Source organism: Panicum hallii, chromosome 5 (genome assembly GCF_002211085.1).
Source record: "Panicum hallii strain FIL2 chromosome 5, PHallii_v3.1, whole genome shotgun sequence".
Classification (NCBI taxonomy): Eukaryota; Viridiplantae; Streptophyta; class Magnoliopsida; order Poales; family Poaceae; genus Panicum; species Panicum hallii.
Window position 1 is genome coordinate 54705056 of NC_038046.1, and position 67834 is coordinate 54772889.

A 67834-nucleotide genomic window follows, 5' to 3' on the forward strand; every position below is an offset into this window, starting at 1 on the left:
GGGAAAACAGGCGGGGAGGCGCGAGGAGGTGCGCGGGAACCGAGAATGCGCGGGCATGGGTGACAAATTTCGGGATTGGGAGCGCCTAGCGCTGGCGAAAACCAGGATCAGGATGACTCTAGTTTTGGGCGTGAGGAAAAATTAGGCAGGTGATTGGGCTACTGTTGGAAATCTAGTTTTCAGTTTTTTAGCCAAAACAGATTTTTGGGAATGGTTTTTAGGCACTCATGGAGATGCTCTTAACACTCCTTTTTCGTTGCCGTGCAGACCAAGCGGTTCCTCTGCTCCCCATCGTACTAAACCAATGTTTCATCACCATGATCATGATAGATGATACGCATCAGGTTTGTCATGGCGCGTAATAATCGCAATAGGTTAGTGCCTCACGAGAGTCGTCGCTTTGCCCCCCTCCACCGGGCACCTTGGAAATTGTGCGCGAATGACCAGCATGTCCCGAGTGTCTCCTCAAAATGTTTTGGCCGCTATAGTCTACACACAGACACACAGGACGCGAGGACTCCCCTTCACCATTTACTCAGCGTCTCAGCCACTTGCGCTGTCCTGTCCTCCCACCACTGATTCACCCCCTTTGCTCGTCTCGTCGCTCCCATGGCTCCATCCTTCTTTCTGCTCTTCCTCGTCTCGTCGGCGCCGCTGATGCTTGCGGCTGCAGCAGACGGGCAAGGAGCAGAGCCCTGCCCGACCGTGCCAGTGCCATGCGGCAAGGTGAACATCAGCTTCCCGTTCTCGATCGTCCCGGAGGAAGCGACGACGAGGAGCTGCGGCGCGATCGGGTTACAGGTTGTTTGCCTGAACAACATCCCGTTCCTCGGATACAATCGGCACTACCACCAGTTCCAGATCCTCGACATCTACTACGGCAACGCCTCCTTGCTCGTCGTCGATACGTACAAGCTCGAGCAGTTCGATAGCTCTGGCCCCAAACCCTGCCTCGCCCCGGAGAACAACAGCTCCAACAAGCTCGGCCTTCCCTTCTCGATCAGCAGTAAAAACCAGAACCTGATCTTCTACAACTGCACCAAGCCGCTGACGGAGAAGGTGCAGCGGAGCGGGGGGCTTGTGGAGACCAGGTGCGGGAACAAGACGTTTGCTCGCGTCGCCGAGCGTCTCGACGAGTCTGGCAGCTACGGCGGCTCTTTTCTGGTGGGCTGCACAGCTACCTTGGTGCCGGTGCTCGTGGGGTCTGGCAAGGCGAACGCAAGCAGATACGAGGAGCTCGTCAAACATGGCTTCCTGTTGTCATGGCAGGTGCCACCGTTGTCAGGTAAATTTCACTATTCAAACTGAACTGATACTAATTTGAGGCCATCTTTTAGGGAGAACTCACAGCAATGCATAAATGCATCTAACTTGTGGAAGTAGGCAAGTATTAACTGTAGTAGCGTCCGGTAAGTGTTGGTTTGTCGAAGTTAAAGGTGGTGTAGCTGGTGTTGCTTCGTCTCCCATCTACTAGTTGCAAAACCTTTTTTCCATTACACTCTTGGCAGCATATTAGCGCTGCTTTATTAGACTTGCCCTACTTATCCTTAGCAAGTCCCACGCAACTTGTTTTCTTGCAATGTAGCTAAAGAATTCTGGTTCTGCTCGGGAGGCAAATATTCCTAGAAATACGATGACGAGAATAGTCAGATTAGACTGATGAACAGTGCTGGAGGAGAGGGGACTGATCGAAGACTTGGATGGTTGGACCTAGCCAACCGTGCCGTGTTCTCCCAGCTCCCGCGCAGCCACGGAAATTGCTTCAAGTTTCTATCAGTTGAGAAGACTAACCAGTCAAATTTCGCCTGCATTAGTTGAATCAGTTGAACCATCATCATTCACTGACTTGCCCACTTTCCTAACTTCCTTTCAGAAAAACAAAGAATGAATATCCTCGCGGCACCGCACAGCCACGGAAATTGCTTCAAGTTTCTAATCGTACACTTGCAGTACCCCACCCCTCCCGCAGTTCTACCTCCTGTCGTGGTCTCGCATGCAGAGATGCCTGCTTGTCCTGTTCCAGCAGCAGCGGCTGCCCTGCTCTGCCCATTCATGCTGCTTCTCGCTCTGCTACTGCTAGCCAGTTCCACCCCCGCCGCCGCTGTCGCCGCCCTGAACACGAACACGTCGACGCCGTGCGCGGCGGCGTCGTGCGGCGGGAACCGCACCGTCGCCCGGAACACGTCGAACCCCTGCGCGCCGGCGCTCTGCGGGAGCCTCTCCATCGCCTACCCGTTCTGGCTCGCCGGCACGCATCCGCCGGAGTGCGGCTACAAAGCCTTCCAGGTTATATGCGACAGCCAGGGCAACGTTTCCCTGGCGAACTCGTACTGGAGGTACCAGATCCTGGACATCTTCTACCCCAGTAACTCGTTCAGAGCCATCCTGATGTCCAACGACACTTGCGACCTCGATACACTCTTCAACGCCTCCTCCGACCTCGGCCTCTCGCCGTTCAACATCAGCTCCAAGAACCAGGAGCTGTTCGTCCTCTACTCCTGCGATCTGGGCAGAAGACGCGTACCGCCTTCTTGGACGCGCGTCGTCTGCTCGACGCCGGATGACTCGCCGCCGGTGTTTGCCTTGCTTGGGAAGGAGTACGCGCCAGGTGGCACTGGGATGCCACCGCCGATGAACTGCAGCGTGTCGATGATTCCGGTGCTGGGATACGACGGAGCGACGGGGGCAGACTACCAGCGGCTGTTGAGGGGTGGGTCTCTGCTCGAGTACACGGATGCTGGGGCCTGCAAGGCTTGCACGGACACCGGCGGCCAGTGCCGGGTTGATGTATCCGAAGATGCGTTCAAGTGCTACGGCTGCACCGACGGCAGCAGCTGGTTCGTTTGCAGTGAAGCAGGTGAGTTTGTCATCCACCATCCTATCAACATGATATATTCCATTAATAACTGCGAATTATAATCCTAGGGGCTGTTTCGGAAAAGGAAACATGGTAAAATCCAATCGAGCAAAGGTGTTAACACTCTAAAACTAATGTGCGAGAGAGAGAGAGAGAGAATCGACGATTACACAAATGCAATCACTGTAAAAATGTCTAATCCATGTGTTCATAGAAAGAGCGGTCTTTTCATGGAAAACTCTAAGAGAACAAGTGAGAAACGGATCGACAAAAATCCGATCCACTCAAGTAATATCAATGCTGAAAATTGACAACCAACACTGATTTGTATTGAAGCGCCTAATAGTTAGTACTATCTTGTAGTCGTGGACATTTAAATACGTTTAAAGGGGCCTTAGGATTATAGTCCCTTGATTATATTAGAAAAAACAAGCATAATGGGCTGTCAGATGTAATCCTAAAATTTAGGCCGAGCTGGGCATCTGCTGCCAGCCCAAGCTGGCAAAGCAGACCTTGGTGCTGGCCCTCCTGAATACATTGGCAAGTGCCTTCACCATTCAGTACATACTGCCGTGTCACCGGCCTTCTCCACCATCTATTGACTGACTGTTACATGAACTTGGGAGCTACTACATCCTGTGGTTTAGATTGCCTTTAATGATGATTATTTCCGAGAGGGTCCCTGTTCGCCCTTATATAGTCTGGAGGGACAGGTTTACATGGAAGTTCTAATCGGGTACAAGCCCAGAAGTCCTACCCGAGTACTTCTTGGGTAATTTCCTACCGTGTCCGACTAGTTTTACTACCGTATGAGTAATCCTATTGCATTACGAGTAGTTACAACAGATGTAGGGTATGGGCCATATCCCATCCCGTATCCTAGAAGAAATATGCCACGTGGACAGTCCCGTGTGCCCGGGTCCGACACCCCTAACTCTGGCGCGCAACCCTCTCCACCGCTAGCTTTTTTATTGGCTGCTTTGGCTGTCGCCTGGAATTGACGCTAACCTCAGGCTCCTGACGGACAGGAAATGTGGAAAACAAATGCAATAATTCCATAGAAATCTGAGAGAAGTTTGATTGCAATGCCATTGTGCCCTCGTATTTGTAGAGGATCTCAAAGAGTACTTTACACAATTTCAACACTTGGCCCTTGTAACTGCATTTTTCGAATATCCGAGGACACGGAGGCCTTTTTAAGTAAAAAGCAAACTGGCCACCAAGTTTCAATTAGCCTTCACTCTTCCTTGGATTCGCTCGCGTGACCGTCATGTCATTGGCAACGACGATTGACTCGCGAAGCCCTTTCAGATCCATCATCACCCTTTTCTAGGCACTAGGATCACCTTCACAACTTAAGCCTTAGGCATGCTTTGCTCTCCAATCTTGGTGATACCGTGAAGCCTATCCGAGTTCGCCCTTTGTGTCACCAACTCCTCTTGGTCCTTTGCTAGAAAAGCCCGAAAGTCAACTAATATAAAACCTTTAACCAAGGAAAGAGGTTAGTAGGCAGGGATCATTTCCCCAATAGTAACCCCTCAAGTACCCTATCATAATAGGTTGATCTCACAAAATATTATGAAATGATTAGTTTCAATCTAAGGCTGTTCTCCCCTCCTGTTAAGATCAGGGTTTAACAGGGAACGCTTGAGACTACAGTGGATTTGATGAGCGATATTGTTTTTGCCATAATTTACAAGACTGGCTCCTTGATTCCCATATCGCTTGCCTATTTTTTCTTTTGCTTGGGGCTTGCGCCTCAAGTTTGTTACCCCTGTAGGAGGGGGAGGGGATTTTCATATAATTTTTTTTGGAGGAAGGAGAATATCGAGCCGTGTGTTTTCCTCATTAGATCCCGAAAGGGGGAGGTAGGCGGTTTCCCCAACAAACAAGGCTGGAATATCTTAGCAATAGATTGGCGAGTAAAAGGGTGGTGAATCACAATAATATCAACTTTAGGAAGTGGCACATCAAGGAATCAAACTTAGTAGAGTATCATATAATTCACATTTCATGAGCATAACTCGTTCCTCCCTTTTAGCAAAAGAATCAATAGTTAATATTATGTTCTATTTCAGGTGGCAACTGGAAAAACAAGAAGAAGATGATGCTAATAGGTATGCAAAGCTTGACTAAAATTTCACAAGCAATCCATGATTTATGTCTTTAAATACAAAACTGGATGAACTGGAGTAAAATTATTAGTCTTTATATACAACTAGTTCCAGTACTTTGCACTTCGTACTTCCTCCTATCTTTTTTTTTTAAATGATGATGTTATTATGAATGCTCATAATGTATGCCTTGGTATTTTAAGTGAAAGATAATAACATCTATTTTAGTTTCAGTTTCAATGTCAGTAGTTGCAAGCTTACTACTACCATGTATATATGTGTTGCGAAGGCATAGAAAGAGGGAAACACTACATCTTTTTATATGCGAAAAGACTAGCAGCAATATTGAGAAGAAAATCGAGGCCCTAATAGTATTACATGGATCACTAGCTCCAAATAGATACAAGTACTCGGAAGTAACAAAGATAACGTCTTCTCTTAATCATAAACTTGGGGAAGGTGGCTATGGCATGGTTTTGAAAGGGAGGCTAGATGACAATCGTCTAGTTGCTGTGAAATTCTTGCATGACTCAAAGGAAGGAGAGGAGTTTGTGAACGAGGTTATGAGTATCGGCAGGACCTCTCATGTTAATATTGTTAGTTTATTTGGATTTTGTTTGGAAGGCTCGAAACGGGCCCTGATATATGAGTTCATGCCCAATGGTTCTTTAGATAAGTACATCTATTCAGAGAATCCTAAAGCAGTTCTAGGATGGGAAAATCTCTATACAATAGCAATTGGGATTGCTCGAGGATTGGAATACTTGCACCATAGTTGTAATACACGCATTGTCCATTTTGATATCAAGCCCCAAAATATCCTTCTAGATCAGAATTTTCACCCAAAAATTGCTGATTTTGGTTTGGCTAAATTGTGTCGTACCAAGGAGAGCAAGCTTTCTATGACTGGTGCTAGAGGAACAGTTGGGTTTATTGCTCCTGAAGTGCATTCTCGAACCTTTGGAGTTGTTTCAACAAAATCAGATGTTTATAGTTATGGAATGATGTTACTAGAGATGGTTGGAGGGAGGAAAAATGTGAATTCAGTGGCTCAAAAATCAAGTGAAAAGTATTTTCCACATTGGATTTATGACCACTTTGGTCATGACGATGGATTACAAGCATGTGAAGTCTCAAGTCAAAATGAAGGAATAGCCAGGAAGATGACTCTGATTGGACTGTGGTGCATCCAAATATTACCAATGCATCGCCCTACCATAACAAAGGTTTTGGAAATGTTTGAGCGAGGTTTAGATGAATTGGACATGCCACCAAGGCAAAACTTCAGTCAAATACTGTAAGATATATATTTGCGCGATATACATTTCTGCAACTGCTAATTCCATTTACAATAATATTGACATCGCAACATCTTTGTTCACTATTTTGCAGCGAAGATCCGTTTTACAGTTTGAATGCAGAAAGCACAAGAACAATCAGTGGTGCGGAAACACAAGTTTTTAGCGAAGTACTAAAGATGAAGGAGATAAGCGTTGTAAATTCAAAAACCTTACAACGGTTACCAACTCTATGAGGTTACATATACCTTGCATTTGAATTAGGCATTAAACGTGTATGTCTATATGAGAGAAGGTTCAAATCTTAATAAGTTATTAGGATACTTGTTGCAAAAGAAAAGGCTATAAGCCTACTATAACTTTTTTTCCAAGACCATAAAAATTAAGGCCTCTGAGGGAAAGTTATACTATCCAAGATGCATGTGATGCTTTTTACGCAATGTTAACATATCTGTATTTTTGTTAGTTACAACTTGTCAGTTGTACCTGTTTATTCCCTCACGCGCCAGAACCTCCCTGCCCTGTAGTCATCCATCACTCAAAATCTTCCAAACGCTGATGATATATATGCGCTCCAATCAAGTAATCGGACGTGTGAGCGGCGTCGACTAAGCAAAACAATTTCAGGTGATTGACAAATCGCATCGTGACCATTCAGCCATACTTTTCCAGATGATTAAGAAGAGCTCAAGACCTTCTCACCTGAAGTCTGAACCGCTGTCCCATACGAACAGTCAAAGAAATCACAAGAAAGATTAAGAGATCGTCTCGATTGGTATCTTCGTTGAAAGAATGCTAGCTGCGTGCACACTCCCGTAGAAGTCGCTAGACTCGCTGCTAGCCAGGTGTTGTTTTCATAGACACTATAAAAAACGATTTGTTTGTAGGGACGTTTCATTTTCAGCCCAAAAGATAACCCGTTTCTAGAAATGGAGCAGGATTACTGTAGCAATTCACCTGTCTCTAAAAATATAATTTTAGCGACAGGTGATGGCGTCACCCGTCCCTGGAAATGACCGCCATTTTTAGGACGGATGATGGCATCATCCGCCCCTCAAATAGTCCCACGCAAAAAAAAGTTTATAATTTTTTCATACAATCTCGGATGAAGTTAAACTTTATACCAAAATTGTAGAGATTGACGAGATCGATAATTTTGTAGTTGAAATTTTTTTCATTGAAGATCATTTAATAGTCCAAAAAATTATTATAAATTATCTAATAGCTATGACTGTATCTCATACAACACAAGTTATACTTCGAGATTTCCATAATTTTAACCTTTATGTACACTGAAATATACTTAGCATATTTTTATCTTCAGTTTATAATAACCATAGTGTAGAAGTTTCATTTTTTATTTATTTTGCTATATGTAAAGATTTAAATGAATTTTCGAAATAAAGTAGAAAAATATTTTTAAGGGCGTCACCCGCCCCTTCAAATCAATTTCAGAGTTAATACAAAAGAATAGCATACCTTATACAATCATAGAGTCACAAGTGACTGTATAGTGTGGTTGAGAGAAAGGTACACGTGAGGCTTGAGGTATGCGAACTCCGGATGATGCAAGTGTGCATATTTTGCCAAAAAAAATTGTACCTCAATAGTGCAGTGGCTAGTTGGCTGCAATTTTTTTTTCTTTTTTATTTATCTGTTTTCAATTTTATTTTTATTTTTTACTTTCTGAAAATTGATTTGTAGAGATGAGGTGGGTCACGCCATGATCCGCTTCTAAAAATTATTTTCAAGAGGCGCATTACCTGTCTTCGATAATAGTATTTCTATCTGCGAGAAGTAGGAACGGGTACGCATCCGTACTAAAAAATGTTTTTTATAGTGAGAACTGGACGAGTTACGTACCTGTTCTCGGTCAGTGTTTCCCAAAAGACGTCAAGAGCTTTTGCCATGATCTTTTATTAGAAGGAAAAAGGACAAACAAGAACAACAGGGGGATGGTAAAACAGAAAAAAAAAACAGCTCCCTCCCAGCAACCAATAGCACAACTACAGATGAGAGACCAACCAGAATGAGACAACCTTGCACTCAGGCTCAGCACCTTCACGACGGCATCGGCACGGAGCCAGGTAGTTCTCCCATGTACGCTTACCACGACAGGAACGACTAACCGGACAGTCCGCCGGCGATCGCGACAGGCCAGTGCACGTTCATACTAGATGGAGCCGGTGCTCCGGCCGGATCGACTGCCGGAGGCGGCGGCCATGACCCATGACGGTGGCGAACAACCGCCGGCTGCTGAAGGGCGTTCGTCCTGGAGCGGGAGTCGGCCGGCCTTGGGCGACTGCCAGGCTTTGGCCGAGGGAGCGGCGGGCACAGTGCCGGTACGACGAGGCCGCCGCCGCGTTCGCGCGCCTCTCCCCCGATGGCCGGCAGGCTGCGCGCAAGGTGGACGTGCGTGCACCGGCGAGTCTGTAGCCCCCATGCATGGCCCCACCTGCGGATCGGACTTGCCCACGTGTCACGTACGTTCTGCTGCTTCAGTCTGCCTGGGCGCGGGTGGCAGTCGGCAGAGATCGATATGGTTTTAGCTCCAAGACTTTGCTGATCCACCGCAATACGCGGATGGCGACGCCTCCGTGGCGCATTGGCGTTGTCGCGTTAGTGGCTTCTGCCCTTTTAACCCTCCGGTATCATGAGGTTTCGGCGTACGCTTACTGCTTCCACTTGCATTATTGTGCGTAGCTCTCAGTGGCTTCCCTCAATACTGGCAGACAGGATTGCCACTGTCTCGTGATGTAGTCATGCCCAATTGGTGGTGACACCGACGAGATCGACAAGACCGCGGTGCGCCCGCTGGCCACGTACGTGCGCCGGCGAGTCATGCCTGCCCACGTACTGCTTCAGTGAACAGTCAGCTTGTGTGAACGCCGACGGACACAGTATCAGCGCACGTGTTCAGTTGCAAGAAATTTTTGATCCGTTTGGGCTTGTCCTTCCCAATCGATGGGGTACCGTGCAAGCAAGACTATCGGGCGCACATGCGGCTAGCTCGAGTAGCCAGAAATTCTCTCATCTGTCTCTGAAGGATCGACTCTCTGTATTGAATTCATTCACGCCTGAAAAGGATCAAATTGGACTGAACATTACTGAGTACTGACCCAGTGAGTGGTGGAGATCAGTGGAGACGACTGAGCTGAGACTTGGTCACATCCGCGGACCATCCTGCACGGCAACCGGCAAGACTTGAAAGCTACGGTGCTCCAGCAGGCCTCCATGGCACAGCCTGGTGGCCACACTCCATGATCTCAGCTCTTCTCCCCAGCATCCGCAACACAGGCGACATGACTGCAGCGCTCCTGCCATCACTTCGTCTTCTCCACGCTCTGGCCTTCTTGCTAATAAGACTCTCAATTGCTAGTACGTCCCGAGCACCAGAACCGCCCGAGCAACCAGCAGGCTGCTCGTCGCCCAAGGCATGCGGGGGCCTGAACGTCCCCTACCCGTTCTGGCTGGAGGAGCCCGGCCGGCCGCCGTGCGGGTCGCCGCCCTTCCAGCTCATGTGCAACGCCAGCGGCGCGTTCCTGAGCCACTCCATGTTCCAGGCGTACCGGGTGGTCGCCATCTTCGCCCGGAACAGCTCCGTCCACGTCGTCGACGAGAACCTGCCCCTCGCCGCCGGCTGCCCGGCGCCGTGCTTCAACATCTCGCTCGCCATGGGGCTGGGGGCGTTCGCCATCAGCGAGGCCAACAGCGAGCTCCGGTTCCTCTCCCGATGCAAGGACCCTGTACCAGAGGATGTGCCTGGGTTCCGGCGCCTGCCTTGCGACAACGAGTCGTTCGTCGGGTTCGGAGGGCGGTTCGGGAGCAGCAGCAGATTCCACCGGGCGGTACCACCGGGCTGCCTCGTCTCCGTCGTGCCCACTCTTCCGGCTCCGGCGCCTCCGGATGGGCACGGGCACGATTACGTCGCGAGCATGAGGAGAGGATTTCTGCTGGAGTGGACGGTGGTCTCGGGGGACTGCTCCAAATGCATTGCGAGCGGCGGGGAGTGCATGTACCCTGACAACGGCCTGGGTTTCTCGTGCAATTGCCCTGATGGCATCCACTACCCCATGAGCTGCGGTGAGTACATGCATGTTGGTTTGGATTTGGACCTTTACACTCCGTAGTCAGATGAAGCTTTTTTTAGTAATCATCATTCATTACATATTGTCAACACCACTGTTCATGATAATCAGTGTTATATGCAGTTCACTAAAAAAATAAAAATTAACCATTAACATAGTACTTGTTACCTATCATACTGAACTCATGGTTTCTGTGACTATGATTGTAAAAAAAATATTAAATTCAAGAAACATGCCTCCACATAAAAAAAGTAGGAAGCCTCATCTGCCCTTCAGGCTTCAGTCCTTCATCACCCGGGATGTATCTCCGTTCCCCTCTTGCGTAGTTCATCTGCAAAATATGGAAGCTTCAAATATTATACACATTCCCCCTCCTTTTGGAACCATCAATGTAGTAGCACAAATATTGCCTTTTCATAATTAATATTACGTGCTTTTTCCAGGTAGCAGCAAGAGGACTGGCAGAAAGACAACACTGATAGGTAATTAATTATGTTTAGCCATATCTTCATATATAAAATTTCAATTGTGACAAATGGTTATTCAATATGTTACAAATTATTTTTTAAACTCCGTTTGCACAGGATCATATAAGCATAACTTTAAGTTTAATGTTAAAATTTAGAGCAAGCAATATTTATGCCTTCAGATACATACATTACTGATCAATTTGGAGCAAAATTGAGGGTTATCTTGCTTATACTACTTTTGAGACCTTGTACTTACAGAAAAGGATAAACACTAATGATCAATGTTTACAGAATTCTCACGTCCATAATATAACTTCCCTTTTTTAAGAAAAAAAGTGACACGTCCTTTAATCTCAGTGCTGATGGCAGTAGGTGCAAGCTTGCTCCTTCCATGTATTTATGTGCTGATATGGTATATAAAGGGGCAAAAACTATGTTTTCTCTTTTTCAAAAAGGCTATCAGCAACAATGAAATGAACATTGAGGCGCTAATATCGTCACATGGATCACTAGCTCCAAAAAGGTACAAGTACTCAGAAGCAACAAAGATAACATCTTCGATGAATGATAAGCTTGGAGAAGGTGGTTATGGTGTTGTTTTCAAAGGAAGGCTACATGATGGCCGTCTAGTCGCTGTGAAATTCTTGCATGATTCCAAAGCAAAAGGGGAGGAATTTGTGAACGAGGTTATGAGCATTGGCAGGACCTCGCATGTTAATATTGTTAGCTTATATGGGTTTTGCTTGGAGGGGTCAAAACGAGCTCTTATATACGAGTACATGTCCAATGGTTCTTTAGATAAGTATATCTACTCGAAGAATCCCAAAGAGATTTTAGGATGGGAAAGGCTCTATGCAATAGCAGTTGGAATTGCCCGTGGATTAGAATATTTGCACCACAGTTGTAATACACGCATCGTCCATTTCGACATCAAACCTCAAAATATCCTTCTTGATCACAATTTTTGCCCCAAGATTGCTGATTTTGGTCTAGCTAAATTATGCCGCACCAAGGAGAGCAAGCTTTCAGTGACTGGTGCTAGAGGAACAATCGGATTCATTGCTCCTGAAGTGCACACACGAACATTTGGAGTGGTTTCGACAAAATCTGATGTTTATAGTTATGGAATGTTGTTGCTAGAGATGGTTGGAGGCAGGAAAAATGTGAAAACAGCTGTCGAAAAGTCAAGTTAAAATTATTTTCCAGATTGGATTTATGATCACTTTGGTCAAGATGATGGATTACAAGCTTGTGAAGTTACACAGGAGGTTGAGGAAATTGCAAAAAAGATGAGTTTGATTGGCTTGTGGTGCATACAAATATTACCTATGCATCGCCCTACAATAACCAAAGTTTTAGAAATGTTTGAAAGAGGCTTAGACGAATTGGAGATGCCATCAAAGCAAAACTTCAGCCAAGTATTGTAAGATATTCTTCTACTCATTTCTGTACTTGTCCAATACCATTTTTGTAAAGTTGATACACACAGCTACTTTTCCTTTTCTTTTTTTCCAGGGAAGGTCCAGCTTACAATTTGGATGTAGAAAGTACAAGTTCCAGCTGCCCTACGGAAACCCAAGGTTATAGCGATAACTGAACTGACATACTAAAGATCAAGGAGATAAGCCTTGTGAATTCAGAAATCCGACAACGGTTGTTACCCACTCTGTAACATCTTTAGGCATTTCACTGAAAGTTGAAACATGTTCCGACAGTATCATTGTGAATAGTTTATTGTTTATAGAGATGGAGCTCAAATCTGAAGGTACTGGATGGTTATTGTTATCAAAAGAAAGGTCACTAGCCTACCGTATTACCTTGCATTGGAGGTCAGACACCTTAACAAGTATCGTCCGAGCTTATAACACATCCCTGTAATATCTATGTATATACTGTAAATTTCAAAAAATAAAATCCACCTAATCCAAACTCCCTTATGTTCGTGAATCGTAAACGTCTTCCCCTTTTTCAAGTATAGCGGGCGCACTGGTAACTATCCAATCGAAAATCAGAACGCGTTTTCTGTGAACCAAATCACCTAATCAAACTGGCCTACGTCTGTGTCTGCCAACTGAAACTCGCAAAGTCACAGCAAGTCAGCAATCAGTAAATCTGCGGCAGAATCGGAGAGCAATCTACTTACTTGTTCCTTGGATGCCATTCAAGTATTCGACCAAATCAACGACATCCGTGTTGACTGCATCAACCGCGCCACGGCGCCAGGGAGCACAGCTCACGCACAGAGAGTTCCAAGACAGTTGGTTGACTAGCCTCCGTCAAACTACGCATGCAGGGAAACGTTGACTCAGTCCAATCCCTCTCGGTCGAGCTTTTTCTTGCTTCAGTGTGGAGTTTGTAAGCCCAAACAGTGCTCTGTGTTATCAACTTATTGTAGCCTTGGTCTAGTTAGGTTTAGTTACGTTTTAAAAAATCCACCGACGCCCGCCATAGTTGAATTCGTTGCATCATCATTCAACTGCGCACACTCTCACTCCTGACTAGCATGTTGTCGCACAGCTGCAATCCTGCAATACTCTCCTTTCCCATTGCGGCGTTGCAAAGATGCACCTATCTCCTGCTACCTCGCTGACGCTGTGCTTGGCCCTGCTACTGCTCATTCCCCAAACCAGGTCCACCACGACTACAGGCGCTCCGAACGCGGCGGCGCCCTGCGCGCCGGCGTGGTGCGGGGACCTGGCCATCGCCTACCCGTTCTGGCTCGCCGGCACGCATCCGCCGGAGTGCGGCGGCCACCAAGCCTTCCAGGTAACATGTGACAACGCCACCGCCTACTTCAAGAACTCGCTCTGGACCTACCGAATCCAGGCCATCTTCTACGAAATGAAGCGTATAAGAGTCACCAACGCCGACCTGTTGGATGGCGCTTGCAACGTCGACAAGTTGGCCAACGCCTCCTCCGTCGTCGACCCGTTCTACGTTAGCTCCGAAATGAACCAGGAGCTCTTCTTCCTCCACGGCTGCAACCTGCGGGCACAGCAGCTGCCTCCTTCTTGGGCGCCACTGCGCTGCGCGAATGGCTCCTTCGCCTGGCTTTCTGGCCAGTACAGGCCCGACGACGACTCGATGACACTGCCGGGGAACTGCAACGTGTCGATGGTGCCGGTGATGGCATACGATGGGGCGACGGGGTCGGACTATCAGCGGCTCGTGGAGGGAGGGTTTATGCTTGAGTACTTCCCGGAGGGCTGCGAGGGTTGCCGCTGCCCCGACGGCGTCACCTGCGGTGAGTTCAATGCCATATAGGCTTTCTTTTTTAGGGAAATTAAACGCTCCGCTTTCCGTTGCTGAATAATTCATTTCATTAAGCATCAACACTAATATAGCCCAAACACTCTTCGGTTTAGCTACTACAATACTAATCTTGAGGAAATTTGCAGGGCAAAAATAGACAGCACAATTTACCCTTGTTTTTTTTTCAAAAAAAACAGAGCACGCTTACACTCGCTATCAGCCTAACTTATGTTATAATATAATGTTAATTGTTTAATTCTCACTATATATGCTTCGGGTCCACCCATCAACGATGCTGTTGGACCAAACTAAAATTTCTGGTGGAAACGTTGCGTGATTTAAAGAGCTGAGAAAATATGCTTTCCTGGTTTTCACTAGCAAGTAGATACATATGTTCTCCAAAATATTAAAACTCCAAACGCATTTTTTTAACTTAAACAATAGTCACATGCGTCAATCTCAAAATTTCTAATGCCACTCAAACTTATGGCTACTGCAGGAACAACCGAGAGGGCCCACAGGAAGATTACAATAATAGGTAAATACATAACACATTGGACCTTAACAATATAAATATATTTAAGCAGGCTATCATCTCATAAAAGAATATTTCATCTGGAGCATGATTGGTACCTATGTGAGAAAAGGATAAAGTATATTCTTGGCTGCAACTCTTAAATCATCTAAAACCCATCCCAGACACTAGCAAAAGGTGATGTTGACCGAGTTTGGCCCACATGCTGCAGCGAGTTGGAACTCAGCATGATAAAAACGGCACCCATTCAAATCAAGGTTATTATAGTTTGTTCCATCATCTAATGATCATATACTGACATGTTTCACTTGAATGCTGACATGTTCCCTGTAAAAAAAACAAGCACAAACATCGATCGAGCTAGCTGGCAGGACCATGGCTCCCCTCATGTTCTAATTTTCTTTGTTGTAGCCGTTGAGATCAAGGGAAATTTTAGTGCATGTTCCAGTATTTGATCCCCACTATCATGGAACCTTACATGAGCTAACTTAAATGGCCCATCAATCTTTTAATAGCCCTGCTACTGAGCAGAAGCACTGTTGAGGGATCCAAAAAGCGCTTCTGTTAGGTCCCATACTATATTACTACATGGCCACCCCGAAGGAACTGGATGTTTGGTGATTTTCCTCTGTCATTCTTCCTACTAAATATTTATCACTTCCAGAAGAAAACTATAAAAGTGTTCAATCAATGGGAATAACAGATAGGCTGGCTAATGTGGCCAAAGTGGTCTGCGGTGGTAGTGGTACGGTTCAGATAGCAGGGGCATGCATTCTAACTGGTCTTGTAGAGCACTACCAAAATTAGAGCGCAGAAAGCGTTGATAGAATAACAAATAATGTATGGATTTTGAATTTTTTTCAAAGTAAATAACATATACTTTAATCTCAGGATCAACAGCAGCAGCTGCAAGCTTACTCGTTCTATGTATTTGTGTGCTGATATGGAAGAGGAAGGTGAAACAACTATGGTTTCTCCTTGGCACAAAGACCATGTACACCACTGAAAGGAACACCGAGGCTCTAATAGCATCACATGGATCCCTAGCTCCAAAAAGATACAGGTACACAGAGGTAGCGAATATTACTTCTTCTCTCAATAACAAGCTTGGAGAAGGTGGTTATGGAACAGTTTTCAAAGGGAGGCTATATGACGGTCGCCTGGTTGCTGTGAAATTCTTGCACGAGTGCAAAGCAAATGGTGATGAATTCGTGAACGAGGTTATGAGCATCGGAAGGACGTCTCATGTTAATATTGTCAGCCTATTTGGGTTTTGTTTGGAGCGCACAAAAAGAGCTCTCATATATGAGTACATGCCTAATGGTTCTTTGGATCAGTATATTTATTCTGAGAACCCCAAAGAAACCTTAGGGTGGCAAAAGCTCTATACAATAGCAATTGGGATTGCTCGTGGCCTAGAATACTTGCACCATAGTTGTAATACACGGATTGTCCACTTCGATATCAAGCCTCAAAACATCCTTCTAGATCAGGACTTTTGCCCAAAGATTTCTGATTTTGGTTTAGCTAAATTGTGTCATACCAAGGAGAGTAAGCTTTCAATGACCGGTGCTAGAGGAACAATTGGATTCATTGCTCCTGAAGTCCATTCTCGAACCTTTGGAGTTGTTTCAACAAAATCAGATGTTTATAGTTATGGAATGATGTTGCTAGAGATGGTTGGAGGCAGAAAAAACGTGAAATCGATGGCTCAAAAGTCAAGTGAAAAGTATTTTCCACACTGGATTTATGACCACTTTACCGAAGATGATGGGTTACAGGCTTGTGAGGTCACAAGTGAGGCTGATGAAATTGCCAAAAAGATGACTTTGATTGGTTTTTGGTGCATACAAGTATTACCTGTGCATCGCCCTACAATAACCAAGGTTTTAGAAATGTTTGAAAGAGGATTAGACAGTTTGGACATGCCCCCAAGACAAAACTTCAGCCAAATACTGTAAGATATTCTCTCTAGATATTTCTGCAATTGTAATTTTTAATAGGTGGGTATACAAGTAATTTGTTTTTTTTCTCCAGCGAAGATTCAGTTTACAGACTGGATACAGAAAGCAGGAGTCCCAGCAGTTCTACCAAAACACAAGGTTCTTTTGAGGAGATAAACCTTGGGAATGGGAAAATTCTATGACATCTGTAAAACTAACACTTCAAGACATAGAGCTTTAAAGATGGATCTGCAGACCTTCCCATCTAAAGTCATGCTCAATAGGTCATTTAGGATTATGAAAAAATCTCCTGTAAACTAAAGAATGATTATGAAACTTCCACAAATGTATGCAGCGCGTGGCAGGAGTGTTCTTGTCATGCCCATATACTATTACTCCAGTAACTTCACAATCAGGCCAAACTGCAGAAGGCTCATACATAAAAGTATTGTGTGTGACTTGGTCAGCGCTCCCATGTTGGAATTCTCATGCACCTGCCAGGACGTCCACGGCAGCTGAATGTGAACTTCCCTCCCATCACAAGTCTGTGGCTAACATTCACATTCATGAGCTTCTAGTCCTTTGTACCATCTACGTAAGTTAGCTTTCGTTCTCAATTGGTTTCAGCTGTACAGTCCTCGAGTCACCGCAACCAGGTGCAGCGAACACAAGCAAACTTACGTAGTTGGTACAAACGACTAGAAGCTATGACAGTGACTGGACTAAGCTACTACAAACGACTAGAAGCTATGACAGTGACTGGACTAAGCTAGCCAATACGACCATGGTGTTGTGATCAAAAGCATACTCGATCAGTCACTGTGCGGTGATTATGGTTCAGACTTCAGTCGTATCAACTCCGTGGTCAAGACTTGCCCTTCGGGCACTCCACTGCTCAATGATCAGCCAGCCAACAAGTACTTCATATCCACCTCATTCCTACCTCCTTGTGTGCATCTCCGAACTCTTATCTCCACGATTTTATCACCTCTGCTCCGATGTCCTCCATCAGCTTGCTCTTGCTGTGCATGACTCTTTCACAGATAGCAGCAGCCGTCGAAACAGTTGATCAAGGGGCTAACTGCTCTCCCAAGACATGCGGCAACCTGACTATCGCAGACCCATTCGGATTCGTCCCGGAGCAGGCAGCCGATACAAAATGCGGCCGACTGGGCTTCGAGGTCCATTGCAACAACAGCATCCCATACCTCGGGTACTACCGTCGTAACTACCGGTTCCGGATTCTCGACATCTTCTATGACAACAGCTCCTTGCTTGTCGCCGATATCCACAAGCTTGCAGATTTCAGCGCATCCGACTCAAAGGGCTGCCATGTTCTGACTGCTAACACCTCCTCCAAAGTTGGCCTTCCATTCTCGATCAGCCCTGTCAATCTGAACCTCATCTTCTACAACTGCACCAAGATACCGGAGGCGGATAGGGGGCTTGTGGAGACGAAATGCAGCAGCAGCTTGTTTGTTCGTGTTGCAGTTGGGGGGCATTACAATGACTCGAGCAGCTATACGCAGTACTCAGTGGATGGCTGTAGCACTACTCTTGTGCCAGTGCTGGGGACATTCGGCAAGGTGAACGCAAGGAACTATGAGCAACTCATCAGCGATGGCTTCCTCTTGACGTGGCAGCTGCCGTCTGGTAAGTTCATTTCTGAAATTATTAAAATCAAATCAATTAATGGGGATAGAAGCAGAGTCTCTGATATACAAAAGTTCAGATTCTTCTACTGCATTTGAAATATAAAAAACTGCTTTCATGCCTTATTGTGACATATTAAGTTATGCTTGCCTACTTATTAATGTTAAGGAACTTACAGAACAGTAGAATTATACTTCTATGTTCTATCATCTTACGTTAGCTAATTTATATTAAAACACACCAGATAAAGGACGAAATTAAAAACATCAATGACAATGGAATTTCCGGAATTTGCAAGATTGAGAGTTCACATGCCAACTAAAGGGAGTCAAGGCCTTGTAATCAGCACATTTTGATTTCACACTCAGTCTGGTAGAAAACAGCAGAAAATACTACAGTGTTTTTAACTAATCACAGAATATTCTTAAAAAATTACAAGCAGGCGGTATTGTTAAAAACACCTCAGTTTGGTCGTGGCATTTTTGTAATTAATGTACATGTAAAGATCTTGCAACAGGTAACGCACTGCATTAGTAAAGAAAACTTTAATATAAATTTAGAGAAAAAATGGAAAATCAATTTTAGAAAGTAAATGTTGTCCATCAAAAAAGGAAAATATTGAGAAAATTAGACGCTACCATGATGTCACAGCGAAGCACAGTAGGTCAGTCTAAATCCACCATCTCTGATCACATCGCGCCTGTTTTCTACATTCCTCCAATAACACTATGATTGTCATTCTTGGATATTTTCCTTTTACCATTGTATTTGAGATTTTGTTAAAAAGTCAGTATTTCTTGCAGATGGGAGGCGCAACATCAAACTAATTTTAATAGGTATGTTTTGCCTGTTGAGCTATACATGCATGTACTATCCAAAGTGGCAGCGGGGAGCTCTTATGTTATACAGAATAGGATCAACTTGCTACAAGTGTATTTCCATTGAAGGTTTTTATTCTTTCTTTTGAAATTATAGGTTCCCTCTCAGCTGCAGCTGGCGTGTTTTTCACATGTCTTCTTTGGATCATATACCGTCGGAAACAAAAACTCAACCTGTTCATTCTCCAAAAGCATGTTCAGAATAAATCAAACACGGAAGAGATACTAAGGAGATATCAATCACTAACCCCGAAGAGGTACAGATACTCAGATCTGAAGAAAGCAACAAGATGTTTCAAGGAAAAATTAGGAGAGGGTGGCTATGGTACAGTATTCAAGGGTAGTCTACCAGACGGCCGTATGGTTGCTGTGAAACTCTTAAAAGGATCCAAAGGCAATGGAGAGGAATTCCTAAATGAAGTCACTAGTATTGGTAGGACTTCTCATGTTAATATTGCCAGTTTACTTGGTTTTTGTTTACAGGGATCTAAGAGGGCCCTTGTTTATGAGTACATGGCCAATGGCTCTTTAGAGAAGTACATTTATTCAGAGAGTTTAAAGTCAGAACTTGGATGGGAACAATTAAGGAAAATAGCTATTGGCATCGCACGAGGTCTGGAGTATTTGCATCAGGGCTGTAGCACCCGCATCATCCATTTTGATATTAAGCCCCACAACATCCTTCTTGATGAAAACTTCTGTCCCAAAATAGCTGATTTTGGATTGGCAAAACTGTGTCACCTCAAGGATAGTGCTCTCTCGATGGTTGATGCAAGAGGCACCATTGGTTTCATTGCTCCTGAAGTGCTTTATAGAGGGTTTGGAGTTGTGTCAACTAAGTCAGACGTTTACAGCTACGGGATGATGATACTACAAATGGTGAGAGGAAGAACAAACGCTAAAGAAAATACTGAGAATTCTAGTGAAGCGTATTTTACAAACTGGATTTATGACTGCTTAGTGAAAGATTTGCAAAGCCATGAAGTCACATGCGACCTGGAAGAGACTGCAAAGCAGATGGCTGTAGTCGGCTTATGGTGCATACAAATGGCCCCAGGAAATCGTCCTTCCATGAGCACAGTCACAGAAATGCTGGAGAAGAACATCGGCGAATTGGAAATTCCACCCAAGCCATTCCTTTCCTGCCCCTCACTCCAATCACATTTCTCATCTTAACCAAGATATTTCCCATTGGAATCCTCATTTTTGTGGTTCATAATGTCAGTTAAAAGCAAAATGATGAAAATGTGTTATTGTAGCACCTTTGAATTATGGCTATGTTCTTTCTATAGATGAATAACACACATACAGAAAGGCAGTGACTCAGTGTGTGGGCTAAATCCTAGTTTTCACATTCTTGTCTGATTAACAGCTTTTTCCATTTTCCATCACCCAAGCACCACTATCCGCGCAGAGGCAGCACACCATCCACATACAGTGTGATAACTAGCAAAACCACAACAATGGGTAAATCTACGGTACAATCAGAGAGCACGTTACCTACTTGGTTCCTTGGCGGTCTCCGGCCCCCGCTGATGAACCAGCTACGAAGAAAGCAGCAAGCACCCCGCACGTACCTCCATTGCTGACAGGCCAAGGGTTGCGCTGCCCCATCCATGATCCGTCCCCTCTGCATCCCTGACCATCGGCTTCAAGTCGACGGTGGAACGGGGAAGGATCCGGATTTGCGGCTGCTCAACGATTTCCGGACGGCAAACTAGCAAAAAATCTCGTGGTGAGAGTTACTGCCGCAGCTCCGGCGAGCCGCAGCCGACGACGGCGAGACCGGAAACTGCTGCAGCAGACGCGATAGTAGACGGCTAGACGCCGTTCTGCGGTTCTGCCGCCGTCGTCGGGGCAGAACCCGAACTCACCACTTACGGGCTTTCAAAGCCCACCAAACATGAGTGAGAAAGTGGTCAGGCCCATGGCCGTAACAAGCAGAAAGTGCCGCCGAGTGGCCCGACGACTATCCTCATCTCAGAGCGCGCGGTCGGAGGCCCATGAACCCACCTAGCACGAAATAACGTGCGAGCAGCCCATTACGCGCTCTGTCTTCGACGGCCCAATCACAACTGCCGCTGCATTTTTCTCTTCCTTTGAAACTGCTCGTGGAGTCAGGATAGAAGGTTCAGTGCGTTCCTCTCAAAAAACAAAAAACAGGAAGAAGAAGAAGAAGGTTCAGTGCGCGCTCACCTACCAAACTGCTGGCGCGAGCATCACGTCGGCGTGCGCTTTCTGCACCAGTCGCACTCGGAGCATGCGCAGCGCAGCATCTAGGCACCTTGCCAATAAGCCGACGGCAAAGCCAAATCAAGTTCACACGTTCACCTGAAAAGGTCCAGGTCAGAGACGATCAGACGACCGTGCGAGCTAATACGAAAATTATTTTTCAACCCCAAAGCTCAAACAAGTCAAACCGGCGGCCCCTGTTCTTGTACAAAGTACACGCACCCTTCCTCCTCGCCGATCGCCACGGCCACCAACCACAAACCATCATTCATTGCTACCAGATCGCCGCCATGGCCGTGCGTGCCCGACCGCTGCTCCTCTCCGCCGTAGCAACATTTCTAGTAGCACTGCTGCACGCGGCGGCGGCGGCGGCCGCGACGAGCTGCGCGCCGAGGGCGTGCGGCAACCTGACCATCGCCTACCCGTTCTGGCTCCCGGACCAGGCTTCCCCCTCCTCGGCGCCGTGCGGCCCGGCAGCGTTCCAGGTCGACTGCCGCGGCGGGCAGGCCTCGCTGGCGCGCTCCTTCCGCGGCGCGTACAAGATCCTCCGCGTCTCCTACGGCAACCGCACGCTCGTGGTCGCCAACGACAACGTCCAGACCGACGCCAGCGGCTGCCCCGTGCCGCGCATCGACGTCTCCGCCAGCCTCAGCCTCGCGCCGTTCACGGCCAGCAGCACCAACGCGCAGCTCGTCTTCCTCTTCAACTCCAACTGCAACGCCGCCGCCGGCGCGCCGCCGCCCGGGTTCGTCAACGTGACGTGCCCCGGTACGCAGGCCCTGGTGCGGCTCGACCCGAGGTACAACACCTCCGCCGCGAGGGCGGTCGCCGGGGACTGCGACTACTCGGTCGTGCCCGTGCTGCCGGGCTCCCCCGGCGCGACCGCGGCGGACTACCCCAAGCTGCTGAGGGGCGGGTACCAGCTGGAGTGGCGGGCGTCGCCCGGGGACTGCGCGGCGTGCAATGCCAGCGGCGGAAGGTGCGGGTACGACGCCAACGCCGACGCGTTCGCCTGCATTTGCTCCGACGGCTCGTCACGGCCGACAAGATGCGGTACGTGTATATACACCTATGTTACTGAACTTAATTTTATATATGCTTCTTCTTCTTCAGATTAACGGTACCGCGATCTAAAATTTCAAATGCTATAGTGCTCGTTCCGATTACATTCTGATTGCTTCCATAGCAAGGGCCTGTTTGGAACTTCCCGATTAAACTTTGGTCACTGTTACATCGGATGTTTGGACAGTACTAAATATAGACTAATTATAAAACTAACTACACAATGAAGGCTAATTTACAAGAAAAATCTATTAAGCCTAATTAGTCCATGATTTGATAATGTTGTGCCACACACTATAAAAAATGATTTATAGCAACGCCCCGTTTTTTCTAGAGACGGGTCAAAAGGTATACTACAAATGGAGCAGGGATAATATAACATCCGACCCGTCCTAAGAAAAGCATTTTTAGGGGGGTTATGCCATCACTCGTCCCTAAAAATAGGCATCATTTTCAGGAGCGGGTCATGGCATCAACCGCACCTAAAAATAGCATTTATAGGGGCGGGTGACGCCACCACCCGCCCCTGAAAATAGTGGCATTTCTAGAGGCGAGTGATGGCATGACCCGTCCCTAGAAAATGGCTCAACGCAAAACAAATCATACCAAAATTGTACGGCATGGACCAAAATTTTTCATATGATCTCGGATGAAGTCAAACTTTATACCAAAATTGTAGAGAATAACTAGATCTAAAACTTAGTTGATAACTTTTTTATTTAAGATTATTTAATTATCCAAAAAAGTATTATGAATCTACGTATGGCTATGACTATATAGTATTTCATACAACTCAAGTCATACTTTATGGTTTCAACAATCTTAATCTTTATATATATTAAAATATATTTAGCATATTTTTTATCTATAGTTCACAATAACCATAGCGTAGAAGTTTTATTTTTTTATTTGTTTTGCTATATGTAAAGATTTAAATGAATTTTTGAAATAAAATGAAAAAATATTTTTAGAGGCGGGTGGTGGTGTCACCCGCCCCTAGAAACGATTTATAGGGGCCGGTAATGATGTCCCCGCCCCTACAAATTAATTTTAGAATTAATATAAAATAATAACATACCCCATAAAGTCATAAGTGATTGTGCAGTGTGGTGGAGAGGAAGGTAAGTGTGAGGCCTGAGGTATGCAGTTTGAACCCTGTGTGATGCAAATGTGTATATTTTGTCAAAAAAATTGTAATTTGATAGCAAGAGGCTTGTGGTGGTGACTGGTTGGCTGCAATATTATTTTTTATTTTGTTGTTTTCAGTTTCTTTATTTCTTATTTTCTGGAAATCGATCTGTGGGTCATGCCGTGACCCACCCCTACGAAATCGCAAATCGATTTCTAAGGGTCGCGACAGGGCGGGTCACGCCGTGACCCGACCCTAGAAATCATTTTTAGGGACGGGCGCGTTACTGCTCCTAAAAATCATAATTTTAACTACGAGAAGTAGGGGTGGGTACCGCATCCGCCCCTAAAAATACGTTTTTACCCTCCCCTAAAAATATTTTTCGTAGTAGTGACAGTAAACATGTGATAATGATGAAGATGGAGACTTAATAGATTCGTCTTGTGAATTAGCCTTCATTTTTAGCCTTTACTTATGCAATTATTAGTCTATATTTAATACTTCTAATTAGTGTCCAAACAAACCACGCGACTAAAATTTAGCCACACGGATCTATACGGGATCTAATAGAAACTCCAAATGCTGTGACTTTACCACTGGAAAGAAATAATGTTCAGTCACTTTCGGTGTTTACGTCTGTACTTTTACCTTTAGCACGAGGTAATTCAGATGACTACCAATAGTAGTCCTCCTCTAAAACGAGTACCAATAGCATTGACTTGTTTAGTACTACTTCCTCCTAGCCAAAGGTCAACATTTCTCTCGCTGGCATGATCTCATCGCATCGACTAGTTCTACCCCAATTCAGAATGGATCGGCTATGGTCCTCCTAGGCTCCTACTCACGAAAAAACTAATCAGAGCCAACCGCCGGAAGCATCGGCCGTGGTCCTCCTCTCGCCGTCGCCGACGTCGACGGTGCAGCGGCGAATTAAAGCCGCAAGCAAAGAACTGGCTGCGAAATGTGGATCCTCACCTTCTTATCCTTGACTTTCTCCAAAGCACAATGGGTGAGAACAAAGATCCAACTAGCTACGTGTCCCCGGAGAGATGCCTTTTTTCCGTTTGATTGGTAGCCGTTTTCAGCATGCGTTCATCGTGTGGATTGGACGAGGCACGCGGCAGCAGTCGTGGCCTTTGAACTGATTTCCTGTTCATCTACGCGTCGTCTCTGCAAGCCAGACCCGCGTTAGTTTGCCTTCGTGTGTTGCTATTTTTTGGAGTGCTGGTTGAAGATTAGGAGTCCAGAAGCGTACTAGTCGCACCAACTGCGCGGCAGTTGCGAAACGAAATCAATGAGGCAAGTGGAGATTGTCATTTGTTCATCCAGTTGCATCCAGTCTCTGTCAGATATATTGCTTGGATTCTTCAGTAACTAGTCAGAGAAATGCTTCGATCAGTTGCTTGATTGATAACACAATTGTCACTTGTCCACCATCCCATGGATTATTCTGAGCATACACAATGTATCCGTTTCATATTTAACTAGCATCTGTCAGGTCTTACTTGGATTCTTCAGTAAACTAGTCAGACGGTTGCTGTTTTGGAGTGTTAGTTGGGTACTAGGAGTCCAGATGCATATTAGTCGTACCAACTGTGTACCACGAAATCAGTGACGCAAGTTTGCTTATCTCATTGCATGCGGAGTACACCAACTGTATCACCATCGTGTGTAACTATAGTTTGTTAGGTAGCGCTTGGATTCTTCAGTAATTAGTCAGAGAAACGCTGAGCTCATTTGCTTGATTGATGATAATGTCCATTGACTGAAACTAAAATCAAATGGCTTTTGTCCTCGCAGATGCAAAGAAGTCCGGCAAGAAGGTCATTCTGATAGGTATGCATATTCAATATGTTTCGCATGTTTCAGTCTTTCAGATACACGTCACGATCAGTTCAAGAAAAATGCTACAAAGTCGTGATTACCGCATTGTTACAAACTGCCGCGCAGTTCTACTCGATGATGCGTACCATCTCGTGTTCAATTTTCAGTATCCTTGTCGATCACATTCGGCCTGCTGTTGGCATTCCTCACCATCATCCTCAAGTTTCGTCGACGAATCCGCAGCTTCAGTTTACCCAGCATCATGGACAGACGCGGCAGTAGCGACACTGCAAACGTCGAAAAGCTACTGCAAAAGTACGGAGACCTCGCGCCCAAGAGGTACAGGTACTCGGAGCTCAAGAAGATAACCGAATCCTTCAAGCACAAGCTCGGCGAGGGCGGCTACGGCGTGGTGTTCAGCGGCGTCCTGAGCGCCTCCCGCGGCAACCGCGAACGCGAGGTCGCCGTCAAGGTCCTGCACCACTCCCGACCCAACGGCGAGGAGTTCCTGAACGAGGTGGTCAGCATCGGCCGGACGTCGCACGTCAACATCGTCACCCTCCTCGGGTTCTGCCTCGAGGGCTCCAAGCGCGCGCTGGTCTACGAGTACATGCCCAACGGTTCGCTCGACAGGTACATCTTCTCCGACGACCCCGGCGCGGCGCTGGGGTGGGAGACGCTGCACGAGGTCGCTGCCGGCATCGCGCGCGGGCTCGAGTACCTGCACGAGGGGTGCAACACGCGGATCATCCACTTCGACATCAAGCCCCAGAACGTGCTCCTGGACGCGGACTTCCGCCCCAAGATCGCCGACTTCGGGATGGCGAAGCTGTGCAGCCCCCAGGAGAGCATCCTGTCGATGGCGGACGCGCGGGGCACCATCGGGTTCATCGCGCCGGAGGTCTTCTCCCGGGGGTTCGGGGTGATCTCCACCAAGTCCGACGTGTACAGCTACGGGATGCTGCTGCTGGAGATGGTCGCCGGGAGGAGCAACGTCAAGGCCTACGCCGAGAAGTCGAGCGGCGACCTCTTCTTCCCGCTCTGGATCTACGACCACCTGCTCCAGGACGGCGGCCTCCTCCAGGACCGCGGCGCGGGAGCCGCTGATGACGAGGAGATCGCGAGGAAGATGGCGCTGATCGGGCTCTGGTGCATCCAGACCGTGCCGGCGAGCAGGCCGTCGATGAGCAGGGTGCTGGAGATGCTGGAGAGGAGCATCCACGAGCTGGCGATGCCGCCGCGACCGTACCACGTTTCTCCGTCCAACTCCCCGTCGCCATCGCACCCGTCGAGCTACCCGTCTTCTACCTCGGGTTTCACCCTGCGGTGCGTTTGTTTGCCGCGGACTCTACTTTATTAATTTGTGCAATGCCGATTGCTAGTTCCGTGTGATCACTGACGGGATTATACTGATTTTTTTTCAGTAGCTCAAGAGTTCATACACCGGAGAGCACAGCGTAACAAAAGGATTGGAGTTCGTACACCAGTGCTAGATACCTGAGAGACAAGACATAGCAAGAAGCAAAGATAGATTGGTCACACATGGTTTCGTGCAGTTTGGGTAGAGGGACAAATACGAGGATGGACACGATGTAACAGCAATGTAGTGTGCAGTTCAGTGATTGTAGTTAGGGTAGATACTGTGGTCCTTCAATGCAAGCAATAGAAGTGATGATTGGTTCAGGAAGAAACAGGCCCAACAACGAGGGGCTGTAGAGTTTCCAATTCAAAACACTTCGGCCCAAAAAGCCCAAAACCTGCAAACTCGCTCACGCGAGCCAAGCACAACATTTTTTTTTCTACGACAAATCTTGTATTCTATTAGAGAAGCCCCAAAATTCTCAAAAGAGTTGGTCCAATCATTCGTGATTCGTACAATGACAAACTATCCAATGTCTAATCATGCATTAGCTTATTGGCAACGCCACATGAATTAGGCTCTTCTGCCACATGAAAGCCACCCCATGTGCCTTTTCATTTTACAAACTAATCTATCGAGTAGTGGAGTCATATTCAAGTCCAAGGGCAACCGCCCAGTGCATTCTGTGATCAGAAATCGAGGTGGCGAGGAGGATCCTGACAAAAGTGCGGAGCGCTGGCCAGTGGGCCCGGCGTCCGGTTGCCCGCGTAAATTAAAAGCCCACGGACTCACGGAGCACGCCGCCCCCGGCCTGCTCCCCCGCCCAGATTCAGGCCGGTCCAATCCCTCCCGCCCGCGCTGCCAACCCCATCCGCGCCGTCCACGTACCCGCCTTGACACGCGTCGCCATCCCGCTACCTCGGCGGGTTAATTTTTTTCCGCTCCGGCTCCAGCGCATGCGCGCCACTTTTGGAAGCCACTGGCCTTATTAATAGCGAGGATTAGCTGTTTCAGCTCGTAATCGAACTAGGATTAGCTGTTTCAGCGCGTAATTGAACTGATCGGAAACCACCCTCGTAACTCCCTCCCACCGTCGCCAGGAGGAGAAGAATCCACTTCAAAGGCTCGATTCACACACGGCAGCAGAGGATACCGGAGATGGCTGCGAGTTGTGGCCGAAGGTTCGCCGGCGGCGATGCGCCGGCGAGATGCTGTAACCTGGAGAGATTCCTCGAGGCCACTACGCCTGTGGTTACGCCCAGCTGCTCCTCCAAGGTAATGGCAGATACACCTCTTCATTTTTCTTTTTGTTTCTGTGCTTGATTCAACGATGCACTGCTAGAACCACAAAAGGAACAATTGCGATTAGTTGCCTTACAGTATTATTACAGGGACTTTTGACTCCAGTTTCAGTTGTGCAGAAGCTTTTATGTTAAGATTATTCTTCTGGCTGTGATTGTGTTCATATGTTCATTCAATTTCTGTAAAAACAAAGAATGAACAAACTGGTTTACAAGTTCAGAGTTTGGCTGCCTGTTAGAATGGCCCTTTCAATACAGAGAAGATGCGGTTCAGTTGCAGTCCCTACAGTAGCATTTCAGATGTTCCTCACCTGCTTCTGTTCTGCATTACATTCAGATTGATCTGCAGCGCAGAACTGAAGTCTGGTTGTCTTTGCAGGAGGGCATGAAGGGCTGGAGTCAATCGGATGAAGATGATTCGTTGCCGTTCTTCACTCTGGGAGACCTCTGGGACGCATTCAGGGAGTGCAGCGCGTACGGCACCGCTGTACCTCTTGTTCTGAACGGTTGCAGCGATGGCGTTGTTCAGTACTACGTCCCCTACCTATCTGCAATCCAGCTTTACGGCGGATTCAGGAGGCACGTCGGCCCTTCCAGGTAATACACGATTATCCTTCTGAAGTCACCATGTTTCTTCGTGATGAACATCTCGCAATTCCCGTTGCGCATTACAAGTGTTCTGAAGAACAATGCTACCAATTGCTTCGTGAGAACACTTGTTAGCTGCAAGCTGAAGCAATCGGTAGCATTGCTCTTACATTAAGTTCAGCGAATGTAGATTAATGTTACTGAAAACTCGCTTGGGACCAACACGACAAGTGCTGTATAAGTACATTTGGCAGCACGCGGCTTCAGAAAACATGTTGTTCCTCCGAAAAGGGAGCAAGAACATACAGTGTTGCAGTAGTTTTTATCTGCTTGAGTGACCAATGTTTCAAGAAAAGGGAGCAAAAAGACAAGCCAGTCTTGAAGGCTCATCTACCGAGTAAAATAGTGACTTCTGAACATTGACCTAGATATTGAGCAAATAGTACGCGTTAGCTAATTTATCAAAACTTTGTCGTGAATCCTCATTTTAGCAGTAAAGTAGAGCTGTCTTCAGAATCAATTTGGGCTGCTCAAACGTAGAGGTTCGGTTTTCTGAATGTGTCAGCATAGAACTCAGGAAACTTCTTTGGCGCATATCGGTTATCTTCGGTAGCAAAACCTAGGACACCTATAGTACTACTACATCATGATAGGTACAAACCGTATGCAAAGAACGGCCAAGAACGGTGCCCCTTTTGTGGTCACGGGGTCATGGTATCCAACTAACCCTACTGATTGATTGTTGCTGAAACTGATGTCCAACGCAGGACGGGTGCAGAGGAGAGCGACAGCGACACGGAGCATGAGACAAGCTCCAGCGCGAAGGCGTCCTCGGTGCAGGAAACCAGCGAGAGCTCCAGCGGCAGCGAAGCTTCCAGCGACGAATGCGAGTCCGGAAGCTGCCACGAGCAGCTCCTCTTCGAGTTTCTCGAGTCCGAGCCTCCCTACCAGCGCGAGCCGTTGGCTGACAAGGCATGTCCGACAGAGACACTCGCCAGCCTTGCCATCATGATTCTTGCTTGTCTGAATGTCTGACGAAGCACACTTCTGGCTCGGTGCAGATTTGCAGCCTCGCGAAGCGGTTTCCAGAGCTGCAGACCCTCAGGAGCTGCGATCTCTCGCCAGCCAGCTGGATCTCCGTTGCATGGTATGGTAGCACACACAGTGCTAGAACACTCGATACGCGTCGCCGACTCGCCGTATCTTTCTTGTTCTGGGTATGCATGGTTGCTCAGAAATCTATTTGCTGACAGAGCAACCTCTGGACACAATTTCAGGTACCCGATCTACGGGATCCCGGCGGGACCAACACAGCGCGACCTGGACGCCTGCTTCCTCACCTACTACTCCCTCTCCACGCAGTTCGCAGGTGCACTCGCGACCCTTTCAGCTTCAGCACTGACATAGTGACATGGCACCACCGATCGTCTGCACTCAGAGCAGACGCTGACGAAAATTTCCAGGAATCATCTGGTTGCCCTTGTTTTGCCCGTCGTTTTCAGGCGCCGGCCACTGCCCCAAACCGACGGGCCCCGCCACCGCACGCGCGGCGCCCGTGACGGCGATGTGGCTCCCGACGTTCGCAATGGCGTCGTACAAGCTGAAGGGCGCGGCGTGGACGCCGGGGTGGCGCGACCGGCAGCTGGCGGCGTCCCTCGCGCAGGCCGCTGACGCCTGGATCAGGCTCCTGCGCGCGGACCACCCGGATCACCGGTTCTTCGCCGCCCGGCGCGCGCCAAGCAGGAGATGGTGATTGGTTCGGTCCAGGGTTGGAGATCGACCAACTGTTCGGTCACATGCACAGTTTCAGGGGCGGAGCTGGAAACTCCCTCCAACTCGGGCTAAACCAATAGGCAAGTAAGAGACTGATTAAAATTATACCTAATAATCTTTATGCCTAAATGCCATAGTAATTTACATGGGATGAGCAAGGCCGGGCCCGTAGCTCGCCCAACACGGGCCCTCGCTCCGCCCCTGTGTACAATGCAACCAAGAACATATACTATGTGCAACCAAGAACATATACAAAGTGTTCATCCAGTCGTTGTTGTTTCAATGCTTTCTGTATCCGTGAAATTTTCAGGAGAAAGTGTATCAGAAAAATGGTAGATGTAGAGAAAATGAGAAACACCATCAGTTCGTGCAGTGTTTAATTGCGTGAAACACGTGACTAGTCCTTGCTCAAAGAAAGTGAGGAAACGTACAGAAATAGCGACGACTCCGACTTGTGCACTGGTGTTGAGGTGAGCAGACTGACGGGTAGGCGCGGCGAGGCGTCGAGGTCGAGCCGCCGAGCCATCTCGTGCGTGCTTAGTTGCATGACAGTTACAGGCCAAGTACTAGCTAGGCTGTGTGTGATGAGTGAATGAGCAGGTGCAGGCTCTCTCCGTTTGTTGAGAAATGCTGAAATGGCATCATCGGTGCGGTGCCGTGACAGCGCCCTGCAGCTGCAGATGGCCTTTCAGGCTCTCGGGCAGCCGGGTTCGCGGCTGCACAATACAGACAGCCCCAGGAGCCAGGTTCATCTGCTAGGATAGACTAGAAGACGTTCTTGGGAGCCGGCCGCCTCATGGCGTCCTGATGATGAACCTTTTTTGGTTCCAGAACTTCATTTCATTCGTTGAATAATGCTGAAACTTTTTGTCTTGTGCCAGTAACATACGGGGAGGGGGATACATTGTTGCTGAAGAGAGTTTCATTCAGCCTTGGTAAATCTAGTGTTCTTCTATTCAAAAACAAAATCCATTTTTCGTTCAGATTTCCCTCCTTGTTTTCGTTTTGAAAAACAGAGCCGAATTGGCCATGCTAATAATTACGATCAAACAGAGATAGATTCTGGTGCGAACTAAACACATTCATTTCTCTCGAGCTTTTTCATAGTGGAGTACTGGAGTGTGAATGTGTGATCCCCATTTGAAGCGTCCTAGGAGGACCTCCCCTAGATGGCAACCAGTCCAGATGCAGGCCAGATACCACCTCCTCCCCGACAAGAGCTACGTGCAGAGTGCACTAGCTGAGTCCGTCCACCGCTTTCTTGGAGTTGGAGGGAGGCGTGGCCCTAGTGATCGCGGCCTGCGAACCCTGTCGGAACCGGAACCGTCACCCAGCACCGCACTGGCCAACAAGTCAACAACAGCCACAGGTCCCCCAGCTCCTCTCCGTCCACGCGTCGGCCATGCACGCGGATCGGGCACCTGGCTGCCTCCCTGGCTTGGCTCTGGCTCCTCCCAGCAGATAGCTCGGCATGGGAACACATGCGGCTCTCAATCGATCGACGTGCTGTGGGGGTCATGTTGACTCGTGAGCATTGGTGCTGTCAGCTCGGTGATCTCACTCTGATCACCGTGCGTGCGCCCAACGTGTCCCATGCCCTTATTACAGGCATGTATGTAGTATGCGCGTGGTGACAACGACTGACAAAAATACTTTCTGCTTTGCGAGCTAGCCTTCTTGTTCGTGATGTTCCTTTCTCATTTCGTTCAGGGGACGGAGATAGTAAAGGTGCATCGTGGCGCCCTTTCTTTACGGTCCAACTAATAAAAGGACAATGTGGTAGGTTAGGCCCTGATAAAAAAAATGACCAGAGTCTTGACTACTTCACCAGAACATATTCTCTGAAGATGATCGACATGGTGACATGTTTCGCGCGCGGACCGCGTGAAAGAATGCCAACGGCTCATCACGCTCTTACACGCATAGGCGCGTGACAGTAATACTTTGTACAAACTAACCTTGCTCGTGATGTGCCTGCTGCCCTGCCAACTACAGAGTATTTAGGCCCTAACACATGACTGACCAGAATCTCTACTACTTCTTTTTTTTACTGAATTTATGTTCGGATGATGTAGTGACAAATGACGCAGACCGCCTGAGCAGAAGGGCACACGCATACTCTACGCTGCACACTTCATAATGCACATGCACTAATTAAGTACAAAGTACTAGTATATGGTGTAAATCCCTCGCACAAAAAGTATACGGTGTAAATCTGCATGGAATTAAGGGGTTGGTAATTAGCAAGGCGATTAAGCGCAGGGCCAGACGAGACGGGCTTAGCGTTGACGCACGCGCGCTTGGACACGTCAGCAGCAAGTCACTGGCCGTATCGAGCCTCCCCTGGATAACCACCCCTCCAACGCACACGTCGGCGCCAACCGCATAGCCTCGAGTCCCCATCTGCAAGCTAGAGGTCCCCAACCACTCCTGGCTATCTCCGTCAAAATACAGTTAATTAAACAACGAGCGAGGCTAACATTTCGCTGTTAAGAGCGAGCAACACATGCTTCTTGCTAAGCATGCTTAATCATTGTCCTTTATTTGATCCTCCACTGAGTAGTGCGTGTGCTGGTGAGTCCGGTTCCTATCAAGGTCTCTAGCTATCTAGTGAAGTTTGTCAAATTTTACTTAAACGACAAGGACAATTTGTCAAAATCAAGTGCGAGTACGAAGCACATGCTTCTTGCTTAGCGTTTGATAAATCATAAATGTCCTTTGCATTTCCATTGACTGGCTACAGTAGGCTGGTGAGTTCGATTCCCATCTTTAAGATCATAAGTACTACCCACAGGTTTGTCAAATTTCACTTAAAAACAAAAATAGTTCGTCAAAATTGATCAAGTGGAAGCAAGCTCGCCCATGCTTCTTCTCTGGCACGAGCTTATATATTTTCCTTTGCATCTTCACTATTATTACCGGTGTGCTGATGAGTTTACAGATCTTAAGTGCCCACAAGTTTGTCAACAAAAAGATCTTAAACAACAAGGATAATTGGTCAAATCAACTGGAAGCAAGTTAGCACATGCTTCTTCCCTAGCATATGCTTCTTGTCCTTTGACCCTCCAACGTCCATCATCTTGCTCAGTATGGCTATGCACAGGAATTTAAAACAAAACACCATCTCGTCAGCCCCATGGTATTGAAATATTTGCCCGATAAGATTAGTGAACTGGACCGGTGTGTGCAGATGATACAGCAGCCCCATCCACACGCTGCCTAGCTTATTTGCTAATGTGTTTGTGCCATCTAACAAAGTGGGTGTTTGCAACGGGGGATTGCACCCCGTGTATTTCGTTTTAGAATGTTTTGATGCATCGACCATTTGTGTGGTTTGAGAAAAGGGAGAAAAAGGGAGCTTGTCGGAATTTTCCTTTTGAGACTTGTAAATCAATCAACCTCTTCCTACTCAGTCTCACGTTTTCCACATGTTCTGCATTCACGAGTTGCATTAGCAATTGTATCCTCTTCTTACCTATTTTATCTCTTTCATGTGGTACCTACAAAAACATGGTGGCCTAAACCTATGCATGCTTGATAGTATACAATTGTATGCCAAGTTAACTACTACTCCCTCCGTCCCAAATTATGATTTGTTTTAGCTTTTCTAGATAATTTTTGCTATATCCTGAAATATAAGATGTTGAAGGGTTCAAAATTTGTACCTAAATATAAGTCATCTTAGGATGTTTTGAAAACTAATTATTCCCATCCAGCCATAAATCAGCAAAATGACAACCAAACCAGGTATTAAATAGGGTACATGCGTCTTTTGTACTCTCCCTTAATCTATCTTAGAATTGCTAGAATGCCTTACATTATAAGACTGGAGGGAGTATCTAAATATAGTATATATCTAGGTGCATAGCAAAATAGATGTATCTAGAAAAATCAAAACGAATTGTAATTTGGGACGCAGGTAGTATAATAGTAAGTTTCTTTGGCATCCAGTTGATGAAGTTAGGGGCGAGTTACAATAGTAACGTGGAAGTTAAGGATTTGCAACTTCTTAATTTTCTACCACATCAAGGTTTACCATCTATTACGTCAATTAGTATCATTCACAATGAATGGCAATCCTTGGCGATGAACAGAATGGCATGAAAAGATTAAGAGCAGTGCATCCTTAACTTTCCTGATTAGACAAAAGATTGTGAAGGTAGTAGTAATCGAATAGTACTATGTATGTATATTTAGATAAGGCCGATACGACCATATATCCATTATGGCATCCATCCAACCATGATTTCGACAACATGCATGAGGAGACTTATTTTTGGGTGTCGCTAGCAATATTGCACTCGCCCCCTTTGACCTTGGACAGAGCTGACCCCCGCCTGTAACGCGGCGCCCAGACGGAGTTGGATTGCGCACGTCGCCATGGATTAAGAAACGTCCGGCTCAGAATCGTTTCGTGATAAGATCGATCCCGGCCAGCTAAACACTCTCGATCGCCAGCTATAAATACACCTCCACCCTTCTTCCTCCCCGTCCCATCGAATCCAAGAAACCAAAGAGCTCTCGCTCCCTCCACAAAGGGAAGCCGCAGCAGCCTAATCGCGGTAGGCTAGCTAGTCACACGATCGAGATTGCCTTCGCACTGCAGGCGGCGGCGGCGGCGGCCATGTCGTCCTCCCCCGATCTCTCCCGCGTCCTCCCCCGCGTGCTCATCGTCTCCCGCCGCACCGTCCGCAAGAACAAGTTCGTCGATTTCGTCGGTGAGTTTTTCTATCTAATCTTCTCTGGTCGTTTCGTTAGTCGAGCCCATGGATTTGGTTATTTTGGACGGTGGTGGCTGACGCCTGCATGGCGCTCGCGTGCGGTGTTTGTCTTCTGCTTCCTCAGGGGAGTACCACCTGGACCTCATCGTGGGCTACGGCGCGGTGCCGGTGATCGTGCCGCGCGTGGCCGGCGTGCACACGCTGCTGGACTCGTTCGAGCCCATCCACGGCGTGCTCCTCTGCGAGGGCGAGGACATCGACCCTTCGCTCTACGAGTCCGCCGACGACGCCGCCGGCGCTCTCTCGCCGGAGCAGCTCGAGGCCGTGCGGCGCCTGCACCCGAGCGACGCCGCCGCCGACCACGAGAAGGACTCCATCGAGCTCCGCCTCGCACGCCGCTGCCTCGAGCGCAACATCCCCTACCTCGGCATCTGCCGCGGCTCGCAGGTGCTCAACGTCGCCTGCGGCGGCTCGCTGTACCAGGACGTCGAGCACGAGCTGGGTCCCGCGGCCGCCGCCGTCCGGCACATCAACTACGACGACTACGATGGGCACCGCCACCCGGTGCGCGTCCTTCCCGGCACGCCGCTGCACGAGTGGTTCGCGGACGACCTCGCCGAGGGCGAGGACGGCGGTGCGCAGCAGCTGATGGTGAACAGCTACCACCACCAGGGCGTGCGGCGGCTGGCGCAGCGGTTCGTGCCGATGGCGTTCGCGCCGGACGGCCTGGTCGAGGGGTTCTACGACCCGGACGCGTACAACCCTGGCGAGGGCAAGTTCATCATGGGCCTCCAGTTCCACCCGGAGCGCATGCGCAAGCCCGGCTCCGACGAGTTCGACTACCCCGGGTGCGCCAGGGCCTACCAGGAGTTCGTCCGCGCCGTGGTCGCGTACCAGGAGAAGCAGGTGGCCGCCGTGGTGCCCCGGAGCGCCCTCCCCGCGTCGCCGAAGCTGAAAAAGGAGATGGAGAGGCGGCGCAAGGTCATCTTCCGCAGCTTCTCGCTCGCCAAGGACAAGTACCTCTCCGGCGGCCGCGCCCACACGAAGCCGGCGGAGCAGCGCGACCTCGACGCTGGCGCCGAGTTCCTCGAGGTAAGCCAAGCACATTCGCTTGCTCTCGCCGCCCATGCCGGTGCGAACGCGAACGAAGCCAAGTCCGGTCGAGCTAACTTTGTGTGCGTGCAGTCGAACACGGCGTCGCTGAGCGTGCAGCAGGAGAAGCGGCTGAAGCAGATGGGCGCGACGGTGCGGAACGCGTCGGGGTACCTCAACAGCCTGAAACTGAGCGACGGGCGCGAGGCGGCGGCGCGGGCGCTCATGGCGGAGATGACGGTGGGCCAGCTCTCGGACCTCGCGTCCTTCTACCAGACCATGGGCAGGATCTGCTCCGAGGTGCTCGACAGGAAGCTGCAGGCGCTGCACCTGCACGAGTGAAGAGCTCGAGCGCGCGTAGCGTGTCCGGACGCGTGCCCGTGCCGACACCGGCAGCTTGTTTTGCGCCCTGATGTTACTATTAGCATGAAAAACTGGGTGTCAAGGCAAGTGTTTATTGGTTAGTATTCTGTAATGTTATTGCCGTGATGTTCGAGAAGTATTGTGGTTTCTCCGGGTTAGTTTCTGCTTGTTTGACTTGGCGTCTATGTGCAATGCACCGGCCGGAGAACGCAGGTCCAAGGCTTGAGCCCATCTCCTGGACTGACAGGGATGACGTTTGACGAGCAGGCGAGGTGACGTCATTCTCATCCGGAGTAAGCAGGTCTAGTAATCGAGAATTCGAGATCAGGTGGTACTCGTACACTGCAGCTCAGGTTTGGCATGGGAGCTACCCGGTCAGAATCTCGGATGGTTTGACTTGCTATGCAGCCTAGTTTTGCAGCACAAGTTCAGCTCAGTTGCTTCCTTCAACCTTCTCTCAAATATTTCAGGCCACCACCTGAACTGAACTTTTAACTTCAGCAATCGATTTTCGTACACAAATAATTACTGGCCGAGAAAACGTTTTCCCGCCGCAACTGCACAATGAATTTGGAGGACATCCGAGAGCCATCGGTATCAGACGGCGACACACAAACTGAAGGCAGGCGCAATGATCAAAAGACGAGAGTAAATCACCTCACGGGCATACTGGCGTGGGCACACTAAAAAGTTGTTGGCCAGTTGGGGGCCTTGGGGGGCAGTGTGTGCGCAACTCCGGCTTGTCCTGGAGGTCGCTGGTGGTAGGATGAAAACTGCAGGCAGGCGCCAGCAGCACCCAGATCGCTAGAGGTGCTGGAACGCACGCAACGCAAGGTGGCACGGAAGCAGCGCTGCCGCGGTCCAAACTCCAAACCAAGCAACCTGAGCCGCCCCTGTAGGCTGTAGCCCCCCGCTGGATGCTACCGGGTACTCCGAAAATCTTTCTGCAAGCATCAGGAATTCAGGCACGTGCCACATGCACAGCTCCTGCAGCTATTCCGTTGTTTCAGTATAAACAGGACAAGCCCTTTTTTGTTTTTTTTCCTTTTAATTAGAAGAACAAGCCTTATTCAAGCTGAACAGCTATGGAGCACCAAAAGCTTGACAGGGCTGCATGTATTGACATTTACAACCAGGAATATTTTTTTATTGTACAGCGGTTACTGAGATATTTGGATAAAACAACAATGCCAGCTGATACAGCCTTATGAGTATACATACTATCTACACCCTGATCAAATGTTATAGGTTTATAACCCTGAATGAACTGGAGGCTACATGCTTCCTATTGCTCGTTTGTTTCCAGTTACAACAGTGGTTGTCCATTTGAACAATGCGTGTGTGGAGTGCACAGCAATGCTCCCGAGGAAGCTCCAGACGGACAGACAAAACCACTATATCATCTTCATTTCTGCAACAGTTTCATATAGATTGATGAGTTCTAGAACTTTTTATTCGCTAGGAAAAAAACTAGACAAACTTAGAAATGCTACTATTTTGGAGCTTCACAATTAACATTTGACATTTGTGACTCTGCATGATAAAGAATTTTGAATTTACGGTAGCTCGAAACAATGTTTGCAGGTGGCTATATTGTCAGTTCTGAAAATATACAGTACTTCGACATGGGGAAGAACCGAAGAACGCAATACTTTCACAGGAAACCAGAGGGTAAGTAAGCAACAGGGATAACTTGACATACCGAGCCATTGTTGTCCAAGTGAAGGAAACCACCATGGCCACGGGCGTTTGTAAACTTGTACAGAGGTCCAAAGGCTGACAATAGAATTCGTATGAGTCATATGAACTAGAAACACAGTTTGAGCTTTAATTTGTTTTGTGAAGGTCTGCATCGTGCAAGGAAGAAAGGAGCAGATTTGCCAACAACAAACATAGCAACATCAAGACATTAGCATTATAGATGAAAATATCTGAGTTTATAAGCAGCATCAAGGCAAAGAGATGACAGCTCTGAAAATCAGTACTCCACCAGCTCATAATGCTATAGATTTTCACGGCATAAATAGTTTCCTCAAATGAAAAATTGCAATACAGAAGGGTTTGGGTTCAGCAGGCTGAGTCCAGGAAAAACACGTCTATGACACAACATGCAGAAATCAAAGCATTACTGAATCTTTGTGGTCCTGAAACCATTACTGGACCTACAACTGTAGTTTTCTGTTTCTAATAAAAGTAGCCATGGCTGTAGTCTGCCAGTGGCTACTTCTTTAAAAGAGGAACTGAAGACATATAGAAAGAGTAAGACTACCTTCATAGCCGCCATACACTGGATCTTCAGACAGTAAAAGAGGTGTGTCCAGATCAATAAAACTGCATCCATAAGTTTCAAGAATAATTTTAGCAGCTGAAAACAGATATAAGGTGTCGAACAAAGTGATATTTCTTTCAATTTGTGGGCTGCAGCATCCTAATCACAATGTAAAAGAAAATATTTCATACTTCCACAACAAACGCACCTAAAACAACCAAGCCCAGCAGCCAGATGGCCAGCAAAGCCCATGGCGATTCTAGTCTCAACCATACCGCCAATCATCAAAGCGACATTGGCCTTTCTTGCAGCATCAATTATTTCAAGGGCTCCAAGAACCCCTAATTTTGCAAGCTTGATGTTAATAACATGGGCCAGATTTCCATGTATTATTTTCTGAGCATCAAGTAAATTCCGACAACTTTCATCAGCAGCAACAGCAACTTTGTGTTTCTCCATGGCAACAATACTAACATCACGGAGACCCTCCCAATCATCTCTGTGAACTGGTTGCTCAAAGAGTACAGGGGTCACACCCATTTCTGAAACCAGTGACAGAATAAAAACAAAATAAGTTTGGAGAAATACTGGGACAAGGTTGGAATATCCAGATGATGAACAGCTAATAAATTCGAAATACTGAGGCAAGATCAAAAAGGCGAATCCATATAGTAGCACAGACTTTGCAGGAGTACGAACCGTTTAATCTATCAAGAACTTCAATTGCTTGATCAGCTGTGTATCCCTCATTTGCATCCAAGATAAATGAGCAGTCTGGATGGACGAGCCGTATAGCCTTCAGAACTTCTATATCCGAGTTCAAGTTTTTCCCAACCTTGAGCTTCAGCGTTTGAAACCCTTGCCCTCGATATTTTGCAGCCAATTGAGCAGCTTCATTTGGGGCCACGATTGGAATCTAGGTTGGGAAATATGGAATATCAACTTTGGTGAAGGTGTTTATAAATTTTCTGGATACAGGCAGAGTATGATGGGATGACCATATACCGTTATGTCTGTGGTCACTGTATCCGATGCCCCTCCAAATAATCTCCACAGAGGGATGCGAATGCTGTTAGCAACCGCGTCAATCAGTGCCATCTCCACTCCTGCTCTAGCCTTAATTGGAAAATATACAATCAAATACAGATGCAACGAGAAATCTTGTGTCTGAAGTAAAAAGCAGCAGCCAAACACTTGAGTAGCCATTGAGAATATCAGAAACATATGTTAATGCATGTCTGATTTTACATTTATTCCTCACCAGTCCTTTTTATATATATATATAAATGGAGCACTTCCACATGAGCTAAAAGAAGTAATCATTTTTTCCGCGCGGAAAGGACCTTAATGCTTAGGGTAGGGTTTTAATTGATATAAAATTGTTTGGTTGAGTGGCTTGTATTCTGAACGAACTGTTCTAAGCTTGTAAGTAATCAACAATTTTACAGGTCAAATGGGTATTCAAGGACAATTCTACCAGGCACAGTTACCATCCAGAGACCAGAGCAAATATTAGCGGATATAACCAAGCTTAGTTTTCAGTTATGCATCTGAAGAAACATGGGTACTGGCTGCAGAAATTGGTTATCGTGCACATCACTTCAGTAATTCAGCGCCTAAAAGACAATTCCCATCTACATCGAAGTGTATACTTCAAACTGCAGTCGCCCCATCAACATCGGGATCACCACATTCGAAAAATTCAGATTTCCACAGCATCCTGGACTTGTCAACGCGAATCACGTTCGTATCTCACGATCAAACACTTGTCTACCCACACGGTAACTGCGTAACAGAAGGCAAATTTTACTTGGTGATGAGCCGGACGACAAGGTGCGGATTCCTCACCGAGGCGAAGGCGTGTCCCGGGAGGACACCGGCGACTTCCTGGAGCATGGCGCCGAGCGGCGCCGCGGGTGCGCCCGCGAGCGCGTCGCAGGCCCGGCCCGCGGCGGCGAGCGCGGCCGGCTGGTCCTCGGCCGTGACGGAGGGCAGCACGGGCGCCTCCCCCCATCCGACGGCGCCGCTGCGGAGCTCGACGCGCACGGCGACGTTGGAGACGGCCTCGAGGCGCGAGGACGCGATGGTGAAGGGCGCGGCGAGGGGCACGTCGAGCGGGCGCGCCTCAGCCGCCGCCACGTCCACGGAGAAGGTCTCCTTGAGCGCGCCGAAGCCGAACGACTCCACGGGGGACGGCGGGGACGGGGACGGGGACGGCGAGACGGCGCGGAGGCGCGTGGAGGAGGAGGAGGAGGAGCCGGGCTGGCGGGCGGCCGCGACGAGGCCGGGCCGCGGGCTGGCGCCCGGGCTGGCGGCGGGATTCCCGGAGAGCCGAATAAGAGGCGAGGACGCGGAGGAGATCGAGGGGTCCATGGCCACCAGTGGAGAAGCGGAGACCGGAAGCCGGGCCGGCGGGATTCCCGGGGAAGCGGCGCAGTGAGGCGGGCGAGCACGGGGGAGCGACGCACTGGGGCGCTCGTTTATAGTAGAGCAGCGGTTGGTGTTGGTGTTGCGCCGGCGCTCGATGGGGAGTTTTTGTGGGTCCCGCGGTGTCAGTGGGACGAGAGGAGCCAGTAGGCGGTGACCAGCTGAGTCACTGGCACACGGACCCGGCTTGCAGGCCGGCGGCGACAAAGCGACAAGTGAGCATCCTGTGGCACGGGAGAACATCTCTGGTGTTAGAACCCTTACGCTGTTACCGTATTGCCATTTCAAATTTGTGCATCTACATTATTCAAAAAATTCTAACAAAAATATAAATGGATAGTTCAAATCACATTGTACCATGATGCAAAAATTTGAGATACAACAAAAACTTGTACAAGATGCAATAAAAAGAAGAAATTAATATTTTAATAGTGCGGGTTGCAACGGTTCATTTCAGACCCTTAACCTGCTACTATTCATAGGCTAATTTCTCTCATCACACGAATTTCAGTTGCATTATAAATTTTATATGATGGTGGATGCTTGCATACTTTGTATATTCATATTTTTATTGAAATTTTATATGCACGTATAGAAATATTATCATGTTTGGTAACATGGTAGTACCTAGCCACCCGTTTGTAATGATAGATATGTTCTCTGTGGCACGGTCCTGCGCTGCAGCCACTTGCCGTGGCGAGTAGTGTGGCTGTGTGGACGATGCCGTCGAGGACGACGGTCGGATACGGGCGTGGCGTCGGAGAGGAGGGCGGATCGCTTGCGCAGCCACCGACATGCGGGCCCCGTCGTCGCCGTGGCGTGGATTCCGGATTCCGCGACGCTGACACGTTGGCGCCGCGCGGATGCCACGGCGTGGCAGCTCATCGCGCGGTGCCGCATCGCTCGTGGTGTTTCGTTGCGGAGCGCGAGGGCACACATCAGACGTCCCGTTCGGGGCTGTGCTTCGGCCCCCCGTCAGTCCGAGCCCCGTCCCGTTTGACCGGCCTGAACGTGTCCGTGACAGGTGGGTCCGCTACAACGGGCCGGTGAACGTCCGTTTCGGTTGCTTTTCCCTGATGCATACTACCATCTGCTAGCAAGCATCTCTGCTTATGTCTGTTTTTTTTTTCAGACGATATCTGAAGTCTGCTAGCTGCTGCCACCACTCCATCTCAAATTCTCAAAGGAAGAAAAAGAAACCGAGGACGAGTCTTCACTCTTGGTGTGGTCTCCGTCAGCTGAGTAGTGTGATTTCACGTTGACAAAAGAGGAAGCCATCCATGAGCTGCGATGGATCACTTTGGATGCCGGACCGGACAGAAAGCACTGCTCGTCCTCGTCACCAGCTAGGGCCGGCAACTATGCATCCATCTGCCCCTTGGAAACTTGGACGGCCGAGGAGAATATAATTCACCGGCGGGGGCAACTAACCACGCACGATTAAGATCGCAAGGCATCACTTCCTTTTCATCTGCAGTGCAGCGACAACTACTCCTCCTAGATCTTTTGAGCTGATGAGCACATCGCATTCCGTGGAGGAGGCTAGTTTAGGACCAGAATTAGGTTTGCATAGCCTTGTCTAGGGCACGGCATTGTTTACTGAATTGCCAGGCTCGAGCTAAGCACTGGCTGCTGACTGCTGATTGGGCGTCTGAAGATGAGGAGGACGGGGAGATGCGGATATCTGAAGCGGTTCAGCCTGCCACCAGCCGTCGTCATCCATGTGGTCAGCACTGGCAATCACTATGCTGATCTCGCCGTGTCGTTTTCCGTAGTTCTCTAACCTTGAAAGGCTCGGTGTCGCCATCATGGTGGTTAAAAAACATAAACTAACCGGCCAATGGTACTAAACTACTGCTAATGGCACACTACCTTTCAGGGGGAAAAACTAATGGCGTATTAGCCTGGCCACAGCTCCCAGAGTTGATCGATCTCGATCTCATCTCTTTCAGACGTGTGACTCTGCGTGAAGGAGAGGGGAGAAAAATACTAGCACGTCGGACAAAGGGGCCGGGGAATGGGATGCACAGGACTTGCAGTACCTTTGTGTTGCCTGTGATTCACGGATCTGGAAACTGGACCTGGTTGTTCGCTCTTTTTTTTTAAAGAAAGGTTATTAGTTTAGAACGCCACCCTTATTTTGAAACGAGTTAGACAGCATTCGGGATTACTTTCAGTCGATCTGAAAGAGGGATCGAGGTGCGATGCATGCACTCGGATGCTGGGTGCGGTTCTTGAGGGCACGGCGAATTCAACCAAAAATGTTTCCTGACAGATCCCTGAATCTACTCCAACTTTGCCTGCAACTCCATTCAAGCAGTCTGAGTCGAGCACAACGGCAACCATTGCATGCTCAAATCTGAAAGAGCGTTTCCTGAACTTGATTCGTTCCTTCTTCTGGCGCTCCCTTTCTTTTAAGTTGTTTATTGGGTCGAATCTCTCTCACTGTACAAGCTAGATCTCAACGAATCTTTTTTTTTCCTTTTTGAAAGGAATCGTGTTTTTGAATTGGTGGTCATATATTGTAAAAAGCCTCTATATAACTAGGTGAAAGATGCAACTTTTCGAGCTTTGCCAGTTTGCGTGGTAGATCAGCCGCTAAAATTACGTACGAACTCTTCAACAAAGAGAGGAGGAGAGTTAAACAACTCTTTCCGCGCAAGTAAGGCATGTTCCAACAATCCATCCACGAAACGAAAGCCTGAATAAACGTCAAGCTAAGCCGCCTGTCGATCGAATCCGGGATCACAAGAATTGGATCGGATCCCAGTTCCAAAAGGCACTTGCACAACAAAGTATCGATGCCGAAAACAAAGGTCATGAGGCAAAGGTATGCTTTGCTTTCCCAGGCACCGGACGCCGTGCGGATCACCCAAGCCGGAGCTCCGATCCTATGCCGGCTAGCTATAAGAACACATCCTGAGCTGCATGGGTGATCTCGAGAACAGGATCGGATCAGCCCAAAATGGCGACGACGATGCACGGACACAGCGCGCCCAGGCTCTTCGGCAGGGAGAGGACGCTCCACGCGGCGCTGGGTGGCCGGAGAGGTGCCGAGACGCATCGCCTGAGCTGTGAAACTCTGAACCGGCGGCGTGGTTCCGACCGATGCGCGTAACTGAAAGCCTGTGTTTTCGGGTTGATGGTTGCAGCGGCGGACATCATCCTGTGGAGGGACAAGAGGGCGTCGGCGGCCATCCTCGCCGCCGCGACGGCGGCGTGGGGTCTGTTCGAGGTGGCGGAGTTCCATTTCCTGACGCTGGTCTGCTACGCGGCCATGATCGGCATGCTCGTCTTCTTCATCTGGAGCAACGCCTCTTCGTTCTTCAACCTGTAAGCCCTTTCTAGTTTCTAAGCCCACGGAGTGTAAGGCCCATAAAACAGGCCCGACTGTATCTCAAGTAGGCTTTTCGTCTTAAATCTGATAGATGCAGACCATCCACACAGCAGGCCTTTGGTCAGAAATATCAAACAGAGGCCCGTGAAATTCTGATCTGGTTCCTTTTTTCTTTTTTTTTCTTATTGATTCCAAACCTAATGAGAAAGAAATCAAGGAGACTTTGTAATTTTACCTGCAGGCCGGTCCCTCGAGTGCCTGACCCCGAGACACTCCTGTCAGAGAGAGCGACCAGGCAAGCGATCCAAGGCGCGCACAGAAGGCTGTCCAGGTTGGTCGAGACGCTCTACGACATCGCCTGCGGCAAGGACATCAAAATGTTCATCCTGGTGCGCCACCAATCTGCCCATTTAGTCTCCTACCCAAAACTACACGCATCTGATCAGTACCATCTCCCTGTGCGCTGAACAGACGGTGTTCTCGCTGTACATCGCGTCGGTGATCGCCGACTGCTTCAGCTCCCTGACGCTCCTCTACCTCGGTGCGTAACCTGCTAGCATGGATCATCTTCGGTGGAAGTTTCAGAAACAAACTCACAGCAAAGCCAAAAAAAGAAACTCTTGATGATGATGATGTCTTTGTTGCTTGTGCAGTGGTGTTGGGCGCGATGACGCTGCCTGCGCTGTACGAGCGGTACGACAGCGAGGTGGACCACCTGGTGGCGCGAGGCGTGCACGACCTGCGGACCCACTTCGCCGACATGGATTCAGGCGTTCTCAGGAAGATCCCGAGGGGGGCAGGCGCTGCAGCCAAGTGAGATGAGATCGACCAGCAGGAAAGACAGGAAGGCCACCACCCACCACTGAATACACGGCGTCGTCTGATGATGCATACTACTCGTGCAACTGAAAACTGAATCAGAACACATGCACACACTGATCCTCAAGACCTCCCCAAAGGAAATGGATGCTTGCTGAAAGAGAGAGAGAGGCAATCAATATATTGTATTGATCATCTCGTGTGAGCTTTATACATGTACAACAGTAGCATGCATGGCAAACGGATGCGTGCGATATACTAGCCTAAAATTCAGGTGCTAGATCTAACACCCCGATGGAATCGGTAAACCTAGTTTATCCTATAGTACCAACACTTGCTACCAATAGGATTGCAAAAGCACGGCTCGTCTGTGTTCAATGTAAAAGCTGCATGCAGGGAAGACGAGAACATGACCTGTGATGCCGTGTTGTACAGTACATGCTACCGGCTAATGGTGATGGGTATTGCTCCGTTCAGTTCAGCATGTGAACTTCCGTAGAGACTTTTCATGTTGCCATCCGCTACGTCTGTTTCCCACCGCCGCTAGCGCGCTGCTCTTCCCTTTCGCTTTGCCATCGATCGCCATGGAGACGACACCGCTTCCGGGGATCATCAGGGTCGGGTTGCCGGGCAGCGAAACGCACGACGGGGGACAGCGACGCACGCCGAGTCGGATAAAGATGGTAACGTCCCGTGCGTGTGAGGTAACCGGCACGCTCTGGCTGGCCGGGACCCGGGAGCCCTTTCTTTCTCCGCGCGATCTCCTTTGTTTTCCTGCCTGCGCTCGGTGATCTCATCTTCAGGTGTCGGGTAATCTCATTGCACGGCTCGCCGCGCGACCTGATCTGCTTCCCGGTCGCTGTCTGTCCTGGCAGGGCGACACGTCACCGACCGTGACATCGGCCACAGACGACGCCCGTGTTTGCTTCTTTTTAAAGGTTTCAGTGCTTCACCGCTGCTAGACTGCAGTGTGCTCTGTGTATCTCGTCAGCTGCTCGGCGCTGCCTCTGCCGGTCCTTGTACTTTCACTGTTTCCACAGCTGCATGATTCACCATGCCGCGACTGTTGTAAGCGCATGTCGTACTCATCACAAGCTGAACCTGAACTCTGAACTGGGTGGGGCGCACACTAATTTGTATGGCACTCGGCCGAGCTTGAGACCTACACGCTTGCTTGTCACGTCAGGGCGAGCTTAGCCTTTGTTTAAGAGCTTTGTTGTTCTCATCCAACTTAACCTATCTGATCCATTGTATCAGGCTACCAGTCGCAGCCAGTTTAGGTACCCACGTATCCAATCCTTATCCTACGAGGGTTGGCCGCCGGAACCGTCAACGTGTGTGCACGCTAAAGGACAGCGACATGGAGTGGGTGAGCCCTCTTCCATGACTGGTACACAAGTTTAAGCAATCATCTTCGGTTTATCCTGGCACTAAACAAGGCCGGCCACTAATCATTGGCCAGTCAACAGATGGTACACCAGCATCCATCCATCCGTCCACCAGGGAACCCAAGGCGAAACTACCGTGCCGTGACAGCCACAGCAGATGGCACTGTTTCCTGGACCCGGAACTGCGAATGGTGTGCCGGCTGTTTCGGTGACCGGGTGAGGAAAGGAGCACACGGGATTGCGCCGCCGGCCCAGCCCCGAGGGGAGCACGCACGTACGGGCACGGGGCACCTGCTGTGCGGCGTCGCGTCGTCCGGGGGACCCCAGCCTTTTGGGCTTTTTCTGGCGTTGGCGTGCGGCGGGCACCGGGGTGGGGGGCACGGGCAGGCAGCCGAGGCCGGGCGGTCAAAAGGAGAAAGAAGAGAGAACAATGGCCAATGGGGGCAGCACCGCTCGGCGGCTGCGTGCTGCGTGGTGGCCCCTGGTGGGGTGGTCCGCCGCGGCATCATGCGCGCTCGCCCGCTCGCAAAGGCGTGCGTGCGATGGGATGGCGACGGCGAGAGCCGAGAGGGAGACCGCGTGCGCATTGGCGCTTTCGGGAGGCACGCTCGGGTAGCGGCCTCGCCGGGTAAAGATCACGGGAGAGACCCATCGCCGCCTGTCGGCCGCTATGACCCGGCGGCACATCGCGTTCTGGTAGGCGGGATGCTTGGCGTCATGGCATGCGCCCGTTCCGGGAACTAGTTCCGTCGGCCGTGGCTGCCATGCTGACGCAGCGGCACCGTTCGGCCAGCACCGGGGCATGGCAACCAGGTGGGAACGCGCGGGCCGCTCGTCGACCAGCCTCACGCGGGGCATGGCGGTACATGGCCCGAGGTGGCGGCCGACCCTATTCCTATTCCCGGAATCCTATCCTCCGGAGACGGACGCGCGGGGACAAACGCACCTCGTCACCCCGCCCGCTTTATGACTCCGAGCCGCGCACGAGATCCATCCCGGCCTCGGAGGACGACGCGACGCCCGCCCGTGCCAGCTCCCGAAAACAGCCGAGAGAGATCCTCGTGCGCGCCCCGGTGTGGCCCGGCGCGCTCGCACGCCCGGGCCGAGGCGCGGGCGCTGCCGGCCGCCTGCCCGCCGGGTCACCGTCACGCGCCCCCACGCTGGCTTCCCCACCGGCTGGGCGGCGGTGCAACATGGGCGAACGGGCCGTGGCCCGCAGCGGCGGGCATGTGCCACGGGAGTGGGGCGCGGCAGCGAATCCCCCAAAATCAGCCAGGGCCCGTGGGACCCGCGCGGCAGCCTCTGCCTGTGCTCCTGCCCCCCCTCCCTGTGCTCGCCCGCCGCAGCCCCACGTGCGGTGCGAGCCTGCCGCGCTGCGACCACGCGGCCCGCCCGCCCAGCTCGGACCGCGCACCGGCCGGCCGACCGGCCAGCCCTCGTGCCAGCGGTGCCGGCCCGATCCCATCCGCCGCGCGCGACGCCGGCCGCCGCGTACCCCGAGACGTGCGGTGGCCGGCGTCGGCAGCTGCCCTTTCTACGCCGGATCCAACGCCAGATCCCCTCCGCGTTACCCGCCCCTCGTGTACACGCGCATGTAGCGACCCACCATCTACAGAAGGAACAGGAACGATTTTGACCAACCCAACAGCTGATTTGATTTGATTTTGACCCCCGACGAGATGACTCAGCGTCGGCCGTGGCCACGCCCACACACCCAAATCATGGAGCCACAAAAGAAGGGACACGAAAGGAAAGGCAGAGCTGGCTGATTACTGATTAATGCTCCTGGACGTGCTTGCCAGGCTCTCCGCGCCCTTTAAATACTACTACTTTACTTGTAGTAGCAGTACAAGGGAAGCCATAAAAACCACGGAACCCAGCCGTAAAGCGACGGCGGCCGAGGACGATCATGAGATGGATCGACTGATCTTGGCGCTGGCGCCTCGCTTCCTCTTTGGCCGAGGCGATCGGCTGGGTCGCCCGGCGAGGAATGAGATCCCAGGCAGTGGCAGATCACATCATTAGCACCGCATAACCGAGGATCCGGAGACGAGGACCACCGCGCCTACCCGGGTGGCCTCCCTCCTCCCTCCGCACCAGGACTCCTCTGCCGTGCTCAGTTGGGGATAAACACCGGTTTTACGCTTAAAGTGGAAGCAATTTGCAGATATATACCCTATAAACAAGACGACGTGATTTAACTCGGAAATATCTGATGGAATTGGTTGATCCATCACATCGACAAAATGACCCCCATCCAGATCTCACGATATGATGGTGGGGAACAGGACCATCCGAACAAGAAATATCAATTTGCGGCTTTGCATCTTCTACTTGTCTTCCACAGGAACGACGGATCACAGATTCACAGGGGGGTTGCAGTTTGAGCATGAGACTGTGACCCTGTTGATTTCCTCTGCAACTGGACAGCCCACGAAAACGACGTCTGGCGTTTGAACTCTGCTACACTTCAAAGCGAGGTCATTTGAACGCTCTGAAGCAAACTGGGAAACACACGGAACCAGGGCCACCCAAGTTGCAAGGGAATCAAGGTCAATGTATTAAACGATAAGAAACATACCAGCATCAACACCAAAGTACAAAACCGGACCGATGTATACATATGATATTTTAACTCGAATGAAGTTTCTACAAGCAAACTAATAACACTTATCTGCACCTCAACCTGAATGACTTCCAAGAGTTGAAATTTACAGAGGGCTACACAAATGATGAGTCCTTCATTTTTACCAAGTTCTTTTGGACACTATATATTTATTCAAAATAAGAAAAAGAAGAAGAAGAAGAATATGACAGCAATTGGAACTGGATCCAACAACACTTGGCTCTCCCCAATCTTATCCAGCACAGTCACCCTTCTTTCAGTCTGGCCAACACAAGAACCATCCGGTAATAATCTTATTTTCAGTCCATGCTTGGATGCATACTTGATTTGACCCCAAATGCACAGCTTCCTAATAGCAACACCTTGCCACAGACTCATGTAACATGCAGGAGCAACAATAATGATAACAGCAGGATAACTATGCCTCTAGAGTTTGCAACATACCCGAATTCACCAATCCACATCCTCAAGCTATGAAGCGCGGTTCTGCTTAATGTTTTTCACCCTGACCAGCATCAGGAGAGACAATGGGCTGATACTGAGGTGGCAATGTTGGAGGTGCTGCTGCCTGCGAGTAGTAGACTTGTGGGCGATTCGGATCAGCGTACTCATACCCATAGTTGCCTGCCATGTTCGCAACGGGTTGCTGAGCAGGGTGGTGGTGGGATTGAATAACATGGTGGTATCCCACTCCAGCATATCCAGGTGCGGCATTGGGCGCAGGTGCTGCAGCAGCTGCTGTTCGGTAAACACCAGGTTGCTGCTGCAATTCAGGCTTCACAGTCATCTGAGGAATTGGCACGGTTGGCTTTGGCGTTGTGTCAACAAGGGTCGGCGGTGGCAAAGATACTTGTGCACCAGGAGGCATGCTATATGGCTGAGGTGCATTCTGCTGCATTGGAATGTAATACATCCCAGTGTTCGGGTCAAATGCAGGTGCCTGTTGTGGCCGCGGCACAGGCTGGGGTGCCTGCTGTGGGACAGGATGGTGGTAATATGACTGGATTGGAATGAAGGTCCCAGTGGCTGGGTTGTGGATGAAATGCTGATTTCCAGCGGTAACAATCTGTTGTGGAGCTGGCTGCTGTGGTTGTTGCGGTGGCTGCTGCTGCTGCTGCTGTGGCGGAGGCGCATGCATCTGGGCAAAGACATATCCGGGTGGGGGCTGTGTTGCTGCGGCAGCTGCAGCGGCAGCGGCAGCATCCGGAGCTGATGCCGGGAGGCGGTAGCTGGCAGCTTCCGTTCCCACCGGCATATCTCGCTTTAGTTCCGCAGGTGGAGACCTATCGTTGTAGTATACAGCTCTGAAACAATTGATAACACGCATGGTCCATGTAAGGTTTCATCCTAACTCACAATCAAAAGCAATCTTTCTTCTACGAAAGATGATAATCAAAGCATACTAATATGTAAGTAAAAGTAGGTCAGGATATAAACAAACTACCTATTGGTGGGATCAATAACGGGTGGAACCTCCTGCTTTGGAGGCTGTGGCTTCCGACTTCCGCCACCGTGATCGGACTTATCATCGTCGGAGAACACTCGATTGGACGCCTCAGAGGGGCTGGCAACTGGAACGGCCATGGCAGGGATCGGCACCTGCGCTGGCGGTTGCATGTAGGCCACAGCAGGCGGCAGGTGCTGCTCGGAGATCCCCATCTGCGCGAAGTGGTCCTCCACGGTGGCAGGTGGCATGACGCGGGCGTCCGGCGGGCGGTCCTCCGGCCGCACGCGTATAGGCGGCAGATTCGATAGCGACGGCGCCGAGGAGGTCGAGCCGAACGATGAGTTCTTATCCAGCATCGGAGAGTCCGGCACGGACTGGACGTCGTGCGGGTGCCTGCCGGCGGCGACGGCGGCGGCGGCGGCCGGGAGCTTCTGCTGGGTGGCGCGCTGGTCCTCGGAGGGAGCCGAGTTGGGCACCCCGCTGCGGGAGTGCACGGATGAGTCGTCCTCGAGGCCGAGGAGGCAGTTTACGGAGGCGGAGTCGGTGGAGATCCCCCTGGGGATGCCGTCGAGGGAGCCGGAGATGGCGCTGTTGAGGGCGTCGACGAACCAGTTCTCGGACTTGGAGGAGTCGTCGAGGAGGGAGCCGAGGGAGGAGGAGGACTCGGGCTTGGCGGGGAAGAGGAAGAGCCGGATCCGCGAGGTGCGCGAGGATCCGCCGCCGGAGGAGGAGGCGGCGATGCGGTCGTACTCGTCGACGAGGTTGTCGAGGTCCTCGTCGGTGGAGACGGAGATGAGGGAGTCGAGGTCCTCGTTGGGAAGCTGGTACTTGAGCGTGAAGGGCCGGCCCCCGAGCAGCGACCGCGAGAGGCGCGCGTGGACGTCGGCGAGCGTGGCGTGGCGGTCCACGGCCACGATCCGGGTCTCCCCGCCCAGGTAGCAGAGGGACTTGTCCGTCGGGCGCGGGACGATCCGGCCCCCGAAGCTGCACATCAGGCGGAGCCGGCCCCCGCCGCCGGCCGCGGCGGCCGCGGCCGCCGCGGAGGACGGGAAGGGTTCGTCCCACGAGTCCCCGCCGCGGCTGCGGGGGGAGGACTCCGTGGACTCGGGGTACCCGGGCCCGGGCCCGGGGCCCCCCACGCCGGCGGCCGTCGCCGGCGGCACCGGCTCCATGGGGGCGAAGCGGGCGGCGGGCGGGGGCGAGGAGGGGCGGTTTGCTGCTCTGGCTGCGCTGGCTCCTGCGTGGGTTTTGGGTGGGGGATTTTATTAGATTTTGGGGAAAGGGGAATATATGAGAGGAGAGGAAAGCAAAGGGGAAGCGAGGAAGGAGGAGGGAGGGGTGGTGGGCCCCGCGCCAGGAAATATCGCTGGTTTACGGGAAGCTGTTTTGCGGCCTGTGATCTAGGCCCTACGCCCCCCTCTCTACCCGCCCTAAGGCGGCGGCGGCGGCGGCGGCTGCCTTCTCCTTCTGGATCGGTTTTTCTTTGTTCTTCTCCCACGCTTTTCTGTTGACGCCACGGCCACGCCGCGGAGAGCGCCATCCGGCCGAGTTGTTTTCCTTTCATCGTCTGTTTGATTATTCCAACTAGGACGGCTTGGTACAGCTTTGAGACTGACCGTGCACAAATTGACCCTCGACCAGAGGAAGTTCCATGTAAGAGCTTGAGTGGTCGAGTGGCATTCAACCGAATGCTATGCAGATGTTTCATGATGGGCAGTGGCGGAGCTAGCAATTAATTGAAGGGGTCGATTGCTGCAGTATACCCTGCTAAGAATGCACCTGCTGACGATGACTCAACATCGACAAATCAACCGCAAAGGAAGCAGAGGACCCTAGCCTAGGCATCGGCGTCGACGTCGCCTCGTCCGCTAGTCGCGACTCGCTAGAGTAGGATTGATGTTGTTGTTTTTTTTTCACCGTTTGTGGCTCATGGATTTTCTTGTTTGTGGGCTAAATTACGTGTCAACAAGCTACGGACTGCGCTTGGATCAGCAGTTTGCACTTTGCAGTTTTGATCTTTTTACCTGGCGCGGAGGGAGGGGGGCATAGCCCTCTATGGGCCCGACGACGCTCCGCCAGTGATCATGAGAAGTAGCAATAGTTCTTGAGATTGTGATCAAAAAGATTTAAATGGAGCTCAAAATAGATAAATTCGCACACTAGGAATCAATTGCTTGATAATTCTACAAAACTCAATCTAATTCTCGCGCCTCTACTGACAATGATCCTTACCTAGCATGCTAGTATTTTGCGCCTCACTTGAATGTCATTTCTTTTTTCATTGTAGCCAACTAAAAAATTGATCTTCTGATCATGTTAAGAACGCTCCACCGGTAGAGCAAAGCAGCCCGACTTCGCGAGTTGGCCGAAGGAGCTGGCAGCTCGATCCTCGCAGTCCGTGGACCTTGCAAGAGACGGGTGCAGTCACACGACCTTCCAGATGAATGCTTGCAACGTTACTGCAAATTAAAATTTTAAAAAGCGCCAGCACCGATCCCTGCGCGAACGTCGCCTTTCTGTTATCCAGCGTCCACCAGCTAAGCTCCGCTCCCGTCCCACCCAGCAAAAAACCAGCAAGGGATTACAGGAACAGAGCCACACAAGCAAGCAAAACCCCGATGCCGTTTCCTCGTTTCTTCAGGCTCGCCGCCGGGATCGCGTGGCCGTGGTCCGCCCGCCCGCGCCAGCTCGAAGCATCAAATCCAGCACAGGGTGCGCTGCATTTCGGCACCAAACACACGCGGCCGGAATCGCAGCACCGCCAGGCTTTTTCTCCTTTCCTCTTCTTCCGTCCCAGCGGCATCAACGTGCCGATGGGCGGATACCCGCCCACAGAAAACGGCAGGAGATACAAGTGCAAGATCCAAGGCCTGCGATCGGACGCCTCGGGAATTGGATCCGCTGGGGGGCTCCTCTGCCTCGCCGACTAATCAAATCGGACCGGCCGGTAGGCGGAAACAAAAGGCGGCCGGTCTCATCTCCGGCCACCAGCAGGCTGCCGGCTCCGGTGACGACGGAGTGAGGTGTGCAGCGGGGATTAGGATTAGGGGGAGAGGCTTGAAGGGAAGGGAACCGGGGGGGCTCTCTTCTTTCCAGTTCCAGCTGATGATAGGGCGATTGGATGCGAGGACAACCGCCGTGCAGTGCGGGCCAGCTTTGCGACAGTATTATAGTTTGCGACATACGACGTGGCGCGCGGCACAAGTTAGGTATCGCGTCGTTCAGAATAATGTAGCGCTAACGCCTCGCAAAAGAAAAAACGTATCGTGCTCCGCTCGGGCTTCTTCGGTCATGCTTTTGTTAGGTCTGCTTGCCAGGAACGGAAGGCTGCTGCCTGCTGCCTACGTATGTCATCAGCTCATGTTTTGAGCGCGCGTCACGATCGCACGATGGGTAGGTTTCTGTTTTCTCTGACTCGGGTGATGCGCGTACCTGACAGGGGAAGCCGGAAAACAACATTATCATTGGCCGAGGTGTACAGCCGACTCACGGAACTGAATGGAGAGAGGGAGCAGGGATGCAGCGGATCGGGCGGACAGGTCTTTCTCTCCGTTTTTTCCTTCCATTTTCTTGTGGGTTTTCGTTTGTGAGCTGATGTCGCCTTCTGATCCATCCGTCTATGAATGCTTGCACGCATCCGCTAAATGGAGGGACGGCTTCCCGCTTACTGATCTTCGCCGTCAGCCAAGCAATTATTTATAGAAATCTGAAATACCCTTATCAAAAGAAGGAATCAGAATTACCCGGGATGAAAGACAGGCACTTGGGAAAAGTAACGCAACGGCCGGGGGTGACATGAAGAAGCATCCGCTCCGCTCCACGGCCGGGCAGGTGAGGAGATCGCGTCCGGCCGCGGCGCGACCCACGGCCGTTGCATCCGCCCATCAACCCACTCCCTCGCCCGCCCGTCTCTTTCCCGTTACAGGCAGGCGCACGCGAGCGACGGACGGACGGGCGGGCGGGTCCGTCGACCGGCGCCGGCCTTTCGCTTCAAGCAAACGCCTGGAGCGATCGATCGGTCCGGTTTGTCGATGGAGAGGCCACATCCTCGTCGCGACCCGTGGCTAGCTGCGCGACGACAGGCGTATCGATGGATACTGCTTGAGTCCTGACCATCCGAGGTCGCCGTCACCGGCCGGTCCTACCTGCGCGATCGCGCAGCAGTTATCCGGGTTGAGCCGGAGGGTCCCTTTCGCTGGCGCACCGGAGGCGCCCGGGCACGGCGACCGCGGGGGCCGGAGCCCCGGGAACGCCAGCACCACACCAGGAGCCACCCAGCTGGGTGTCGCGCCGCCCCCCGTGGCCCGTCCGCGTCCACCGCCAGGGGAAAACCCCCGCGCGCCGGTGGGTGGGTCTCGCCGTCTCGATCGGGCGCCGGCCGACGGTTCTGCGCGGCCGCGTGTGCGCTCGTGCCGGCGGGCGGTGGGGGTGGAGCGGGGGCAGCGTTGAGCGAGGGTGGCGGCCTGGCGGGTTCTGGTGGTCGGCGTCGGCCTGTCCGGCGTGATTGGTTCTCGCTGCCTCGTCGGACCTGCCGCGGTGATCACGTGACCCGCGCGTGATTCCAGCTCAACGCGACGGGCGCCGCAGGCAGGTCGCTTGCACGGGGGAGGGAGCCAGGGAGGAGGGTGCCGATCCAGATGCCACGTTTAATTCAGGTTTCCTTATTTATTTATTTTTTATTTATATATGAGTAAACTGCTCTATGGCCTCCTACATAATATTCCGGTACTGATAAAAAGATGAAGAGAAGCAAATAACCAGAGTGTTTTTCCCCCTGCTGGTAGCCCCAGTGCGAGGTGACGGTGCCCGTCCCATGCTGGCTCGTTTCAATTCCAGCGCAGATACAGAAAAGTGAAACCACAGCAGTGGTTGAACGGAACGGGACGAAACTAGACAGTAGGTTGAGATTTGGCTGCCGAGGTTTCCAGGCTGAAACGTGCGTTCGCCGAGCATGAAGGCTTTATGTCACATTGTCACACGCACACATGTAGCATTATGTCTACGATGACTTTGTGACGCGGTTAACGACAGACGGCCTGATGGCGTTGCTGTCGCGTCGGCGTACATTCATGCCGTTCCAAGAGCATCGCAGCGGCGGCAGCAGCACCGGAACGGCAGCAATCCGCATCGACTTGCCCATCAGGACAGTCGCCAGACGTTTCCACAGCGGCGACTGGGCAGAGCGGGGGGAAGTGGTGCGTGGCACGCGCGTACCAGCGGGGAACGCACGCGCCGAGTCAACCGTCGACAGCGGTGATCGCTGGACGGGCAGGTGCGCCGCGAGCCGCGAGGAGAAGTTTCCGGCCGACCGCGCCGTTCCACGCACAGCTCCGAGGCCGTAGCAACCGTCGGTTTGGCGACTTCACAACACGTTCCGGGCTGGAATCTTGCGCAGGGAGGGATCAAGATGGAGGCCGGCCGGACGCGCAGGACGATAGATCGATCATCGCGGACGGATCGGAGAGTCGATCCGCATCAGTGTGTAGTGCGCAGCATCTCGTTTGGCCGAGTCGCAGCATCTGATACGGGACACGTACGACTAGGCGGCCCGATCGATCGCCATCCGAACGGCGAGTGCTGCCGCGGTCAAAAGTCGCCGCTGGATTGGATGGATGCTGGCTGGGTCCATAATTGGGGGCCGGCGGCGGCAGCACCCCGGGCAGCAAGTAGGATAGCCGCGGTGGTTGGTCGTCGTCCTATGATAGGGAGGCGTACCCGGAGACCGACGGCGACCCCTCACCTGCCTCGTTCGTTCACCGTTCGCCCCTGGGCCCCCCTCTTCTCACCAGCTAGCTGCTGGTGTTCCCATCTCCAAATAATCCGATTGCTCTCACCTAAACGTACGGCTCCAAGCCTCCAACGGTTCGTTCTTTGCAGATCCTCACCGTCGCGGCTACCTGCCGCAACCATCGGCCCTCGACCGGCCGCACAAACCGCCAGCGACAGGGGTGCGGATGCAGATTCGTGGGTCTGGCTACGTCCAGTTGGAGGCGCGACGGCACGGGGCCCGGCGCCCTATCCGTCGGGGGATGCATGCATGGACGACGGCCAGCGGGTATATTATCCGCTGCGGGAGCAGTACGGGTGGTGCGGCTCCGGCTCCGGCGAGAGGAAATCCTCGGCGCAAAGCGACAACGACCCGAGGGGCCGAGCTACTGGGTATACATACGTGTACGCGTCCGGATGGGGCCCCGGGCCCATTCGTAACTGCCATTTCGGGGCATCGATCCAAGCACCTACTGGCTAGTTCGTTGGGCGATCATTCCTGCTTCGTGAGGGCAAAAGAGGAGGAGGAAGAAGAAGAAAAAAGATACTGTGGCTTGTTTTTTTTTCCTTTTTTGTGGCACCACAACATAGTTGGAGTACGTAAGCGGTGTGAGTTCAACGTCGGGATACAACGAGCGGTGGGAGGGGCACGCAATCGGTAATCGGAATCTCGCCTGAACATGAACATGGGACCGTGTAGGGGTGGACCGGGAGCAGAATAATTATATCGTTGGCCTCACGACCGGTTTTGGTGTACCGATCGAAATCTTATTTTGGCAAGTGGAGCAGGCTTGACGGCCACGGATGCTGACATTTACCTTGGAAGTACACGAAGGAGAATATGCACGGATACTCGGTCACGCGACGCCATGTCGAGAAAAACTGAGAAGAAAAATAGTGCTTCTTCTCTATTATATGCCAAATATAGAGGGTATTTTTATAAATTTGACAATCGGCGAGTGACCCATTGGGGAAAAAAAAGAGGAGGAGCAGAGCCATAGCTGTTAACTTGCCATCTGAAACTGCCATACGCTATGCTATGTCGGACCGGATTAGTTTCTTAATCTTCAGATCCCCACTCCGGCGAACAGTACGGATCGCTAGCTAGCGGTGGTGGAGGTAAGTGTGCCGCAACTCCTGTGCCCCCCCCCCCCCCCCCCCCCCATCATTGCAGCACGATTTTGGTTGCGGATTGATGCGTGGAGCACTTAATCTAGAAGCGTATGGCATGGGGGCTCCAATAGTCTACGGCGCTTAGTTGAGGGCGACATGCATGCTGCTATTTGGAGCCTTGGATGGACTCCAGGGTGATGATAGATGGGGATGGAGGGGCAACAAAGCATTGGTTATCTTGTCAATTCCATCACATATCAATTCTGTTCGACTAGAGTAACCTATCCTCTGGGAAAAAGAATTAAAACGGAAAGAAAACTCTGGCTTAATTTGGTGTCCCCATCACACCAGGTGCTAATAATCCTTTCTACCTCCAAATCAAAGGTATGGGAGTTATTATTACAGGATTTTATAGGATGGAAGAAGAAAAAAAATCAGGTTTTCTTGGCCATGGCTCACTCTTGTCTTGCGCAAGGAAACGAAAAGCTTTCCGCGAGCGCAAGATGCAACGGCGCGACAACGCTGAGGTGGATCCTACAAGGAAGCATATCCCCCGGGCCCCACCTGTCACCTGCAGGCAGCTGGAACCTCCCCCCTGTCATGCTGTACCTAAACCAAATCTTTAAGGAAAAATGGTGTACCCAAATCTAATCTCGCCGCCTTTACAGTTTTTTTTTCCTTCTTTCTGCACTGCAGCACCGGAGAGCTTTGATCTGACCATTTGGAGCGCACGAACATGATGTCTGAATCGACGCGTCCTGCTGTTTCGTGCGGTCGCGTGATTGAGACCAGCGTCAGGGCCACGTCAGCGCGTACGCGTAGCACTGTTCGGGGCGGCGGCCAGGACTTTTCGTACATTTTTTGGCGTGCTTGAGACCAGCGTGCACGTCAGTACTGTGCGTGGGGCAATCTGGAACTTTTTTTTTTTGAGAGGGACGTGGGGCAATCTGGATGGATGGTCAGGAATTGAATTCTTCGCTGCAAGTACACACGCTCCAGAAATGGGTAGGCCCATGGGCTGGATTGTTGGGTAAATTATCACCCAACAACGTACGAAACTACTAGCTTTCGGCCTGGCTGAGCGGGTCTGCGGGCTTCGGCCTTTGGGCCTAGGTTCGGATCGTACAGCAGGGCCTTCTCCGGGTCCTCCTCTTCCTTTGCCGTACTGCGCGTCTGCGTGGCTGGCACCGGCCAGACTACGCGTGGACAGCGCAGACACCGCGAGGCACACGTGTAAGGCTCGCAAGCGGCTCCCAGCGGCGGCCGGCGTGGGGGAGCAACTCGACCAGCACCGCCGCGAACCCCGACGGGCCGAGAAAGCTAGCAGTAAAATTTCCTTCTCTGCGCCGGCTTGTCTTGTGGCTCCGGTCACTTCTCTCTGCTCGACTGCTCCTCCCCGTTTACTGCGAAAGCGGTAGAGAAGCCGGAATCTTGGCGACCTCTGGTCTCCTCTCCTGTGTATCCGAAGTCACCGCCATCAGGTTCGATATTTTTTCCTATTATTTTTCTTAAAAAGTACCGGTGGTTTGCTGCTTTCTTTCAGCGTGAGCAAGCGAGCAGCGAGCTCCAGTGCTGTTGCTTGGCCCTCGATCATGGCCGCCTGCGGTTTCATTTCTTGAGAGGGTTTAGTGGTGGCGGCGGTGGGGGATATGGGGTTTTGCCGCACCAACGGCTCGGCGCCTACTCATGCATTTCATTTCTTATTAGCTTATTTAGTTTCTTTCTTATAAAAAGTCATGCGGTTTCTCTTGTGCAATACTACGTCCCTACCTGAAATTTTAGAGAGGTTTACTCCCAAGAAATGGAATAAACCTAGCAGACCTTAACAACCTGTTTCAGACGAATCTTGTCCCTGGTGCAGTTTACCTGTGCAATTCACATCAGGCTAATGCAGTCCCGTTTATATGTGCTGTTTTCAGTATGTTGAGATTCTTTATAGGCTGATCATATTCGTTTATTTGCCAACAGGGACAAAGATGCGGGGGTCTCAGATGGGCCCGTCTCAGATAGGCGACAGGATGCAGGGGGCTCAGCTAGGCTCCCACACGATTCAGACTCATGGAGTAAGATTGGCCAGAAAGCACACGCACGACTGGGTGGCTCTGATTCTTCTAGCTGCAGTTGTGGTCGCGCTGCATTATGCTCCCCCGTTCAACCGGTTCGTTGGCAAGGATATGATGACTCATATTAGGTACCCAGTGAAACCAAGCACCGTGCCAGCATGGGCCGTTCCTGTATGTTTCTGAACATTTTGTGTGCAATTCTGTTCTCTGATGCAAGAACAAACTCCATTCAACTCTGATGTGGGGGCATTGGACCTGTTTCCAGATAATCTCTATCCTGTGTCCTTGGGTCATCTTCATATCCATATATGTTGCCAGGAGAGACGTTTATGATCTGCATCACGCAACGCTAGGTGATTTAAGATGTCCCTGTTATCTTCTGGTTGTCAAATTATCCAGCGTGCTGAGGTGTCGAGTGACCAATTCGTGATTAAATTCGTTTGCATATGAACTCTGCAGGCGTCCTCTTTGCTGTGCTCATAACTGCGGTTTTCACTGATGTGATCAAGGCTGCAGTAGGGAGACCTAGGCCGGACTTCTTTTGGCGATGCTTTCCTCATGGAAAGCAGGTATATTTTCTTACACGCTTGTGTGTAGACGGTTCTGCTCTACAGATTCATATTCTAGATTAAATTGACACGGCACTTCTGTGGCATGTTTGACGCAGTTATACGACCAGGTGACCGGTGGTGTGATTTGCCATGGTAACAAAAGCTTCTTAACTGATGGGCGCAAGAGCTTTCCTAGTGGCCACACTTCGTGTAAGTTCACACCCATGAGTCCACAGTGGCACAAGCATTTAGATAGATAATATTGTCCTTCCAAGTGTAAAGCTAATAAGTTGAGGTCTCAAATAATGACTGTAGATGGTCAACAAATGCCGTGTTCATTAGCAGTAGCGGAGTGAATTTAAATAGTTTATTGCTTTTGTAGTGCTGTATGCCTGGACCTTGACCAAATAGATTTTATCACCATACTTTGTGCTTTATCATTTATCTTGGGTGTTTTTTCTTATCTGAAGTTGATACCAAGTGGTTATCACTAGCATAGAAAGCTCCAAATGTTGTAACCGTTACTTGTATAGCTATGGTTTTTACCCATGATTGGTCAGCATTCCTCACAATATTTATGCTGCCAGGGTCTTTTGCTGGTCTTGGATTTTTGTCACTCTACCTGTCTGGCAAAATTAAGGCTTTCGATCGCCAAGGTCACGTGGCCAAACTTTGCATTGTGATCCTTCCTCTTCTTCTTGCTTCACTTGTTGGGATTTCTAGAGTGGATGATTATCGGCACCACTGGGAGGACGTGTTTGTTGGCGGCCTTATTGGTCTGTATTTGATCTCTCATTTTCTCTTCCAAATGTATGAAAAGCTTTGATGCCATTGGTAACCAATCTGATTTGATATATGACAGGATTTATTATGGCAGTGCTGTGTTACTTGCATTTCTTTCCTCCTCCCTATCATGATCAAGGTTGTTCAATCTTTCTCACTAGGCAAATTGCTTTCCCTATAGTGGTTTGAGGGTTTTCCCTATAGTGGTTTTGGTTCTCTCTGTATGAATCTGGTACTCTTTTCCTTTTCACCTTTAGGTTGGGGACCATATGCATACTTCCACATGCTGGAGGAACTTCAAGCAGCCAATTCAAATGATGCACAAAACCAACAAAATACAGCTACTGGTGGGCAACACATTGGCCTCTCTAGGCAGGAGCATGAGATGAAGTCAAGAAACGATTTGGAATCTGGAAGTGTGTAACCTGCCTTCTGCTCTTTATCCAAAGAAGCAGCCATGTACATTGTACAGTAAGGACAGCTAAACCTTCTATACTTGTAGTAGGCATGTGTAGGAATCTAGAACTAGATATCGCAGTTACTCCTCTGATGCTACGGTGGTTCATCTTGTGTGAAATCATAAGCTAGTAAGGCATAACCTATACATTCCAGGCCTACCCGTGGCCAAATTAGCTGTATCCTGTATGAGTTGCTAGTGGAAGCACTGATTAGGAACTTATTCCAGTGATACAAAAGAAACAGAAAGTAGAGTTGAAAATGACATGCACATAGTCCCTAACCATTCTCGACCAGGTTGCACCGTCCAACGGTGTAGTCTTCCAAGGCTCTATCAGTTCGTAGACCAAAGTGCAGATACATTTGTTTTGTCTCCCTCTTTGGATGACCAGATGGATTCGTGGTCTTATTCAGAGCTTTGTAGAACCGATCAACACGGATTGAGATCTTAGTTGTTAAGTTAGAGCCAAAAGCACTAGAACTGAATTCTCTGCTTTACACGGTGATAGGTGCTGCTGCTGTGGTCTTTGATGTGTTAGTACTTTACCTGTCGAAGTATTTTTAAAATTCTTCCGCCGCACAAAAATCGCTTTGCACTATGGTGCATCATTTAAGTCTATGAAGTCTTTGCCTTATCGGCGGAATCACACAGGATTTTTCCATCCGACGTGTTTAGCCACAAAGCATTATTGCCACTTAATTATCATTCTTAACATGTATAGCGCCAGTAAAAGAAGCAAGATACGAGAGCCACTTGTTCAACTCACGTTTCCTCAGAAGAAAACAGGAAACTGAGCCTTTGTTGCATCACTTTTTCTTTCTGTACAGGCTGGTGAGTACGTGCAAGATAAAATCATGGCGCACAGGTGAGGTTTATCTCCAGTAAAGGTAAAAGACAGGCATAAGCATAATCGCCGAATGACTTGAAAACGAAAAGGGTGACCAACTTTCAGAACTTAGCTGAAGAATATCTTGGAAAGACGAGCAACTTTCAGAATTTACCACTGGGCCAACATTTGTATATGCATCGGGGAAATATGCGGCGAAAATGGTTTATGCAAAGACACGGACAAATCTGCAGGTGTCTGCACGAGAAGAACTCTGTATAGAGCAGAGAATGAAAACAAGGTGCGGAAGGTGTGTATCCATTTTCTTTTGAAGCATTTTTTTTTCGAGAATACGCAGGAGAGCTATGTATCATTGCATTAAGAAGAAAATTAGAGTGTTTGAGTTTACAACGCGGGCCATAAGGGGCGCACGCACACCTTGAGATTGAAGCATCTAGTTATGTGTTAGTAACACATTATACAGTGAATGTTCTGCCAGTTTTTATCTGTCCTGGCCAAAAAAGAAAAAAAAAACGATCTTCCACATCGGCCTGTACCCTCATTTTATTCTACAACTTTTGAAATGAAACTATATACATGCTTAACTGTTGAGCCTTTGCATTCTCTGCGAAGTAGTAAGCGTTGTGCTGCACAGTTCTGACCAAGTGGCATGTAAAAAATGATTAACCATCATATATGTTTGGTGAATAGGTTGGCTGAGGTAAACTACTTTGTGTTCATTCAGAAGTTTAAATTTTCCGGTGCAAAAATTCCCCTTTTCCCTTTCAGAATTTACCCGGTTTGGTGTGATGGAGCCGAAAGGATTTCAGAATGCATTTGATCTGGAGCAGAACACGAAATGCTATCTGCAGTACATTTAGAGCAGATTTCAGAATTCAGGACGCCATTCAAGTTTCTAGCTCTGAAACTTGCCCTGAGGCCGGAGGAAGACTCCATTCGCACCTAGAACTTCTGAAGTTCTTCCACCAGTCCGCACATTGAGAGCTGAGAAAGTGTCGGCGGGGGAACACGCAGAAGCAACATCCATGGCGCAGGAAACAACCACCAGAAGGGATCTACTGAGAAGACTCGCTGCATTATTTATGTGACAGGACAAGTACAAAAAGACTACACAAGCCAACTGACAAGAGCCTCTCCTGACAAAAGAGTTGAGCTCTGGACCTTTAGTTCTTCCACGCACGCACTCTCTCTCCCTCACCTCCAGATGCCTTTCAGTTTCAGAAGATTAACGCACCGACCAAAAAGAAGGTGACAACACACTAGTAAAAACAAGGAAAACAAGCGAAGGCACTGCGGAGGAGGGGATTGGTGGACTGCCATGCTTGATGAACACACTCGTTGATCCGCGCTAATACCTTCCGTGATCGGCGGTAGCAGCAGCAGTGTATTGGTGGCGGCAATCCATGGCTGCGTCCTTGTGGGCGGGCTCACGCTCGTAGTAGTAATTGTAGTGGTAGTGCTGCTGCTGCGTGGCGTGGCCTGCCTCCTCGGCGACCTTGCCGTTCCACGCGGGCTGCCGCACCGTCTCGGCGGCCCCGGTGTACGCGAGCGCCTTCTCCGGCGCGTACTTGACGGCGGCGGCGGCGTGGCCTCGCCTCGCGTCGTTGGACGCCTTCCGGCCCGCCTCGTCCGCGCCGGGAGCCGTCTGGTAGTGGCCGTAGCCGTTGCCGTAGTGGGCGCCCTGCGGCTGGGCGTAGCCGTTGCGCTGCAGTGCCTGCAGCGGCCGGCCGTCGTGGGGCGGCTTCGCGGGGACGGCGCCGGCGGGCGGTGGCGGTGGCAGGACCCTGCCCGGCGGCGGGGCGTAGCAGTCGTCGTTGTGCTTGTGCAGGCCGAAGCAGGCGAACCAGAGGCACATTCTTCTCCGGGGGATCGGGGGCGCCGGCGGCGGCTGGCGATCAGCTGCTTTGTTTGATCTCGCTCGATCGGCCTCTTCCTGGCCGCCTTTCTTGCTGCTTGCTCGCTCGAACTGGATTTCTGGTGCTCGAGTAGGAGAGAGGGGGCGAGAGGCGGTTGCTGACACCCACCCAGGTGCTGTTTCTTGGTGGCCTGGTACGACACTGGTGTGGCGCACCGGGGGAATATATACCGGCGCGCGAGGGCACAGCTTGTCCGTGACGCCGCGAGGCCAGGCGGAGCCAAAGCCGTGTGCACGCCCTGGGGGGTGGGGGAAGCCGTGTGCAACGCAGTAGGCAGCTTGGCCCGGCCCGGTGACTCGCTGCCCCAGACTTGGGGTCAGGTCTGCTCCTTCAGGTGCCACCCCCGTTCACAAGCAACTTGACCCGTTGATGTATCGGAGCCGCTGAGGCGTGGGCCGGTCGAGAGCTCGCGATGGGTGCGCGCCCCGGGCCGGCGGGTTCGGTCGCGGCAGCCGGCCAGCGGCGTGGCGTGATGCCGCGGAGGGGGCGGCCGGGGCGGTGGGGCGCCGCCCGCTCTCCGTCACGTCCGCGTCTGCTCCTGTCGCATTCCCCGTCCCCCAAATTGCTCGCTGCGGTTTCGGATGGGACGGCAGTGGCAGCGGGAGGGCCCTGCTGCCGGTGCGGTTCGAGAGTGGCAGCTGCTCAGTTCGACCAGGCGAGCACTGCTGCGGAGCGGAGACGGTTCCCTTTCCATGGCATGAAGCGTGGGCTCGGTCGCCACCAATTCAGGGATCCGGCAGGCACTGTTCCTGCCACGGAAGGTCATCCTCGTGCGGCACGGGCACGGCAGAATATGTTCCCTTCCCCCGGGAAGCCTTATTTATAACAATTAACAAGGGATCATAATGAGACCGCAATTGTCAAATGCCAAGACTTGGACCCGTTTGACCGTTGACAGAGCTAGTTAATTAAGTTCATTGCAGCAGTACTAGTACTCGTATACTATAGCCAAAGATGCCCCAAGTTTCAGCCAACTTCTGAAACGCGCCTAGCCGCCTAACCTTCGTGCTGTGCCCCCGATACAATCCGGGACAGGCCCGTCCCTGGGCACGTGCAAACGGTGCAACCGCACAGGGCTCCCAGATGGAAGAGGCCCCACAATTTAATCTCTACTAATGCTAGTTTGTAGTTAGCTGCAATATGAAAGAAAAAATCAGGCTCCTGCGCTTCCTAATGAAATGCTTGTCCAGGCAATCAGGCTCCTGTGAAATCTTGGTGGAGACTTCAACCACGGACAACGTACGTCTCTTCTTCTTTCTTTTTTTTTAAAGAAACAACGTACGTCTCTCCTGTACCTACTTGCAGCATGCAGCAGGTCTACCATTTCTTTTTTCTAGTAAAATGTTATCCCTCTTTCTGCTGATCCTAATTTGAGACCAGAATAAAGCACCTCGCCCTCTTAAATCTGATTCAATAATGTATGCACGTAACTTTTTCTTGAAATCTCGTATCCATTGAGTTTGCATCTTGGATCGGTTTTAACTGTTAAGCTAGTCCATGTTTCACCATGGCCTTCAGTCGTAATTAAACATTGCACAAAATTAATTTATTTGTTGCTATTCGTAGTTACAACATCTATATATTTTTTTTCTTGAATTTTGCACTCTCCATGCTACGCATGTGTTCTTTTTTATGCAATTGTGTGTTCGAGTGGTTACGACATTAGTGTTGATGTTAGCTTGGATCCTACGAAAAATAATAAAAAGCTATAGATTTTGATAAATTTATCAGCTTGATATATCTGTCCAATTTATTGAGATGCAATTGGCTCCAAAATAGTTGACATTTTAGTAATACGACCCGGATCAGATTTGTCAATTAGTCAATCATATTTTTAATATATTATTATAGCTCATATATTACTATTATTCTACATTGCTAGACCTTATTTTAGAATTTGGAACAGGGTCCGGATTTTATCGGGACGGCCATACCGGGCCCTCAAACCTGCTCATGAGAAATGACGTCAGCGGCCTCCGAAAATAATAACACTAATGACGCCGAAATTGTTTGAGCCACCAGACATTGGCAGTAAAGAAAAAACAAATCGCAATATTTGGCACGAGGGCTAATTCCCGGTGTCAAAAACAAAAAAAAACAAAACCAAATGGATAACCACAACGAGCGTGGCATCTGTTGCCGCCCGGGCCTTTATTCCTGAACAAGCCAGCGGGAATAACCTGCTCCTCGCAGGGCGTAGAGCAGAAATGATGGATCCGTGGCGGGCGCACAGGCCGTGGGCTTCAGCGAGAAGAAAGCGGAGGACGTGTCGCAGCTTGCCGACGCGGACGGGTTCCCGGACCGGGATGGGGGATCCCAAGCCCGGATCCTGGAGGTGATTGTCCACCGAAAGGTTTCATTATTGCAGATGCTCGTCATTAGCCTTCGTTGCCACTGGTTGGCAGTAGTAGTAGTAGTAGTAACGAGATCTCGCAAGAAGGTTGAGCCCCTTGAATTGTTAAGGTAGATTGCGAGGCAGATTTAGTGCGAGCCGTGTTGGTGGAACTTAACCTAATTTGCACCGTGTTAGCGTGTAGATTGCGCAGGATTAAACATGCGAAAAGGTGGTAATATTCCCTAGAAGTGAGTGCCTTCTTTTTCTTCTTTTTCTTCTTCTTCGTATTCTCCAGAAGTATAATAGTAGTTTTTATCTCTTCCGAGTTGTGGTAGTCAGGAAAGGAAATTATTTGTTGGCACAGCATCTTGGTTTAGCAAGATCTCTCATGGAAAGATCACCAACGGACCACCGGGATCCTCATTTTGGATAGAAAAATCTTTCTTGCATATTCAATGGGAGTGGGATTGGATGTGAAACTTCGAATAAAGCTCCCGGGCCAGGTTAAGAAAAAACTGTAACATTCATGATTCGAGGAAATGTACATATGATGTTTGTTTATTTAATCAACGATGTACTACCTCCATTCTTAAATTATGGTACTATTAAAATTTTCATTTGTTTGATTTTTTATTGTTTTTATAAATATTTATAAAAAGATAAATATACAAGTCAAACATAAAGTACATTTTATGATAGATCCAGCGATACTTATTTTATTTTACTTGACTAATTGCATAAGTAAATATTGTTGGTCAAAATTTAAGAAAAAATTTAATAATATTATATGTTTAAGAACGGGGTTAGTATATTATTTTGCATAGTTGGACCAACCAATCACCACTCTCGCAGGGTCGGCGGCGGCTTTGGCGGTTCATGTTCCGCTGTATGTCGTTGCGTGACTAAGGCCACCTCTAATGGCCGACAACGTCGCTGGCTTGAGCTGACGTGGCAGAGAGAGAAACTATAAAAATTCTTGCGCTAGCGCTCATTTCATCACTAGCTGGTGGCACAATTGCCGAAGAGCTGAGAGAGGAAGCGCAAAGATCGAGAAGCTCATGTGATAGAAATTGTCGGGCTATTGGAGGCGGCCTAAGAGGGCCAGCAGTGCTGCGGCACTCGGAAGGACTCGAGACGTCATTTCTAAGATCATGGCC

General features: G+C 50.1%; 8 protein-coding genes and 1 pseudogene across 11 annotated transcripts; 7 read left to right on the forward strand and 2 right to left on the reverse strand.

The window, feature by feature from the left end:
- Positions 1-526: 526 nt before the first annotated feature.
- Positions 527-12740, forward strand: LOC112892806 (annotated as a pseudogene).
- A 649-nt stretch (positions 12741-13389) lies between these two features.
- Positions 13390-17082, forward strand: LOC112892807 (LEAF RUST 10 DISEASE-RESISTANCE LOCUS RECEPTOR-LIKE PROTEIN KINASE-like 2.5). The gene is made up of 4 exons (XM_025959916.1): positions 13390-14071; positions 14579-14617; positions 15506-16571; positions 16652-17082. Exons 1-4 carry the CDS (start codon positions 13390-13392, stop codon positions 16758-16760), a joined length of 1896 nt encoding a protein of 631 aa, XP_025815701.1. The 3' UTR covers positions 16761-17082.
- A 165-nt stretch (positions 17083-17247) lies between these two features.
- Positions 17248-27022, forward strand: LOC112892808. Its single transcript, XM_025959917.1, has 7 exons — positions 17248-18210; positions 19014-19046; positions 19186-20261; positions 21434-22373; positions 25312-25347; positions 25503-26661; positions 26760-27022. Exons 1-7 carry the CDS (start codon positions 17556-17558, stop codon positions 26794-26796), a joined length of 3936 nt encoding a protein of 1311 aa, XP_025815702.1. The 5' UTR covers positions 17248-17555; the 3' UTR covers positions 26797-27022.
- Positions 27023-27735: 713 nt separating this feature from the next.
- On the forward strand, positions 27736-30850 carry LOC112895144. The gene is made up of 6 exons (XM_025963021.1): positions 27736-27970; positions 28376-28593; positions 29352-29556; positions 29646-29731; positions 29862-29953; positions 30087-30850. The coding sequence occupies exons 1-6, from the start codon at positions 27854-27856 to the stop codon at positions 30335-30337; spliced, it is 969 nt and encodes a 322-aa protein (XP_025818806.1). The 5' UTR covers positions 27736-27853; the 3' UTR covers positions 30338-30850.
- A 3983-nt stretch (positions 30851-34833) lies between these two features.
- On the forward strand, positions 34834-36867 carry LOC112895221 (putative glutamine amidotransferase GAT1_2.1). Its single transcript, XM_025963154.1, has 3 exons — positions 34834-35075; positions 35203-36170; positions 36264-36867. Exons 1-3 carry the CDS (start codon positions 34982-34984, stop codon positions 36510-36512), a joined length of 1311 nt encoding a protein of 436 aa, XP_025818939.1. The 5' UTR covers positions 34834-34981; the 3' UTR covers positions 36513-36867.
- Positions 36868-37621: 754 nt separating this feature from the next.
- LOC112895220 (L-Ala-D/L-amino acid epimerase) lies at positions 37622-41239 on the reverse strand. The gene is made up of 7 exons (XM_025963153.1): positions 40651-41239; positions 39808-39918; positions 39502-39718; positions 39011-39344; positions 38803-38864; positions 38236-38309; positions 37622-37944 (listed from the first exon to the last, which is right to left on the reverse strand). The coding sequence occupies exons 1-7, from the start codon at positions 41173-41175 to the stop codon at positions 37939-37941; spliced, it is 1329 nt and encodes a 442-aa protein (XP_025818938.1). The 5' UTR covers positions 41176-41239; the 3' UTR covers positions 37622-37938.
- Positions 41240-44124: 2885 nt separating this feature from the next.
- On the forward strand, positions 44125-45866 carry LOC112894680 (reticulon-like protein B9). Its single transcript, XM_025962459.1, has 5 exons — positions 44125-44279; positions 44382-44562; positions 44808-44955; positions 45038-45107; positions 45220-45866. The coding sequence occupies exons 1-5, from the start codon at positions 44195-44197 to the stop codon at positions 45381-45383; spliced, it is 648 nt and encodes a 215-aa protein (XP_025818244.1). The 5' UTR covers positions 44125-44194; the 3' UTR covers positions 45384-45866.
- Positions 45867-49309: 3443 nt separating this feature from the next.
- LOC112893220 (leucine-rich repeat extensin-like protein 2) lies at positions 49310-52121 on the reverse strand. Its single transcript, XM_025960425.1, has 2 exons — positions 50844-52121; positions 49310-50703 (listed from the first exon to the last, which is right to left on the reverse strand). Exons 1-2 carry the CDS (start codon positions 52016-52018, stop codon positions 49890-49892), a joined length of 1989 nt encoding a protein of 662 aa, XP_025816210.1. The 5' UTR covers positions 52019-52121; the 3' UTR covers positions 49310-49889.
- Positions 52122-58950: 6829 nt separating this feature from the next.
- Positions 58951-65554, forward strand: LOC112891869 (lipid phosphate phosphatase 2-like). Of its 4 annotated transcripts, none has more exons than XR_003228617.1 (10): positions 58951-59206; positions 59694-59959; positions 60054-60141; positions 60248-60357; positions 60456-60549; positions 60927-61115; positions 61202-61261; positions 61380-61593; positions 62407-62715; positions 65533-65554. XR_003228617.1 is itself a non-coding variant. In XM_025958861.1 (9 exons), exons 2-8 carry the CDS (start codon positions 59702-59704, stop codon positions 61544-61546), a joined length of 966 nt encoding a protein of 321 aa, XP_025814646.1. In that variant the 5' UTR covers positions 58951-59206; positions 59694-59701; the 3' UTR covers positions 61547-61593; positions 62407-62962. The 4 variants fall into 4 exon arrangements, 2 of the variants coding, with proteins under 2 accessions (XP_025814646.1, XP_025814647.1); XR_003228618.1 differs by lacking the exon at positions 65533-65554 and having other exon boundaries at positions 62407-62444; positions 62532-62962; XM_025958861.1 differs by lacking the exon at positions 65533-65554 and having other exon boundaries at positions 62407-62962.
- Positions 65555-67834: the final 2280 nt, after the last annotated feature.

Bases quoted from the DNA above. Each gene is read 5' to 3' on its own strand.
- LOC112891869 (XM_025958861.1), top strand. From the start codon at position 59,702: ATGCGGGGGTCTCAGATGGGCCCGTCTCAGATAGGCGACAGGATGCAG. The intron at 60,550-60,926 runs GTAAGTTCACAC...TTATGCTGCCAG, and splicing joins TCCTAGTGGCCACACTTCGT to GGTCTTTTGCTGGTCTTGGA. The intron at 61,116-61,201 runs GTCTGTATTTGA...GATATATGACAG, and splicing joins GTTTGTTGGCGGCCTTATTG to GATTTATTATGGCAGTGCTG.
- LOC112895144 (XM_025963021.1), top strand. From the start codon at position 27,854: ATGGCTGCGAGTTGTGGCCGAAGGTTCGCCGGCGGCGATGCGCCGGCG. The intron at 27,971-28,375 runs GTAATGGCAGAT...TTGTCTTTGCAG, and splicing joins CGCCCAGCTGCTCCTCCAAG to GAGGGCATGAAGGGCTGGAG. The intron at 29,954-30,086 runs GTGCACTCGCGA...CGTCGTTTTCAG, and splicing joins CCTCTCCACGCAGTTCGCAG to GCGCCGGCCACTGCCCCAAA.
- LOC112893220 (XM_025960425.1), bottom strand. From the start codon at position 52,018: ATGGAGCCGGTGCCGCCGGCGACGGCCGCCGGCGTGGGGGGCCCCGGG. The intron at 50,704-50,843 runs GTAGTTTGTTTA...CAATTGTTTCAG, and splicing joins GTTATTGATCCCACCAATAG to AGCTGTATACTACAACGATA.
- LOC112892808 (XM_025959917.1), top strand. From the start codon at position 17,556: ATGTCCTCCATCAGCTTGCTCTTGCTGTGCATGACTCTTTCACAGATA. The intron at 19,047-19,185 runs GTATGTTTTGCC...TTGAAATTATAG, and splicing joins CATCAAACTAATTTTAATAG to GTTCCCTCTCAGCTGCAGCT. The intron at 26,662-26,759 runs GTGCGTTTGTTT...ATTTTTTTTCAG, and splicing joins ACCTCGGGTTTCACCCTGCG to TAGCTCAAGAGTTCATACAC.
- LOC112895220 (XM_025963153.1), bottom strand. From the start codon at position 41,175: ATGGACCCCTCGATCTCCTCCGCGTCCTCGCCTCTTATTCGGCTCTCC. The intron at 39,345-39,501 runs GTTCGTACTCCT...CACTGGTTTCAG, and splicing joins AGTTCTTGATAGATTAAACG to AAATGGGTGTGACCCCTGTA. The intron at 38,865-39,010 runs GTGCGTTTGTTG...TTATGGATGCAG, and splicing joins GCTGGGCTTGGTTGTTTTAG to TTTTATTGATCTGGACACAC.
- LOC112895221 (XM_025963154.1), top strand. From the start codon at position 34,982: ATGTCGTCCTCCCCCGATCTCTCCCGCGTCCTCCCCCGCGTGCTCATC. The intron at 35,076-35,202 runs GTGAGTTTTTCT...CTGCTTCCTCAG, and splicing joins CAAGTTCGTCGATTTCGTCG to GGGAGTACCACCTGGACCTC. The intron at 36,171-36,263 runs GTAAGCCAAGCA...GTGTGCGTGCAG, and splicing joins CTGGCGCCGAGTTCCTCGAG to TCGAACACGGCGTCGCTGAG.
- LOC112892807 (XM_025959916.1), top strand. From the start codon at position 13,390: ATGCACCTATCTCCTGCTACCTCGCTGACGCTGTGCTTGGCCCTGCTA. The intron at 14,072-14,578 runs GTGAGTTCAATG...TGGCTACTGCAG, and splicing joins CCCCGACGGCGTCACCTGCG to GAACAACCGAGAGGGCCCAC. The intron at 16,572-16,651 runs GTAAGATATTCT...TTTTTTCTCCAG, and splicing joins CAAAACTTCAGCCAAATACT to CGAAGATTCAGTTTACAGAC.
- LOC112894680 (XM_025962459.1), top strand. From the start codon at position 44,195: ATGGCGACGACGATGCACGGACACAGCGCGCCCAGGCTCTTCGGCAGG. The intron at 44,956-45,037 runs GTGCGCCACCAA...TGCGCTGAACAG, and splicing joins ACATCAAAATGTTCATCCTG to ACGGTGTTCTCGCTGTACAT. The intron at 45,108-45,219 runs GTGCGTAACCTG...TTGCTTGTGCAG, and splicing joins CCTGACGCTCCTCTACCTCG to TGGTGTTGGGCGCGATGACG.